The sequence below is a fragment of the Lactuca saligna genome, chromosome 8 (genome assembly GCF_052625555.1).
Source record: "Lactuca saligna cultivar CGN05327 chromosome 8, ASM5262555v1, whole genome shotgun sequence".
NCBI lineage: Eukaryota > Viridiplantae > Streptophyta > Magnoliopsida > Asterales > Asteraceae > Lactuca > Lactuca saligna.
The window spans coordinates 31772929-31839136 of record NC_136424.1 but is presented as its reverse complement, the minus strand read 5'-3'; the positions used below and the strand labels follow the sequence as shown (position 1 = coordinate 31839136).

Here is a 66208-nt window from a genome sequence, read left to right as displayed (position 1 = left end):
CACAAACTTAATATTAAATCATATATATTATTTTAAGTGATAATGTCTGTATTGAGTTATGATTTTGTTTGTTGTAATTTAATATTTGGTGTGAATGTGACTATAAAGTGAGAACTATTTTTGCTGCCTCTTGGCATAAAGATTAGAAAATGTATAATCATCTCTATATGTGAATCAAAGTATCATTATTACTAAAATGTAAAGGGAATACAGTAAAATTTATATAAAAATATTGCTAATAAGAAACTAAATTATGCACACAATACAAAGGATACGAATAGGGATGTCAAAAAATCTCGTGGGACCCCGTTCCCGTGGGGGCCCCGTCCCGTATGGGGGATTTTTTTTAAAAAAATCGGGGGAGAGGACACACGTAAATCTAAATATAACAAATGCTTTTAGGTAAAATAAAGGCTATTTCGTTGTTATATTTTTAGATTTAAAGTTCCCTTTAACAGTTTGATTATTTGACAATGCATTGCTTTAAAACATTTGACTTTGCCGAAATTAGTATCATTTTGAAATTGATCACTAAAACGTCATTCATATGTAAAAAAACAGTTATTACCAATAATTTCAATGATGTTTCATAAAATTTTCACATACAATATTATCAAGTCAGGTTGCACGGTATCATGCAAGTTTTACCAGTGGTGAACCTATGTGGATACCATTACCGGTGGTAAACACCGCACCGTGTTTCCTTTTTTGTTGGCGGTAATGTGCTGGTGGCGGAACTTCACCGATGGGAAAACTCAAATTGGTGTTGGTTTTGTGAGCTTTTTGCTCGTGGTAAACTCAAAAGTAAAAACACATACCCTACTACCAAATCTTTAATGGTAAAACAATAAATTTTAAGTATTCCAAGTTTTACATTTTTGTCCAGGGTAATATTGTAAAACGACTAATTTCAGATGAAAATATTTTTTATCAAGGTCATAAAAACCGATAACTTTTTAAACTTGAAAAAAAAACATTTCTTAATAAATTACAAAAGAGCATTAAATAGGTTCTTTTTTTTTATATAATTTTAGTGATTAAAATGATAAGTCAAACTATGTTACTCTTGAATTACGTAACAACTTTCATTATATGAACGTAAGAGATTGTAATTTTGACAACATATCAATACAAAAGTAACAAATATGAAGAAAGAAAAAAAGTCATCTTTTATATATATATATATATATATATGTTTGTGTACGATGACAATAGATTAGCAAAAGAATCAATAAGCAACTAATTACACCATCCACCTACCATAGAGATAGAGATGAGCAACGATCTGGGGGCCTCACGCTCCAGGGTGAAGAATGAACTCTAACCCTACGTAATTAGGGCTAAATGATCTAAATGATTATAATAAGTGAAATTAGGTAACATAACCAACAATTGTTTTTTTTTTTTTTTTTTTTTTTGGGGGGGGGGGGGGGGGGGGAATATACCACATGATCCGGAATATCATATTCCGAAGCAATAGTTTTATTCTGGACTTGTGATCCGAAATACAATATTTCGGAGTATTTATGATCTTGTTTCGGAGTGGGTATCGGTTGGTGGGAATTTGGTTCGGAATCTGACACTCCATATGTTTCGGGCTAAAAAGGTGAATTTCGAACTGAAGTTCGGACTGACCATACATTCGAGAGCTAGAATTAGGGTTTTTGTATGTTTTTGTTCAAAATATGCAATACATTATTTGTGTGTTTAATACATTTTTGTGTTTGATACTTTCCATAAACGTTCCGGGATGAATACGTATACGAGGTTTTTTTTTTCGAGTTCCAGTTTCTAGTGGAGGGTAATAATAGCGTATCAACGAATATATGCAGTATCTTGCTCCAAATTACACATGTTCTGGTGTAGATATAAGCAATGATATCAACTATTGTTGGGTTAGTTACGTTGGTTGCTTCCAAGTCCAGGTTACACACTAATCAGATTCATCTATCTTTTCAATGTCCTTGATTAAATATAGCTATGCAGATTCTTCATGATGGTGATGTTAGATATTTTCTTAGTTTTGTTACTACTACGCCTTCTAATACAATACAACTCTTTGTTGCTAATAATGTTATGGAAAGTGATACTAATCGTGTAACATTCGGATTCCGAGGTATATTATTTTATTCATTTATTTTGGAGTTTGTAGTTGGTGCTTAGACTCGCCGAATAGGGTCGCGGATTCTCATCCGGGTTCATGACCGGACTCGGCGAGTCCATGAGTGGACTCGGCAAGTCCACGCTGTTTAATGAAACCCTAATTTCTCGAGTTTGGCACCTATTTAAAGTCCCTTAGGGTCGTCATTTGCGGCTACCAAACCCCAGAGAGAAACCCTAAGAGATCTAGAGCGTTTGTGAGGGAGGAGAGGTCACTTTTGATCATTTTGTTGGTGTGATTGCAAAAAGGAGGTGACCAAGGCAAGGGGAGGCTGAAGGAGGAGCGGATCTGGTGATTTCAGAGTTCAGAGACTTCATCTTGAGGTATTTATTCAGACCTTCTTCAATTTTGGTGTTGATTCTTAGAGTTAAGGTTTTCTAACCCCTTTAGAGAATGGATATATGGAGCAATTGGTCCCTTCTCGAGTTTATGCTTTGGATCTGGACTCAAAGAGGTCCAGAGACCTTAACCCTTGGAGCTTTATGGGTTATTTTGGGAGCCTTGAACTTAGGACTTTATTTTTGGGGCTAAATCACCAAGTAGGACCATCTAGATGTTATATGAGTGTCAAGGTCTGAACTTTACGTGATTATCATGCTTGGGAAGGTCAGATCTATGGGTTTAAGGAATAGATTTGACCTCAGGAGGTCAATTGAGTTTTTGCATGGCATGAACTCGCCGAGTCCAAAGATCAAACTCGACAAGTAGGGTTAGGGTTTCCCGTAAATCACTCAGCAAGTAGACTCACCGAGTTGGGGGAATAACTTAGTGAGTCAGAGAGGGATTAGAGGACTGAAGTTCAAGACGGAACTCGCCGAGTTGAGTCGGGGTAGCCCCGCGATTCATGCCAGGTGTGACTCGTCGAGCAAGGGGAGGGACTCGACATGCCAAGCAAGACTAGGGAGTTGGACTCGCCGAGTTGCCCACGTGCACTCGACGAATCGATCAAAGTTTGACCGTTGACTTTGGTTGACTTTTAGGGTTGGGTCAACAATGAGGGCCTTTGAGCCAAACGAGGGGTAAAATGGTCTTTTACCCTTCTGAGGGTGCCTAGAGAGGGTTGAGTCTAGTCCTGAGAGTTATATTTATGAGAGTATTACTTTATGTGATTAGGTGGAGGCTAGATCGTATTTCTACCGAGTCAGAGACTTACCTAGACATCTGAGGTGAGTCTTCTCACTATACTTTACCTTGAGTGGTAATTAGAGTCATGTGACAGAGTTACTATATGCTATTATGTGATGTGTTGCACTGCATTATGTCTATGTGATTTATGCCATGTGTATATTAGAGTATATCATAGTTAGAACCGGAAGGTTCACAGAGCTAGGACCAGAGGGTCCACAGAGTTAGGGCCCACGGGCCCACAGAGTTATAGCCTCGAGTGGCTAGTATGTGTTATGTATGGTATTTTGGGGAACTCACTAAGCTTTATGCTTACAGTGTTATGTGTTATGTGTTTCAGGTACCAGTGATGATCGCGGGAAGGCGCCATCATGATTCATACACACGCATGGGTTTTTATGTATTTTGATCTTGGGAAATATTTTGTGAAACAAAGTTATGATACAATGGTATTTTGTTAATAAATGTGTTTGAAAAAATGTGTTTAAAAATGCGAAAATTTGATTTAAATTTTACGGTGTTACAAATCGATTTCCGGGGCACATCGTTCTGGAAATGCTTCTTGCGGTGCTGGAATTAACCAAATTTGTAAATTATTACCTATGAAAACTAACAATGTTCGTTCTTATAATAACTCAATACAAGGGGTGATTATAGGCCTAAAGGTAAGACTGTTGTTTATGCTGACCTTACTGTTGATGTTGATGAATCTGCAAAATGATGAGGAAAAATTAACGATGTTGGTTGATGATGGTAATATAATTCCACATGGAGAGCCACTTGAGCATTTTCAAAGTTGCACTGAATTTGATGGGGAGGATTATGAAGTTGGAAAGGAGGAAACAGATCCCTTACAACCCTGAAACGCACAACATGAAAAAGTTTCCTTCTTCTTTTTTTTCGATTATGAATAAATACAACCCACCCACTGGAGACCACTATCCGAATTAGCTCGACAAAATCGTAAAGGGTCCACAACACACAACTATAATAGCAACCATTCATACATATAAATACAAAACAAACATTGTTAACATTGTCGGACTCCTGGACTTTCAGGATGCCCCTAGGGGCAGCAAATACAAAATATAAAGCAAGAAAAAGAGAAAATTATTCAATAAGGTTACATCACAATAAGCCAAACAAAAAAGCTACATCCTAGCAGGAGCGTTATCATCACTGGGGGAGGAATACTCGTTCTGAGACTCCTGACAGAGGTCTCGAAGCCCAGCCACGTCCACGGCGCCCAAGCGAAGATGGTCAGCAAAGTTTGTCTCCGTGAAAGTCATGAGGGTGTCTTCTATCTCCTACGTCCTGACCGCCACATTCTCCTTCGACTTCTAGTCGACCTCCCCAACGGATACCTGCTCCCTAACTATGTTCTTACCCTTCTCCACACCGACGACGACATAAGCTTCTTTCACAAGAACCAAACCTTGTAGAAATTGTGGACTTTCAATCAACCTATCCACAACTCGACTAAGCCCATCGCTAAGGATCGAAGAAACATCCTTCTCCGGTGCTCCCTTTGCGATGTCTCAGTCACCAGATCTGTAACGCCCGTAGATCCGGGCTAGTCAATTTAGAGACGATAAGCATCAAAAATAAATTTTTAATGGAATATTATTTAGAAGGATTAATCCTAACTAAGTTATAGTATATGTTACAAGGATTCCGTACATATAAAGAACACAAAAATTCGAGTTATAACGAAGAAGTTATGACATGTCGAAGTTTCACAACAGAACCAGCACGACACAACGCGACGTAAATAGTGAATTTACGTTAGAGAAATATTTGGCCTTAGCGATCTAAATGAAAGTCGTAGAATACGTTAAACCAAGATCGTGCATAAAAAGAACGTCTAAATCTGACTTCGTATGAGGAAGTTCTGATTTTTCGAAGTTTCAGCATTAGCAGTATCCAGCTCAAAGTTCGAATATGAGATCGAGTGATTTCTAGCCGAAACGATCTAAACGAGAATCTAATATCTCATCGATAGTAGTCTGACGGTAAAAAGACAGACGAAAACGGACGTCAGATAAAGAAGTTATGGATTTCTAACGGAGTTTTCCTATCCCGACCTACTTAAAATACTATAATAAAAATATAATAAAAATAAATTCAAATTTAGCTGACAAAGTCTAAACGAGAGTTGTAGAGCATAATCTCACCTGTGCGTGGATATAAAGAACGTCGAAAACGAAGTTCGTATGCAAAAATTATGAATTTCTGAAGTTCGGGGTGCAAAACCCCAAAACTATCAGAGTTCACGACGTGAATACTGTGTTCACGACGTGAACTTAGTATTTATGACTTCTGGAGTATGCCAGATGCAAGTTGCGATGACGCACCTGATGACTATTAAACTCACGACATGAATATTTGAGATTCATGACGTGAATCCAGAAAATGGCCCTATAAATAGAAATCAAGGGTCAGCCAATTTTGTTTGCTCCTCCCTTACTCTCACACTCCCAATACCCTTTCTAAGCCCTATTTTAACCCCCCGAAGCCCCGGTATCATCACGAGACACGAAGCAAGTCCTGAATACCGAAGATCCTGAGAAGAAAAGAGTTTCCGAGCCGAAGCTCTGCCTGCAAGAAGCCCGATGTGTGAAGATCTTCTAGTTTCATCGAAGAAGTACTGCTGTTAGAGTCGTAGTGTTGTCCGATCATCTTTTGATCAAGTGAGTGTATAGTGACTTTCATCTTACACATAGATATTAAGTATTTTATAAAATATGTGCTATGTGTGTGTGTGTGTATATATATATATATATATATATATATATTATTGTTTATATGTGTGAGTGTGTAGTTACTCTCTTCTAACACATAGATATGAAGTATTTGCTATGAAATATGGGGTATTTATATATTGTTGTTTACTTGAGATAGATGTTGAATGAATGTTTTATACAGGTTTTTAAATAGTTTTAAACTGTATATATGTAATTTATATCTACAAATATGTTGGGTAGAACATGGGTAGAAGAAGTAGTTGGTGTGTGATAATGTGATAAGAAATAGGTGAGGATATAATGGTGATGATAATTAGGTGATGATAGATAGGTAATGAATTACGAGTCCAGGCGATGTTGTGGTTGCGTATTCATGCGATGATAGTCTTACCCTTATTATGAATTACCAGTCCAAGCGATGTTGTGGTTGCATATTCATGCGATGATAATCTAACCCTTATTATGATTTATGAGTCTAGGTGATGTTGTGGCTGCGTAATCATGCGATGATACCCTAACCCTTACTAGACACATATTGAGGGAGTGATCCCCGAATTAGTATTGTCTATGCGATGTAGTCGATGATCCTTAGGAAAAGTTCTTTGAACAAACATATAAGGAAATAAGATGTAAGGAGATGTGAGGTAAATATGATATAGGAGATGACCCTTAGGATAATATCTTTAGGGAAGATTAAACGAAGATAATGGGGATGGTTAATTGGGTTTATTGTTTGATGGTTAAATATAATAATTATATTAAATTGGGTTGAAAACTCTATATGTTCACCAGACTCCCAAGCCTGACCCACTCAGTTTTCTTTGTATTACAGGTAATGACACAAGGGTATAAGTTGGTGGATTTGACGAGAGATTTTGGATTATATATCAGTAGTTATAAATAATATTTGTAAGGTCTATTTTATATTGTTTATGCTTTTGGTCTGTATCGGAACATGACATCCCGAGATTTTATTGTTTAATGAAAATACATTTCTTTAAGAAATGCTTTGATAAATTTTATTTTATCATATTTTATTTTGGGAACAAATTCCGCAACTCTTTTAATTAAAGGATTACTCTGATTTTATAAAACAAAGCATAAACAAATCGGTCTTTTTTGGGCGTGAAATTGGGGATGTCACAAGATCAACCTCCAACTCTACCACCCGCTTACTCATACCAGTGTTCTCCAGTGACAGATCCCTCACAAGATCCTTCAAAAACTTCACCTCTTCCCCCAAATTTCTCCGCTTCATCCGCGAGACTCGCCTTCTCAAGTAACACCGCCTCCTGCGTAGCTCCCAATTCGCTCTTATCGGCCTCCAACTTTGCCACTTGGGCCTTCAATTCTTCACATTTAGCGTCCCCCTTGTCCAAATCAGACTGAAGGGCCTCTATCTCGGAGATACATTCGACGGTCGCAGCCAAATAAGGCGACACTTGGGCAACAACATAATGCAAGCCATCGGCCATATGTGTTGGATTTGGTGTCTAAGTCCATAGCTATAACTGGTATGTACTTGATCCGGTAATAGCATGCTCCTTTTGGGTTTCTTTCACTAGTTCAATTTGATAGGATGGTTTTATGAGAGTATGGTTATTTACGATTTATTAATATATTATAAGTATAATATATTAATATGGTTATTTAATTAGTATTGTCCAAAAATTAATTTGCAATTAATTTTGTGGTCAAAAGAAACTAATTAAATATGGAGGGATTGATTATGTAAATAAATGATATTTATAGTATAGGCTAAGAGATCCATGGATAGTCCACAGAGGTTAAACCCATGGATCATAGTAATATGGAAAGTCATGGATCATTATGGTTTCCAAAGTGTAGCCCTAACACTTGCCATAACTATAAATAGCCCCCTCCATGTACCAAAATCGGTTGCACCAACCATAGAGACAAGTAGCTTATACTCTTAACACCTCCTCTTGCATGCTGGTGTTTGTGAACCATTAGAGGCATCACACTTGAGGTGCTCAAGTTTCCAAAGGTCAAGAACTCTACCATACTCAAGAAGTTAGCATCCTAACTATGTTTTGATTATATATAGCTTCAATTGTATGCTAGCTAGGGTGAATGCTTTGGAAAAAGAAAATGCATGTATAATTAGAGAAAACATAGATCCAAAGAATTTAGGGTTGCATGTGCACTTAGGAAGTGTTATAGTGCTCGAAACCCAACAATATGCGCGTTAGAGAGAACGCTTAGGGCCTCAGTCATTGTAACGCTCGTGTTTCGGGACTAAGCATTGGTGGATGATGTAATAGTCTAGGTCAACTATTGTAACTCTTTTTGAAGCAGTAAATATGAAATATTTGAGTATTATGTGAATTATGTGAATTTATGTGTTTTATACTTAATTATAAAGGTATATTTAAGAAAGAATAAAAATAAGCATCAAAATTAATGTGTGAGATAAGTCTGATATCTTTACATAAATTTGTAGTGGTCGAAACAAGAAATCCGGGTATATAAAGAACGTCAAAATTCGAGTTATAACGAAGAAGTTATGACCCGTCGAAGTTTCGCGATGCAACCGAAACGGCACCGGGAAGACGTAAATAGTGAATTTATGATAGAGGAACTTTTAGCCTTATTGATCTAAACAAAAGTTGTAGTATACGTTAAACCGAGAACATATAAAAAAAAGAACACCCAAATCTGACTTCGTATGGGGAAGTTATGAATTTTCTAAGATTTGTCATAGCAGTGCACGACCCGAAACTCGAATTTTAGTTCGATCGGTTTTTGGCCTACGAGACCGAAATGAGAGTTGAAGATCTCATTAAGAGGAAATCAACTATAAAAAGACAGATGAAAACGGAGTCCGTATGTAGAAGTTATGAATTTTACGCGAACACTTAACAGTATAATCTCCTCCTACTGTTAAAGTTAAGATTGGTCGAGAATTAGCCGACGGAGTCTAAATAAAAGTTGTAGATCTTGCTTTTACCTATGCGTGGATATAAAGAACATAAAAAACAGAGCTCGTATGTGAAATTTACGTGATTTAGAATTCGGCAGGGTGCTGCTGCAAAAGGGGTGACGTGGCTGAATATGAGCCAAGGCTTTCTCCCCAAGGCAAGCCACCAGATGGTGACACCTGGCCATGGACTCAACGAGTAGATCAGGATTCCAGCCTATAAATAGAGGTGTCAGGTTCCCTCATTCTTCCCACATTCCCAACTTCACTTTCTATCTCTAAGCCCCCCCCCCCCCCCCCCCCCCCCAAAAAAAAAAAAAAAAAAAAAAAGTCTAGGTAAACCCCTAGCACCCGAAGGAAGCCCCGAGAAAAGAGCCTTTCGGCTCGGGAAAGTTGCTCCAACCCGGTTTTGCGAAAAACTCAGTGTAAGTGAGCTACGCTTACCCTATCGATAATATATCTTATGTTTCAATATAGTAATGTTATTAAGACCTTATAATAAGTATTTGGGCTATTATTATGAGTTATATAAGTGTCATTAAAATATTTTTTAACCACTCGTGGTAGGGGAAATCTGGTTTAAAGGGCTACATATGGTTTTTGGATTTCAGAAGTGTTATATGCCAAAATGGTCATGCCCTTCGGTGTTTTATGTCTGACCCCTATCTGTATATAGTGGTTGAGAAATATTGTTTCGTGCTTATATAATAGTAATAATAGCAAGACTATTAATTAGTCTCGGTGAATATTAGACTAAACTCTTTTGGTAATGATACTAGGTTTTGTCAAAGGAAACTTGTGTTAAGAGTAACGAAGTGTTGTCCGAGTGCTGAGTCACCACCTTTTCAGGTGAGTGCATAGTTACTTTCATGTTACATATATATATATATATATATATATATATATATATATATATATATGAAGTATTTAATATAAACTACGTGCTATGTGTGCATATTGTCTGAATACTTGTTGTCTATGTTGATGAAAGATTTTTATACATATTTTAAATTATTTAAACTGTATATGTATTTTATATCTACAAAAATGTTGGGGTAAAACATGGGTAGATGTAATAGACGACGTGTGATAAAATGATGAGAGGTGTCGATGTTGTTGTTGTTGATTTTGTCATCCAATGGAGGATGGATGACGACCATGGACTCTTCTTGACAGTCCAGTGGAACGCTAGCAGACTCACAAGCTGTAGGTGTTTGTGAAGGATGTGTTCACCTGTGTACTCCATTCCCCTTAAGGGCATTTATTGCTGAGGAATCCCTTAGCGTTAGTGTCCATCCCGATGTTGATCCTTAGTCTAGGTCCCTTATGATAGGTGTTTTGGGGATGTAATGTGAGGATAACGGGAACGGGTAATCGGGTTATTGTTGATTTATGAAATTATTAAACTTATTTATAGTGGGTTATATATCCTATGTGCTCACCAGACTCCCAAGTCTGACCCACCCAGTTTCTTGTATTATAGGTAGTGGCGTACGAGCATAAATATGATTTTTGGGATGAGAGATTACGGATATAGGCCTGCATATATGAATAAATGTAGTAAGGCTTATATTGTACTGTTTATGCTTTTGATATGTATCGAACATGACATCTCGAGGATTTTAATGAAATACATTTCTACGGAAATGCTTTGATAAATCTTTATCATATTTTATTATGGGAACAAATTCCGCAACACTTTTATTTAAAATGTTACTCTGATTTTTAAACAAAGCATAAAAAAATCGGTCTTTTCTGATCGTGAAAATGGGAATGTCATAGTCATGATCTGAGCAGACAAGATCCTGGGCAGTTAGTCCCCAAGTAGGCTTATAAGCATCAGGATGAGAGACCATCAGTAGGGGTAGTTGTGGCTTTACCAGAAGAGGTGGTGGCATGACCGTGAGCAGGCGGACACCAAGTCTCAGTCTCAACTCCTTCGATTGTGGGAACGGGACTGGTTTTGTCGGTGCTTCCTTCTCCAGTATGACAAGGCGGTTCGGGCGCCCTAGTTTGTGCCCCCTCCAGCAGTTTCGGAGGACTTTCGTCGGAGGCATGAATAGAATCTTTAGACCCCCCGGTAAGAGACTCAAGTTACACTTCTTATGTAGAGGGGACGCGACGCTAGCTGCCTCAGAGCCACCGCCGGAAGAGGCTACCAAGTTCGCAAAATGCCTCTTTACCCGAAGAAGACTCCTCAGGGACCCGGACGGTGTAGGATCCTTCTAAGAAGCACCACTGATGACAACGTCCTGAAGGTCCGAATCCTCACGCCAACACTGCCAGAACTGACGGTCACCGTAAATCCTTCGCCAGAAAAAGTAGGTGGAAGAACCTCCACTAGGTCAACATTGTGAACCTGAAGCGCGCCGTCAAACAGACCCCGAAGAGCTTTCTCCAAAGAAACAATCTCTTCCACACATGGTAAAAACAAGAAACAATGTTGGTTTAGTCACAGCCATGCCTCGAACACAACCTACTGATATTTTTCATATAAAAGTGGGGAGGGGGAGAGGAAGAAGCAAAAGAAATACCCTATTTTCTCAACGAAGAATTCATGCATCTTCCCACGAGCCCTCCTGAGGGCCAAGAATTTTGTAGGGTATCAGCCAGTTCCTTGTCAACACCAAACAAAATTTTGTTTGAAAGAGTTCGAGTCCCTGACTGGGTAGAGGTGTTAAAAAATTGCTTAAAAGCAGGAATCGTCGACAAATGGCCTAGGGCGCGGCAAAGGAGTTCAAAGCCCACTATCTTGTTGACAACGATAGGGGTCAACTCTCTAACTGAAAATTCGTACTCCCGGATGATCGAGTTGAAGAAATCGGTGGTAGGAAAGCGTAAATCTGCCTCAAACAAAGCGATCGGGACCCCAAATTTACCCTCCTGAGGATTGTACAAACACGCATTAGGCAAAGGGATCTGCACCCCATGTTCGTAAACAAATCTAAAAAGAAATTGGAAAGATTCCCACTAGTAGCCATGGAAGGATTTAGAGGAAAAAACGAAAATGTTTCTTTCAAAAAAGAAGCGTAAAGAAAGTAATGTAGCAGGTGGGAAGATGTGCCAGGGAAGACAAATATTTAAATACAAAGAAGGGGGCAACGAACCGCCGATAAGCGATAACTTCGCCCTGCCATAGGCATATGATATCAATAACAGCCTGCCACGTGTTTGTGAAGTAGACCAGAACAACTCTGCTACGTCACGAACGCAGAAGCCTGGTCTAAGGGACTTGTTAACATTACCCAATGGACACGTTAAATGTACCGGAAAATGTAACAGAAACATTACTACTTTGGCCAAGACCCGGTCTTGTCCTAAGCGATCTAAGGCCAGGGCAGCAGCTCACTTCTCGTCACATGATAAGAATATTCCATGTGATCTTCTCATTCACTAACAACCAATTATAAGGCAACAAATAATTCGGGTGACGCCCAGAACTGACATCACCTGAGAGTTAGTTAGCATGAATAGCTCTCCCAGTTAGAGGAGCCCACTTTGCATGCTCACGAAGCACGCTCCCCACGATCCGTTAGTAATAGGTACAAAAGGATCTCTTCCACTTGAAGGAAGGGATCCATCTTCTCTCTTGTGAAAAATACCTACTCCCAGATTCTATCTATCTCTCAAGAAAAGCTAACTTGATCGTCAGAGTGACGTACCGGGAGAACACCCCAGTCGGATCCTCCATCCAACATCCAAGTCATATGTGAACATGTTACAACAGTCGACAATGATTCAACAATGTCGTTCTTAGTAATGTTTTTTCTAATTTCACTATGTCAATCGACTTTAGCCAATACTTTCAAATTTCTCAATCAGTTGAAGATGATATTGAAGTTGGTCCACCAAAGGATATCATTAATAATGTGTCTGATTGCGATACTGATTATGATGACGATGCTTCCGATTATTACAGTGATGTGTCAGCAGACACTAAAGTGTCTGAGGGCGAGAATGATTAAAAAATCATTACATTTGACTAGTAAAATAAGGTCTGTATTGTTTTAATCATATCATATTATGTGTGTGTGTGTGTGTATATATATCATTGTTGTAAAAATCCCGACTAGGTCCCGATTAATCCCTAGGCGCTACTCGACCGATTAGAGGGCGCCTAGCGATTATTCCCTGCATACATAATGAGTGAAACATTATAAAACTATGAAATTTTGAACATTTTGAAGAAGTTTTATTTCAATGGAAAATATTTGAGGCATGATTAGTGTTGTATTAATCATATTAACCTATTTTGTTATCATATTATTGGTATTTACGAACTTTGATATGATATTTGTCATATTTATTTTTTTTAAATTCAACAAATTAGCAATTAATGGTCCCGATAAATCTCCGCCTAGCCGATTAATCCCTTGACTCTAGTCCACCAACTAGCTAACGTCGAACGGTTTTTACAACCTTGATATATATATATATATATATATATATATATATATATATATATATATATATATATATATCCTAAAAAAAATCACAACAAACATAAGACCCTTGTCGTCGCTAAAGGTTTCGTTTTTTGTCGAAGCCATCAGCCGGATAACCATACTATCGAAAAGGGGTATGTTATATTTCATTATATACTATAAAATAATCATTAATCATATATTTCATTTATTGTTTGCAACTAATAAATTAAAAAAACATAAATTATCATTAACTTTATAAATTGAAATGACAATTCATTTCGTTGCATTTAATTCTATGATAGTTGCATTTAATTTTATTATAGCTTTACAAATAATGAAGAATATTTTGGTAATAATGATATTTATTTTTAGAAGCATACAATTATTTTGAAACAAACCAAAAATAAACCTATTAATTTAGAGAAAGTATAAAACAATCATGTATTTAGCAAAAATTGATTTCGTAATATTCGAAATAACATAAGTTCTCAAAAAAAAAAAAAACACATGTTTTTTCATTAATTGCGATATCATCTGCATAAAAAAATGCGGATCCTTTTGTTAAAAAATGAATCATAATATATTCGTATAAGCCAAACTAAAATGTATGAGGTATACAAAAGTAAAAACAAATATAAAACTTTGAAAAACAAAAGAAGAAATAATAAATTTTACAAATAAAAATTAAAATTTACTCAAGTAAAAACAAAATAATAATAATAAATTAGGGATCAGATGGTTAAAATTGGAGGCGCCTAATTGTCGTAAAGCTTTAGGCAGACACCCCATCTCGCATATTTAATTGCGAGCAATGACCACTCGTCACTTCCCATTAAAACTTGCTTTGAAGGATCATGTCTTTTCCATTTCCCTTAACCCCCCTTTTATAGCCACTCCCCACCTTACTATTTCTCTTTCCATCTTCGATATGGGACCAATTACATACGTCATATATATACACCACACGATATCAAATGTAATTTATTATCCGAAAGTTAATTATGTATTTATATTTTCTGTCGGTATTAATCAGCGTAACAATAGCTAAATCTAAGTATAATATATAATTTTAAATAAAATAAAGCTAAACTGTTGTCGATGTTATATTTTTTAGAATTATAGTTCCCTTCCAACATTTGATATATTTGACAATGATACTGTTTAAAAAAATTTGATGTTGCTGAAATTAGTATCACATTTGAATTTAAACATAAAAACGTCATTCATGTGTTAAAAAAATATACAGTTATTATAATGTTCTAAAAAACTCGTTATGACCTTCCATAGTCACAAGACTTATAGTCCCGTCAAACTTTAACAACAAAACGCCGTTTTAAGTTACATATGTATATAAAATGAATAATAATAAAAAATATATACTAAATTATTAAATATATATAAAATTGTCCCTTTAAATCATGTCGTACACTATTTAAAACATTGGCTATTACCAATGATGTTTTATAATATTTTCACAAACAATATTATCTTGGACCTTCGGGAGTACTTAACAATAATCACAAATATAGTGTGTTTATTATCATCCCCTCGTAATCACGCACAACCACATTGAGTTGGTATATTCACCACTACATATCAACTTTTGGAATTAAAATTAAATAAATAATATAATGAAAATGCTATGTTTTTTCATTAAAATAAAAACATAATGATGCATCAATTTAAACCAACACCAAACAACTAAAATGATTAAAAAACCATAGAAGAAAAATACCGAACATTTAAAAATTAATCAGTAAATTACGTAAAGCAAAAGTTTCATAAAAATACGTAATTCAAATATATACTAGTCCTCTTCCATGTTGTTTTAGTAAAGATGCTCCATTATGTCTCCTCGAAGATATTGATGTGTTTAGCATTTTGAATTTCAACTTCCCTTGTTAAAAATTCAATCGAACTCTAAATGAATTGTTGATCTGAGCTACGTATGTCATTCTCATCGCACATGCAAATCACTATACCTTAATGTTCAATAATCAGATTATGCATTATAATACATGCATACACTATTATTTATGGCATTTCATTATTCCAGAGTCATGTTACATGTTTCACTACATGTCATTTCTATTTGGAGATTCTAAATGTCCTTTCTATTTCCTTTTCAAGCAACTTTTGATTTTTTTTTTTTTTTTTTTTTTTTGTAAAAATATTTGTTTTTTCAGTTCGATATATCGTGTATGCCTTCACAAAGGTAGTAACACTGTTTGTCCTTGTGCTCGTTCATCGTGAAGGAAATTCCCGATTCATATATCATTGAAAATAAGAAAATGGACAAGAGCATTATGGTTAGACCCTACAACCCCAAAGTACACGTCCCAAATCCAAAAATCTTGAGATGCAATAACTTCCAATATCATAGTCGGTTCACCTACATCAACTTGGGTATATTGACTCGGCCACACATTCGGACATTTTCCCACGCCCAATGTGTACAATCAAAGCTCTTGGTAATGTATGCTTCTCTTCATGTGCCAACTACAATTTCTCAATATCATGTGCAACAAGTTTTTGCAAATATTATTTGTGAAAAAAACTCATAAACACATGTGCAAAAATGATCTACACTCAATTGTGGTTCACTAAGATACTTTCAAATACTCGTTTAATGCATCATAAGTTATAACATATCCTAAATACCTAAATACAGTCGCACATTTCTGTATAGTACTAAAGCACATTCTACATCTAACATATGGTTTTTGTTGGCAATATTCATATCGCACCACTAAAACATCACTAATACGTAAAAATAATGCTCTATTAAGATGAAAACGACGTTCGAATGTTTCATCATTATAAACACATTTATCGGCAAACTAATAACGTATCAAAAGTTCATGTGCAACTTGTCGATCTCGACTGACAATTGTTCTCTTATTACTAACATTCATACGACCGGCTATGATTTGTAGAACATTAAAGAATGTTGCGATAAACCGTTCACAATCGTCCAAATCATAATTTGTACAAAAAAAAAAAAAAATACATCTTTTGTGTTGTTAAAAAGTATAAAAGATAGTGTTTTAAGTTTTTTTTTTTAATTTAATTAATTTTTTTAAAAGAAAATAGTCGTTGCACATTAAATGGAGGAGATGGCTTCTTATTGGTCGCAATTATTCGTCTTCTACACCACATATCACCACGACGATTGAAAGTCAAGTTGATACTTTAGTATTCCAAGTTTAACTTTTTCGTCCAAAATGGTAAATATTTTAAACCGGCCAATTTTAGATGACATATTTATTGTTTAGTGGATTCATTTTATTATAACAGTTAAACACAGACGAATTTTTAATGTAATAAACAGAAATTGCAATTTGACACTTAACATGGCCTTGGATTCGGCCTTTATAATGATTTGGGTCTTAACTCAATTTTGGGCTGTATGGCCAACTTATCATCATACTTGATAAAAACATTTTAATTGATTACAGCCTTTTTATAACTTGTTATTTTAGTGATTAAAACGACAAGTCAAACGATGTTACTCTCGAACTACGTAACAACTTTCATTTAGATCATGAATTCCAAATCTATACCCAAAGATAGTTATTTATCAATAAAATATGAAGTTAAACAGATTGTAATTTTTGTAACATATCAACGAAATACCAAATATGGAAAAGTTATATCATACTCATAATCGTATATTTTATACTATTTATTATAAAATGACCGTTTATTTAACAAAAAATTTCCGCTAATATACAAAATCATTTTTCATGACTTCATATTTTCTGAAAAAAAAATCACGAAATAACTAAGTTTTCACAAGAATAATGTTGGTTAATTAATAATGATGTTATTTTCATTAAATAAAAAAATCATGCGGATCTTTTGCAAAAGGTTCAAGAAAAAACTACAAATTATTCGTATAAGCAACACTAAAATTTGTGAAATATAATCTCCGGAAAGGTGATTTCCAAAAACACGAATTAACTTTTTTGTAAAACAAGTCGTTTTATAATAAATAAATAAAAAAAAAACAAAACAAAATAGATAATTTGATATTATAAGCTGAAAAGACTTTGATGATACAAAACTTTTTAAGTCATTGTAATGATTTGCTCAAATATTAATTAAAAAATTAAAGAACAACCAAAAATAAACTGTCATTCCAATAAAAAAGTTTTGAAAATCAAAATAACAATTTTAATTGATAAAACTAAAATGAAAATAAGAATAATATAGGGATCAGATGGTTATAAAATTAGAGGTGCCTAATTGTCGTAAATATTTAGGCAGACACCCGATCTTGCATTTTTAAATGCAAGCTATGACCACTCATCACCTCCCATTAAAACTTGCTTGAAGGATCATATGACTTTTCCATTCCACTTGATCTCATTTTATAACTATTCCCCAACTTACTTACCACTTCTCTTCCAATTCCAGTATGGGACCATTTCATATAAAAAATAAGTTCCAATTTGATTTGGGAATTCCCTAAGTCTAAGATGATATGTTTTTTGGTTTGACTCACTATGAGTGCATGTTTGGTATGCTATAATGATCGAAGGAAATGAATGAACCATTGAAGGGTATATATGGCATGTTTGGTTAGTTATTGAAATGACTCTTTTATTAGGAAGGAATCACATTCCTCCATAACACTTTTTTCATCCTTTGACAATCCCCGTTTTTATTTTCATTCATTTCCATCTTTTCATAAAAAAATACAGACATCACCCTTTGTATATTTGCTTTGAAAACAATATTTGATACAATTATAGTTAATTTTTTAAGTGTAACATCCCAAATTTGGTCAATTTTAAATCAAAATGCATGTTCGTCGATTAAGATTTCATGCATATTTGTTGTTTTTTCGGTTTCTAGTTTTGCTCAGCCCATTAAATAGTCATCAGTGGTAGCTTGATTTTACTTTTAAAATATACATGAAAAATATTTTTGGGTTGTGTCAAATTGAAACATTAAACAACTTGAAAGAACTTGAGCATAACCTTACATCCTTTTTTTATGTGTTGTGTGTCAACCTCTTTTATTTAAAGGGTTGAAATCTTTTACCAAAAGTTTTTTTTTTTTTTTTTTTTTTGTGAATTCGTTGTGTGGTTAAAAGAACTTGAACATAACCTTATTTATTTCTCATGTAACGTCATAGTGTGTTTAATTGTTCATTTAAATAGATGACATCTTTTATCCAAAATTCTTTATTTCGGGTGTATTCATATAATACCAAGTTAATGTGTGATGTCAACCGTTTACCCAATTAAAGTTATTGGGTATCTATTATCATAGACGATCTCTCAACATAAAAAATATCTCTATCGTCGTCACAAAGTATTCTAACTTTTGAAAGACCACTCTTATATACTTATCTATTTTCTGGCTATTTTTACATAGAATATAAATTATATTTTCGTAAGTGGAACCTTCTTTAGGAAAGGTGGTTCTATATATATATATATATATATATATATATATATATATATATATATATATATATATATATATATATATATATAAGGGTAGGGATCAAACTCGTGGCCTCTACCCTTCTAACACCTAATTAACCACTTGAGCTAAAAGTTCACTTGGTTTTTACCTTCTAAAACTAATTTATATAATAATAAATTGATAAATATAAATGATAAATAAATTAAAAAAAAACAATTTTTTTACATTTATTTTTTTAATAAAACAAGATATATTTAAGTGTATTATAAATAAATACGTTTAGAAAAAATATTTATGTTTATGTATTTATTTTACATAAAATATTTTTTTTAAATATAAACAATAAATAAATTACAAAAAAACATTTTTTTACATATTTTTTTTAATAAAAAAAACGTGTTTTCCGTATTATAAAAAAAAAGTAAATTACAAAAACCATTTTAAATAAAACAAAACGTATTTTTTTTCTAAAACTCATATATACAATAATAAAATCGATAAAACATAAACAATAAATAAAACGTATTTTTATGTATTTATTTTACGTAAAATATGTTGTTTTATGTATTTCTAAAAATTGTTTTTCGGTTATATATATGTAAAAACACATATAAAACTTATTCGGTTATATGTTTTATTTAAAATATGTATTTCAATTTAACCGCTAGTTCTAGTCGTATGGTTAAAATGATGATAGCAATATATATATATATATTAAAATAACAATAATTAAAACTAATTGTGACATAAAATAACATTAATTGTTTAAATACATATAACAAAATTGTTGTTAAGTTTTTTTAACCGAAAAACGGTTTTGAAAAACCGATTGGGCCAAAAAAAATTTTTTTTGGCTGATTTTGCCTTTCAATCAAAAAAACATTTTATGTAAAATAAATATGTAAAAAAACATTTTATGTAAAATATATACATAAAAATAAACACTTTTACTAAACGTATTTTTTATAATACGCTAAAATACATTTTGTTTTATTAAAGAAAATTATGTAAAAAAATATTTTTTTAATTTAATTTATTTTTTATTATTATATAAATGAGTTTTAGAATGTAGAAACAAAGCGAGCTTTTAGTTCAAGTGGTTAGGTTGCCCGAAATTATAAAAGAGTGGAGGTCATGAGTTTGATTCCTCCATCTAGAAATTTAATTTTCTTTTTCAAACAAATTTCAGAAATGATCTTTGTGGTTTATCAACTGTTACATGGTTTATCAAATATTACGAATTCAATCTTTTGATACTTGAAAAAAGGAAAATACCCTTGCAGATTCAGTCCTTAACGGTGTTGATAAAAATGATCAACTTTGTAAGTTTTGCAAACCACGAGGACCATTTGCATTAAAAAAAATTAACAATGACCGATTTTGTAACTTTTGGCAAACCATAATAATCATTTTTATAATTTTATCTAAAATATTTGTTAAAAGAAGAGTTCAACGCCATAGTATTTTATAAAATTATAAACGAACGGATAATAATTTCCGTTAACGGTGTTGATGAGTGGAGGAAACAAGTAACGTGTATTATTGGCGGTGGCGATTCCATGGACCCACACGTAGATAACGACAACTTGCTGACTCACCTTAACGTCCAACTGCTTTTACATTATCACTGTCCAATTAATAAATTATATACAGGAATCTCTAGAATATCTTTGTTTTTTCATACACCTATATAAATTTTTTAAGGAGTCAAGAAATCGTGTGTCAGATGAGAAAATATCTAAGATAAAAAATAAGAATGTCATTTTGTAAATAGTAAAAAAAATGTGTTAATGTATAGTTAAATTAGATAAAGGAAAGACAAACAAACGTAAAGAGTATAAATGATTAAATTGTATCGTATCTTTTGTATTATAAACGTCATAATTTCATAAATTTTTTATTTATCTCATTATAAGATATGGTTTAGACCATAAGATATGGTCAGGAATCATTTTTTCACTTTTTGAATATCATATCAGATTTTTCCTTATTTTACTTTTACTCACCAAAAGATAGGAGTAAGTGATGTTAAGTTCATCACGGTCCACGTAAGCATCTATGATTTGTCACAATCTCCTTAATTTTTACTATTTACATGACATGAGTTGCCACACTTATCATCATTTTTTTTAATAATTAATACAAAAATTAACATTTCAAATTAGGGATAAGTGTGGGACGGAACTGGTATCGATCTGTACCGTTCTCGATTTCCCGAAAACTGAATTTTATAAAAAATCAATCTCGACTACCGAACCGAATTAACATCACTGGTACCGGTACCGGGAATGATATCGATTTTCGGTACTAGTACTGGTATCGGTGGTACCGAATCCCGAATTGTGTGTATTTGGAGTACCGAATACCATCCCATACTTTCAAATTCGGTACGGTTCGGTACCGGTATGAGATCAGGATTTTGGACAAACTGCTTATCCCTATTTCAAATATACTACTTTCTTAAAAAAACTAAAATTTCATTTAACTGGAAAAGAAAGTTACAACACATCGAAAAACAAACATAAAATTAAACTTACGAACCTAGAAATTTAAATATTGAAACCACCAAACTTAAATAATGAAACCTAGATGTTATATTTTTTCACAATCTCCTCTTTTGCTTTTATTGTAATTTTTTTTCGCGTCCGATGAGATTGCTACTGTTTCTCATTAAGATCGTCATGACACAATTTTTTTTCGTTCTCTTGTGCTACCGCCAAATATTGTTCTAAGAACGACTTCAAGTTGTCCATTTTGGTCGTTAGTTGCTCAATGTCACCCGGACCCCTTGTCGTCGCTTTTCCCTTTTGGCTCGATCTCTTCTCATTGGACGATTGAATCTTGGAACCTAAAAATGTTCATCTTCATTGAGGTCAATCCCGGCATATGCATCAGACGATTGAATATGCGTTGTTTCGGATGTTTTGGTTCGTTTAGATGTAACACCGTAAAATTTCAAAACAATTTTTTCATTTTTCAAACAACATAAAACTCATATAATATTATCAAATCTCATGTTCATCAAATGTCATCATAATAAAACATATCCCAAGATCACGTACAGTGGAAATGTTTAGGGGAGGAAGACGTCATGTACAGTATCATATCAATGCATAATAGTAAACAAACAACAACATTATCTATTTCATTAATAGAATAATTTAATACAGGTGTGTTCTGTATAGTTTGAAAGACACTCAAAATATGAATCAAAATAAAAGATGAGTCTTGAACACGCTCCGTCTTCTCAAAAGCCTAGTCCATATGTATCTGTCTACTAGTGACCTGAGAATACAAGTTATTTTGAAAGAGTATATCAGCATAAAAGCTGGTGAGTTCATAAGTATTTAGTGTCAAATGTTGTATAAATTTGATGAAAGTTTTTGTAAATGTTTGTTGTAAATGATTGTAGTAGATGTTTGTATCTTCAAGAAAATCCTATATTTTCTACTAGAAATGTAGCCTTCTACCAAGACCCAAATGTTATGTATGTTGTTCGTTTGTTAAAGTGAGTGTTTTTCCCAAGTATGACTATCATTACCAAAATATAGTTTACATTTCCGTTTATGTGAGAATATCACAATGTGAATGCAATGGGAAAATAAAGATAACTTGTAGTATTGTATATAAGTAACTACCGATGTACTAACTTCCTTAAACCAGTTTGTTTAATTAAGGTAAAATGTGATATGATTATAACCATACTAATGACTAGTGGATAACACGACGACCTACTGGCATCGAAACAGATGTGGCATTTGTCACCCTTTGGCATGCCGGCCAAATTGTTGCAAACAGTCGGGATGCGGGATTATCAGTCCCATATAGATCTATACACACAATGTCTGCTCTCCCTCTAGGAGATAGTGGTTACAAAATGTGACACAACAGTATGATGTCATGCCATGAAGTAGTGACTCACATTAATTTTATAGTATTCTTGTATTTGTACAGTATGCTCGGTCTGTTCTAGTGTATTGTGTGTTCTCTATGTATAGTGTATAGTATATTCCTCCATGTTTCTCATTATAGTATGTTCTTTATGTTTCTCATTATAGTATGTTTGAACTGACTCATGTATGAACTGACTCCTGTATCTTTCATTGTTCTTAGAAATGGTGAGTAGTAAACCTCTAAACTATACCTATTATAGTTTACTAGTAGTGTTGTTTAAATGACTGCGTATGTCTGTACTCCTTTGCTACCCAAAGGTGTTGAACTGAGATAAAAGCTTTTACATCTATATACATATACATAATATATAACTAAGATTCAAACGACACTAGGACAAACAACCGCATACCCTAAGTCCACAACCAAACAAGAAACATGAAATAAATTGAGTTATCAGTCCTAAGCCCTTTTAGCCCCACGTATATAACTATATATATATAAATGATTTTGACAATATATAAGTTTAAAAAGAGTTTTAATAAAGAGTTTAGCATATAAAAGAGTTTTAACCATTTGAATGGTTATAGTTGACTTGATGTCAGTTTATAAAATGTTTTGAAATAGTTTGTTTGATAACACAGTTTGAAGTATAAGGGATCAACTTGTTTTGATAGCTATAAATCACACATGATTGATTCGATAACTATAATCTTTTCTACTTGTATTCCCCTCCCCCCAAAAGCATTTTATATCATAAAAAGATAAGTTAGGGGTATGAACTCACATGCTAGAAGTGACGATTGGATGAAAAGGATACTTTGCTTGGGCAGCACTTCGACTGGAGAGACGCAAGTTTCTCGGGAACTTCGGGACTACGGGCTTCCGTCAGGGCTTGGACACGTAACCGGGGTGTCGGGGTAGTCTTAGGATACTTAACACATAGTAAAAGTAGAGTTGAGCAGCCTCAACCCGAGACCATCGGTTTCTATTTATAGGGATAAATTTTGGAGCTCATGTCGTGAGCATGGAGTGCCTCACTTCGTGAGTTCGATCCTATCCATCTGCTGACTCGAATTTTGACATCCTGACCCTGGAACCTATCCATTAATGGCTCACGTCGTGAGTCCTCTGACAACGTGGGAATTCGTGTCCCGAACTTCAGAAATTCATATCTGTAACGTCCCAAAATACGAGCCAAAAATTTCATTTTTAGAACATGTATTTAGCAAAACATTAGAAATAAAACTTTCAACGCTCATATCATTTCACAAAGAAATTGCACGTCCGAAAAACATTTTTATAAAACGTCATAGTGTCAGAGTACAGATCCCCAAGAAGATCTCATCATGCGGAATACAAAGCATGTGTGTGATGTACCGCTACCGTGCCGGCTCCTTCCCCTTCGAAGAAGAGGTACCTGAAACCAAAAATAAAAATTGTAAGCACGAAGCTTAGTGAGTTCCCCCACTGTACCACATACCATAAAATCACATAACATACACGTACTGCTGGGCATATCTGGGTGCCCGACCTTCCCCTTCGGTCCTTGCGACCGGATACTGCCGATCATATCTGGGTGCCCGACCTACCCCTTCGGTCCTTGCGACTGAATACTACTGGGCATATCTAGGTTCCCGACCTACCCTTTCGGTCCTTACGATCGAATATTGGGGACTATTTCACCCCCTACTGCTACCACATAACATCATATCATACTAACACATAGGCCTGTCAAATCGGGCCGTCGTGTCGTGTTTTTGTCTGACACGACACGACACGACAAGGTTTTTTGTAACACGAACACGACACGACACGATGTCGTGTTTTTTTCACTAACACGAAAACGAACCAATTAAAAAACGACAACACGACACGACACGACAAAGATAATATTACATAACTATTATTTTATTTAATTCATATTTAATCATATATAACACGATAAAAACGACAAACACGAAAAACAGACAAATACATGCTCAATCGTGTCAATTTCGTGTGGATTTGTAAACACGAACACGACACGACACGACATCGTGTTTTTTAAACTTGACACGAACACGACACGAAAATGAATTCGAATTTTGATTTCGTCCCGATTTCGTTTCGTGTCGTGTATTTTTGTCGTGTCGTGTCATAAATTGACACCCCTACTAACACATAAACATAACACAGGTAGTAGCAACCCTAGATGAATATCACGAAGACCATCATCTATCATACAACTCCTACTGGTAGGCCGGCATTATGGTCGTAGACCCACCGCTACTGGAAGGTAACTCACCTCGTAGCTGCTGATCTGTGTGGGAACTGACTGTCTGCTGTTGTTGCCGCTTCGGAAATCCTCTGACTATAATTCCCACAAAACCCTTAGTCAAATACTGCTAACTGACCTCAGGGTAAAATGACCATTTACCCCTTACCAAATCAAGAGTCGAGTCAAAGTCAATTGCCAGATGGCCCGACTCGCCGAGTTGGTTACCAACTCGCCGAGTCCCTATCCCTTTGTCTGACCACTATCCCGTCTCTACTCGTCGAGTTTGGCATTGACTCAACGAGTTTTCCTTCTAAGCTGATGACCAAACGTTCTTCATTCTACTCGCCGAGTTGTATGAACAACTCGTCGAGTTAGTCTTCATCTAAAGAACACTCTATGCTGAGACTCGCCGAGTTGTATGAACAGCTCGCCGAGTCCGTTCTTGAGGCAAGAAGATTGTCTTGAACTCGCCGAGTCATGGCATTGACTCGCCGAGTTACTACATGAGTGAGCCCGGCTTCCAACCCACTGAGTCACACCCTATGACTCACTACTCCAACCCGCAAACACAAAAAGGGGGAAAACTCGGGGACTCGCGACTCGACTCGCCGAGTCAGATAAACGACTCGCTGAGTCTGCCGCATGCAAATACTATACATGCGATTCTGGTTGAATCTAACCCATGCCATTCATAGATCTGAGTTTCTAGGGCTTGGTTTACACGTAAAGTTTCCAACTTTACGTGTAAATAAACACCCATGAGGGTTTTAGGGCTCAAAATGCACCAAAAGAGTAGATCTAGGGATTTCATGCACTATGGCTCCACAAAGGCAGTAGATCCAAGCTCCTGGAGCTCAATCATGCCTAGATATAGAGGCTAAACAACTTATTACGAACCCTAAGACACAAACAAGCTTGGGGAAAAGGCTCAAGAAGGACTTTCATGGAGCTACAAGGGACAATAAACATGAAAACAGAGGGAAGCTGAGTTATACCTCAAGGAAATTACTGAGATAACACCAATATGTCTGGCCTCCTTCTTCTCTTCTTGATTTACTCTCCTCCCCTCTCCAAATCTTCAAGAAAACACACCAAAATGCTTCAATCTCACAAGGAACAGGCTTGAATGAAGTATAAGGCTATGGAGGGGGGGGGGGGTGAAGGGGGCGAGCGTAGGGGCGGATAAGGGGGTTTAAATAGGGTGAAAATCCTTGAAATTTAGGGTTTTATCAGACAGCGGGGACTCACCGAGTCGCCAACTTAAATGTGTTCCGGATCCCGTCTCTACTCGGTGAGTCGGACCTACCACTCGCCGAGTCCAAGGCTGAAAATGAAGAACACTAAGATAAATTTTACGTACCAGGAACTAGGTGCTACAAATCTCCCCCACTTATTTTAGACTTCACCCTCGAAGTCTGCCACTCGATACTGAAACAGCTCGGGGTAATGCTCCATCATTTCTTCCACCGGCTCCCAAGTCCATTTCGAACCCTTGCGGTGCTGCCATTGCACTTTCACTAGTTCCACCCTCTTGTTCCTTAGATCCTTTGACTTTCGGTCGAGGATTGCGACTGGGCGCTCAATGTAATTCAGGTTGTTATCAACTTGTATATCCTCTAATGGCACCACCACTGAATCATCCACGAGGCACTTCCGCAGCTAGGATACATGGAAGGTGTTGTGGATCTGACTGAGCTCGGCTGGCAGATCCAGCCTCTATGCCACCTTGCCCACCCGGGCTACAACCTTGAACGGACCAATGTATATCAGGCCCAACTTGCCCCGCTTCCTGAATCGAATGATGCCTTTCCAGGCGACACTTTCAGGAGAACCATATCCCCGACCTGGAATTCCAGGTCTGATCGATGCTTGTCAACGTAACTTTTCTGCCGACTCTGCGTAGTCTGAAGCCTGCTTCGAACCTGCTGGATCCTCTCGGTCGTCTTGAGCACCACTTCGGTGCTCCCCATGACCCTCTGGCCAACTTCACCCCAACATATCGGGGTCCTGCACCTCCGTCCATACAACATCTCGAATGGGGGACGGTCCATACTCGCATGATAGTTGTTGTTGTACAAGAACTCAGCCAAGGGGAGATAGGTATCCCAGTTACCACCGAAGTCTAGCACGCATGCCCGCAACATATTCTCCAAAGTCTGGATGGTCCGCTCACTCTGACCATCCGTCTGCGGGTGAAAGGCGGTGCTAAAATGCAAACGAGTGCCCAACTCATCATGAAACCTCTTCCAAAACCTGGAAGTGAACCGCACATCTCGATCTGATATCACTGACACTGGCACCCCGTGTCGCGCCACTATCTCCCTGATATAAATATCGGCCAACTTTTCGGCCGAGATACTCTCCTGAATCAGAATAAAATGGGTGCTCTTGGTCAACCGATCCACGATGACCCAAATCGAATTTACTCCTCGCGCCTTTCGTGGAAGCTTTGTGATAAAATCCATCGTAATATCCTCCCATTTCCACAACGGAATATCCAACGGGTGCATCTTGTCGTGCGGTCTCTGATGCTCGGCCTTGACCTTCCTGCAGGTCAAACACCGCTCGACGTACCACGCCACATCCCGCTTCATGCAGGGCCACCAATAGTCTAGGCGAAGATCCTGATACATCTTCGTCGCCCCTGGATGAATAGAGAATCGGGATTTGTGTGCATCCTCCATCAAGATCTGGCGCACGCCTCCGTGATACGGCACCCACACCCTACGGTGTAGTGTCAATAACCCTCGGCTATCATAATTGAAAGAGGTGACTTGACCCACTATACGCTCACTCTTCTGATGCTCCTCCTTCATAGCCTCCTGTTGAGCTTCCTAAATCTGTTCTAACAGGGGAGTCACCACATTCATCCTCATGCAAATATCCCTGATCGGCGCTGCCGTGCGGCTAAGCGCATCGGCCACCACATTGGCCTTCCCCAGGTGATAAAGGATCTCGCAATCATAATCCGTCACCACGTCCAGCCACCGACACTGCCTCGTGTTCAGATTCGGCTGATCCATGAGGTACCTCAAACTCTTGTGGTCCGTGAAAATGGTACATCGAACTCCGTAGAGGTAATGCCGCCATATCTTAAGGGCGAAGACCACCACCCCTAATTCTAAATCATGCGTCAGGTAGTTCGCCTCGTGAGGCTTCAGCTGCCTCGAGTCATAAGCAATGACATGTCCCCTCTACATCAATACTGTGCCTAAGCCCGAGATAGACGCATCATAATACACCACAAAATCCTCTACGCCCTCGGGCAGGGCTAATAATGGCGCCTCACACAATCTCTGCCTCAGAATCTCGAACGCTGCCTGCTGCTCAGGCCCCCATCGAAATACCACGGTTTTCCTAGTCAACCGTGTCAGGGGTACGACTATTTTTGAGAAATCCTGAATGAATCTCCGATAATATCCTGTTAATCCTAAGAAACTCCGAATCTCGGATGGAGACTTCGGAATCTCCCATCTCATCACGGCCTCCACCTTGGCCGGGTCTACTGAAATCCCGTTCTGGTTGACGAGGTGCCCAAGAAACTGCACCTCACGCAACCAAAACTCACATTTGGAGAAATTGGCGTACAAGCTCTCCCTCCTCAAGGTCTCCAAAACCTCTCTCAGATGCTCCTCATGCTCCTCCTGCATCTTGGAATAAACAAAGATGTCGTGAATGAAAACTATCACTGACCGATCCAACATCGGTCTACCCACGCGTTTCATGAGGTCCATGAACGCGGCAGGAGCATTGGTGAGCCCAAACGTCATCACCACGAACTCATAATGGCCATAGCGCGTCTGAAATGCGGTCTTCTGTACATCCTCCTCTCTGACCCTCATCTGATGATAACCTGAACGCAAATCGATCTTGGAGAACCAAGATGCTCCCTGTAACTAGTCAAAGAGGTCATCAATCCTCGGGAGTGGGTAACGGTTCTTCACCGTTACCTTATTCAGTTCCCGATAATCTATACACATCCGATGCGACCCATCCTTCTTCTTCACAAACAGGATCGGGGCTCCCCAGGGTGAACTGCTCGGTCGAATAAATCCCTTGTCTAGCAGCTCCTACAGCTGCGTAAACAACTCCTGCATCTCGGGAGTAGCCAACCGATAGGGTGCCTTGGCTATCGGAGTCGCACCAAGAACTAGGTCGATCCTGAACTCTACCTGACGCTTCAGAGGTATTCCAGGAAGCTCCTTCGGAAAAACATCAGCGTAGTCTCGCACTACTGGAACCTCGCTCACCGTCGCTTTACCCGTCTTCCGGGTATCCAGAACATACACGACATATCCCGCGTAACCCTGCTGAAGGTAGCGCCTAGCCCTCGCTGCTGAACATACTGCAGGTCCACGCTGCGGTCTCTCGCCGTGGATCACCAACTCTCCCCCACTCGGGGTCCTGATCCGCACTAGCTGTTGTGCGCAATCTATCACCGCCCCATTAGGGCTCAACCAATCCATGCCTATAATCACCTTGTTCCCCCGCAACGGGATGGGAACCAAATCCACCAAATAGTGCTCCTCAAATAACCTGAGAACACAATCCCTGAACACTGATGTTGCTTGTACCGATCGATCATCGGCAATCTCTACCTCTAAAGGGTAATCCAACATGCCCAAAGACTCAGTAAATCTCTTGCTAAGTGCAAGGGAAACAAATGACCGGGTGGCACCCGAGTCAAACAACACCTGAACTGGGATACCGTTCACATGGAATGATCCTAACGCATGGACACAAGGCACATATCAATAACACAACATCATTAAAAAATAAAGATAGAGGGAAAGAATCATACCCGTCACCTCATCAGGTGCGGCGCGTGCCTCCTCTGCAGTCAGCTGAAACACCCGGCTCCTCACCACTGGAGCCTTTGCCTTGCCCTGTCGGCCATCTGTAATCCGTAGGGTAGTTGGAGTTAGCGCCTTAACCGGCGTTGATGCTGTCAACTGGGGGCAATTGGCCTTCTTGTGGCCCTTCTGGTTGCAATGGAAACACAAAAACTCAAACGTGTGCATCACAGGTGCAGGGGCGGTACAATCCCGGCTGAAGTGCCCTGACTTGCCGCACTTGTAGCAGCCTGACGATCCTATCTTGCACGCTCCCTCGTGTGCCCTACAACATTTCTTACAGTGGCCCCGTCCCTGTTGGCCTTTCGGCCTCGTACCCAATCCCTTGGGCTTCTTTCCCGAAGCCCCCATAACATGCCCCTCTTCCGCCTTCCTCTTCCAGATGTGCTCTAGATCTATCTCCCTCTCCCTTTCCCTGAAAATCATAGAGTCCAGGGTAGGGCAAGCAGGAAAACTGACATGCTCCCGAATATCAGCTCGTAGCATGTCATGATAGCGGGTCCTCCTCATATCCTCATCACCCGCGTACTGGGGCACCAGTAACGCCCTCTCTCGGAATTTGGCGGTGATCTCCGCCACAGTCTCCGTCTTCTGTCTCATATCCAAGAACTCCCTGGCCAGCTGCTGAAGCTCGACAGTCGGCGTGAACTCTGCCCTGAACCTGGTCGCGAAGTCCGACCAAGTCATAGCCTCAACAGCCGAGGCTCCCAACGAGTCACTCACGGACTCCCACCAATCCCTAGCTCGATCTCGTAAACACCCTGCTGTGAACCTCACCTTCGACCCCTCAGGGCAGGAGCTAATCATCTGTGCAGACTCGATGTCTACAATCCATCGTCTGGCGGCTATGGGGTCCTTCACCCCGTGAAAATCCGACGCACCACTGCCCCGGAAGTCCTTGAAGGACAGTGTGTGGGATCCCGACTGACTAGATGCCATGTCGCTCCTGAATGCCCGGAGGTGATCCTCCATCAACTCCAATATCCCTTCCTTGATCGACCCGAAGATAATGGGGGTCGACTCAAGGATGCCTCTAGTGATATCTGACGCGATGAACTCGCGTAGCCCCTCATCTACTGGCTCGGAACCTGATCCCGAACCCGATCCCTCTCCTGTACTGCCAATTGCTGGCCTCGAGCGTAGTACCACCATTCTAAAATACATAAATAATAATTATTAGTGATACTGATACCTCTGGGGGAATTGCACCTACTACAAGTTTCCTGGTCTTATCTTGGCCTTCCTCGGTTCAGGTACAGATCCTCTGCTTTCAGTAGTACGAGACCATACTACCTTCCACATCTATCCGTACCTTCTCCTAGACGGCCTTGATTCCACCAGGTCCCTATCACTACCACTAATCACCGCTATACTCATCCTAGGCTTGCACCAGGAAAATCTCTAACTCCACTCGACCCGGTCCTCAGCTGCTGAAGGCCTCCTTGTAATGCCAGTTAGCTATTACCTAAATACCATCACATGTGATGAGGCTCAGATAATCCTTCGAGTAACAGATTCGTCCCTATAACGGTTAGACTCAAACGAGAGCTGCGCAATAGGGCCAAATCCAGCACTCTAAGATTATTCAATCCTGATCACGTGTGACGGGACGTATCCACCTAATGGCTAACTCCCATCACTCAGAATCCCACAAAGCACAAAGCAAGCAACATTCAAATAAAAAGGGAACAATCTCACACAAATATGTTCTTATAGAGAGAAACTGAACTAGCATACAGTGCTAAACTCATACTATCAGGCATAACCTTACAGGCTATCCTACTACTGTCTACTCAATTCTAGCATGCAGTTTTCATACACTGAAACACATAAGGCATCACTCCTAGGTCCTTAGTCCTATTCTAGCATGCTATTCTACTGAAACTGATAAACATAACATAAGCTTGTATGGGTACTTTGGGGAATACTTACTTGAGCTCGGTCGGTCGTGTACATCACACACTTTGTTCTTTCTTAAAACCCCTTACTTAGCCTTTTAGAAAACATTTTCTCTTTCTAAAATCTCTTAATCCCTCGATTTGAGTTCAAACACCCCCGAAGGTGTGTCCGAATTCCTCAAACTAGGGCTCTGATACCAACTTGTAACGTCCCAAAATACGAGCCAAAAATTTAATTTTTAGAACATGTATTTAGCAAAACATTAGAAATAAAACGTTCAACGCTCATATCATTTCACAAAGATATTGCACATCCGGAAAACTTTTTTATAAAACGTAATAGTGTCAGAGTACAGATCCCCAGGAAGATCTCATAATGCGGAATACAAAGCATGTGTGTGATGTACCGCTACCATGCCGACTCCTTCCCCTTCGAAGAAGAGGTACCTGAAACCAAAAATGAAAACTGTAAGCACAAAGCCTAGTGAGTTCCCCCACTGTACCACATACCATAAAATCACATAACATACACATATTGCTGGGCATATCTGGGTGCCCGACCTTCCCCTTCAGTCCTTGCGACCGGATACTGTCGGGCATATCTGAGTGCCCGACCTACCCTTTCAATCCTTGCGACCGAATACTACCGGGCATATCTGGGTGCCCGACCTACCCTTTCGATCCTTACGACCGAATACTGGGGACTATTTCACCCCCTACTGCTACCACATAACACATATCACATAACATCATATCATACTAACACATAAACATAACACAGGTTGTAACAACCCTAGATGAATATCACGGAGACCATCATCTATCATACAACTCCTACTGGTGGGCCAACATTGTGGCCGTAGAACCACCGCTACTGGAAGGTAACTCACCTCGTAGCTGCTGATATGTGTGGGAACTGACTGTTTGCTGCTGCTGCCGCTCCGGAAACCCTCCGGTTATAATTCCCACAAAACCCTTAGTCAAATACTGCTAACTGACCTCAGGGTAAAATGCCCATTTACCCCTTACCAAATCAAGATTCAAGTCAAAGTCAACTGCCAGATGGCCCGACTCGCCGAGTTGGCTTACCAACTCGTCGAGTCCCTATCCCTTTGTCTGACCACTATCCCGTCTCTACTCGTCGAGTTTGGCATTGACTCGACGAGTTTTCCTTCTAAGCTAATGACCAAACGTTCTTCATTCTACTCGCCGAGTTGTATGAACAACTCGTCGAGTTCGTCTTCATCTAAAGAACACTCTATGCTGAGACTTGCCAAGTTGTATGAACAACTCGCCGAGTCCGTTCTTGAGGCAAGAAGATTGTCTTGAACTCGCCGAGTCATGGCATTGACTCGCCGAGTTACTACATGAGTGAGCCTGGCTTCGAACCCACTGAGTCACACCCTATGACTCACTACTCCAACCCGTAAACACAAAAAGGGGGAAAACTCGGGGACTCGCGACTCGACTCGCCGAGTCTGCCGCATGCAAATACTATAAACGCGATTCTGGTTGAATCTAACCCATGTCATTCATAGATATGGGTTTCTAGGGCCTGGTTTACACGTAAAGTTTCCAACTTTACGTGTAAATAAACACCCATGAGGGTTTTTGGGCTCAAAATGCACCAAAAGAGTAGATCTAGGGATTTCATGCACTATGGCTCCATAGAGGCAGTAGATCCAAGCTCATGGAGCTCAATCATGCCTAAATATAGAGGCTAAACAACTTATTACGAACCCTAAGACACAAACAATCTTGGGAAAAAGGCTTAAGAAGGACTTTCATGGAGCTACAAGGGACAATAAGCATGAAAACAGAGGGACACTGAGTTATACCTCAAGGAAATCACTGAGATAACACCAATATGTCTGGCCTCCTTCTTCTCTTCTTGATCTACTCTCCCCCCCCCTCTCAAAATCTTCAAGAAAACACACCAAAATGCTTCAATCTCACAAGGAACAGGCTTGAACGAAGTATAAGGCTCTTGGGGTGAAGGGGGCGAGCTTAGGGGCGGATAAGGGGGTTTTAATAGGGTGCAAACCCTTGAAATTTAGGGTTTCATCAGACAGCGAGGACTCACCGAGTCCAGAATATGGAATTGCCGAGTCGCCAACTTAAACGTGTTCCGGATCCCGTCTCTACTCGGCGAGTCGGACTTACCACTCGCCGAGTCCAAGGCTGAAAATGAAGAACACTAAGATAAATTTTACCTACCAGGAACCATGTGCTACAATATCTCTCGCAAACGAGTTTCGATTTTTACGTTCTTTATATGAATGCGTATGTGATATTATGCTTTACAACTTTCGTTTAGACTGCATCGGCTAATTTTGACTTTATTTTTAATATTATCTTTTTAACAGGTCGGGACTGGAAAAGTCCGTTAAAAATTCATAACTTCTTTATTCGACGTCCGATTTCGTCTATCTTTTTACCATTGTACTACTATTGTCGAGATCTTAGATCATCGTTTAGGTTGTGACGGCTAAAAGTCGCTCGATCTCTATTTCGAGTTTTTAGTTTATATCTGAAACTTAGAAAAATCATAACTTCTTCCTAAGAAGTCAAATTTGGACATTGTTTTATATACGTTTATGGTTTGATGATATTTAGGACTTTCATTTAGATACCTAAGGCTAAAGAGTATTTTATTGAAATTTCGCATTTTATGTTTAACAGTGTTTTACCGGTTTTGTTGCGGATCATCAATTGGACATAACTTCTTCGTTATAACCCGAATTTTAGTGTTCTTTATATTTATGAAAACCTTGTTACGATATGTATCACTTTATATACCCCAAATGAGAGTTTTGAACATTTCATTTTTCACACTATTCTTATTATTTCAAAAACAAGCTACAGTGCTTGACTTTAGATCGCTACATTGACTTGTAAAATATCGGGTTGTAACATTACTCGTTGATTCCCTTATTGGACTCAGCGAGTAGGTTACTTAAACACGTGGACCAACCCACTGCTACTCTATGAGTTAGAGCAATCAACTCGTCGAGTAGACCTCGAAATCATGAAAATTATAACCACAATTCAATACCTGTGAATCAGGGCGTTACAAATCTCCCCCACTTGAACTAGACTTTGTCCTCGAAGTCTTTCACGGTGAAAAACACAGGATAGTGCTCTCGCATCTCCGCCTCCGGCTCCCACGTCAATTCGGACCCTCTTTGGTGCTCCCACTGGACCTTTACCAAATGTATCTCCTTGTACTGTAAAACCTTCACATTTTTCTCTAGAATGGCCACGATCCTCTCAACATAGTTCAGGCGCTCATCGAACTGAATGTCATCTAATGATACCACCGCCTTATGATCCATAATACACTTTCACAATTACGAAACATGAAAGGTGTTGTGGATCCGACTGAGTTGATCCGGTAACTCTAACCTGTATGCCACCTCGCAATGGACACTCTAGCTCGCCAACATGCACCTTGAACTCCCTACTAAATGACTGAGATACGAAAGACCGACTCGCCCCCGAGTCAAATAAAAACAAAGCAGACAATGAGTTCACTAAAAATGCACATAAACACAGGTACAACAAATAATCACAATACATATATAATAAATGAGACAAATGATAGAAACATACCAACAACCACATTTGGTGCTGCCCTGGCCTCCTCGACTGTAAGCTGGAAGGCACACCCATAAGCCTTCGAAGGCTCCGCCTTAATTGGCCTCCCATCCCTAATCCTCAATGTAGCCAGCGCTGGAACCTGTTCCAACCTGGTTGCGAGTTGTGGACAGTTGATCTTCACGTGACCAACCTGAAGACAGTGATAGCATATCCTCATATCCGATGTTGGGGCGGACTGACGACATTCCCTAGCATAGTGCCCTTCCTTGCCACACTTTTCGCACCCACTACCCACTCGAAAAACTCCAAAATGACTCTTGCTGTACTTTCCACAAGTGCGGCTCTGCTGACCCCCGGTGCTAGAATCAACGGGCTTAGGCTGCTTCAGTGCCGACTAATACTGTGTCGGGGCCTAACGCTGCTCTTTCAACTGCAACTTAATCTCCAACTCTTGCCGCCTAGCGGCCTCCTGTAGATCCAGAAGAGTATCACATTATTGTGTGGCAAAAAACTGACGGATGTCCGTCTCGAGCATGCTCAGATAACGATTCATTTGAGCCTGCTCAGAAGCAAACTCTGGGCAGAACATCGCCCTCTCGGTGAACATACGGGTGATCTCTAACACCGACTCCCCATCTTGTCTCAAACTCAAAAAGTCCTGAGACAATCGTTCTCACTCAACCCGTGGAATGTATCGGGCACGAAACATATCCCTAATCTGCTCCCAGGTAACTGCATCTCTCTGATCATCAGTGTACAACCCGATCGTCAATCCCCACCAGTCCTTGGTCCCGGACCTAAGCAGGTTTAGAGCACACCTAACCTTCTGATCAGTAGGACACGAGCAAGTAAAGAACCACCCCTTCACATCAGAAAACCACCTCATAGCCTTGATGGGGTCTTGAGTCCCATCAAAAGTAGGGGGCTTTGTGTTATCGAAGTCCCTGTATTAGAAGCCCCGAGTGGCTCCTACTCCTCCCCCTGCCACCGATACAGCCGATGCAACTGCAGCGACAACCATCTCCGCAAGGGCTGCGTATCTCTCATTGAAGTACTCCATCATGGCAGTCTTGATAGACCCAAACAACTCTGGAATCTGACCCCGGAAAACCTAGACCACCTCCTCGTGAATGATCTCCCTGACTCGATCCTTTGCCAACACTGGCCCCTCCTGAACTTTGACCTCAGGCGCTGCTGAGGCCTCCTGATCCCTATCCGGATCCAACCATAAGACACCTCGTAACCACCATACTGAAAATATAACAGGAAGATATTAGACAATCCATTTAAATAACTGTGAACCAACTCCCGACTAAACTATAGGGGTCGTGACTTTCTTGCTACGTGTATGGGTCCTGTGCTTTCAGTAGTACGGGCCCATACTACCTTCCAAACCTACCCATATTTGTTTCAAGTATCATCACAAAACCCTAACAGTACAAATGCATATGGTGGCCGCTCAACCTCACTCATCCATGAGACCTCAACCAACCCCTGCAACACTAGTGTATGCTAACCATACATAACGCTTTACCCTATAAACATTAGAATATTGGATCCTACCCTAAGCCCTAATCAATAAGAACAGAACATAAGGCCAAATCAAACATTCTCAGGCTATAAGATCTTAGTTATGCACAACCGTGATACATACACAGTCAATTACAGTAATTATGTCAATCTTACATAAGAAAACCCTAGGCTAGCAGGCATCATGTAATCAAGCAATTCTATCATGCGATTTCCTAAAGATCCCTAGCCTAGTTCTAGCATATTGTTCTAACATATCACATAATCAAATAGTTGCATGGTATTTTGTGGTCTACTTATTGGCTCCGGTGGATCATACGCCCTGTATCTTCCTATACTTATTTTGAAAATCATGTAAAATCATTTTGGAAATCTTTCCTCGATTTGAGACTGGATTCACATGGATGTTCCTCCAATTCACTCAAACCAAAGCTCTGATACAAACTTGTAACACCCATAAAATCATGCCAAATTAAAACTTTTTCAACACACTTAAAAACCATTTAATAATTACATAATTTGTTTTCAAAATAATAATCATCAGAGTATCTCAGTTCCCAATCATAAAAACATAGTAGCAGAAGGAGCGGTACGATCATGACTTCGCCTCCCTCGATCACTAGAAGTACCTACAATAACAAACTGAAATTGTAAGCCCGAAAGCGTAGTGAGCTACCCTAAAAATATCATCCTTACATGTCCATAATCATATCATATCAACGAATACAGAAGAATATGCATAATGAGCCTTCAGCCTGACTGGACTGCCTTGTACGGCCTACAACCTATCTGGACCGCTCTCGAGCCTTCGGCATGACTGGACTGCCTCGTAGGGCCTACAACATATCCGAACTGCTCGTCAGGTATGTTGGCCTATAGCACAAAGCAAACCCAACCCCCAACCAAACAAACATGTACACATAAATATCATACGCTAGCTCATATCATATAAAAGTCAAATTGATCTAACATATCACTAACCATAGCAACATCCCAATAACCGGGACACAGACCTAACTGGTCACTAGCATCATCCTATAACTAGGACACTAACCTAACCAAGTCACTAAGCATAAGCATATCACCATCCCAACTACCAGGATGTGCTAAATAAACATATCATGCCAGAACCGGATAAAAATCCATAAAGGGTCGGCATTGGTGCCTTAGACCGTGTTGATATAGTGAGGATAACTCACCTCACAACTGTTGACTTGTAAGATAAGCTCAAACTCTCGGATCACCATCACAAACTCCATCACCTATATTCTTTGTAAAACCATACTTGTAAATTTCCAACCTCCCAAAACCCCCCAGAAGTCAATTAGCCAACCCTTGGTCAAAGTCCAAGTCAACGGTCAAGGTTAACAGTCCATGGTGACCTCAACACGTCGAGTACTACCAGCCACTCACCGAGTGCCTTGCATAACTCGCTAACTCTCCGAGTTACTTGAGTGACTCATCGAGTACCTAATGTTCATGGCTATAAACTCCTTGGCCAACTCGTTGAGTTTCCCTGTAACCCGCCGAGTTCATGCATAACCAAAGGTTGGGAAAACCCTAGCTGACTCACCAAGCCACCCTATTGACTCGCCGAGCCCACGACAATCTTCATTGGACTCGCCGAGTTTACCATGCAACTCGCCGAGTCCCTTTAGTCCTTAATCTATGTAGATGATTTTTAAGCCGTTATAAGGTTCCATAATGCAGATCCAGCCTCCCAAGGTATGTTTATCACGTAAAGTTGCAAACTTTACGTGTAAGCAAGGTCCTAAAGGCTTATAATGACAAATCCAAGCTTGGAATGGAGTTTTACACCTAAGGGGAGGTTTATTCTTGCAAAAAGCTGGAAGCTTTTGTATCCAGGGATTCTAGAGAGTTCAGATCTGAAGTTGCAACCTCAGATCTTAGCTCATGCACAAGGAAAGCATCCTAATAAGCTAGAAAAAGCCCTAACTTCACCCAATGAGATCTAGAAGGATAAAAAGGTCAAGATAATGACTTGATACCTTCACTTGATGCCAACTAAGGTAGATTTTTGATCCCCACTCGTTCTTTACTTCTAGCCTCTTGATCTCCAAGCTGTTTTCACCAAGAATCCTCTTCCAAAGCTTAGCACACATAAATGAAGCATACACACACAAACAAGGGTTAACTGAGAACTCAAGGACTGCAAGGAGGCCCAAAGGAGGCTTATGATCCTTTAAATAAGGTGCAAAACTCTGGAAATTAGGGTTTCATCCACCAGCTCCTACTCGTCGAGTCTCTTCTTGGACTCGGCGAGTAGGTCACTTAAACACGTGGATCAACCCGTTGCTACTCGATGAGTTAGAGCAATCAACTCGTCGAGTAGACCTCGAAATCATGAAAATTATAACCATAATTGAATACCTAAGAATCGGAGCGTTACAATAAATAAATGGTTTTACGTTGTTAAATCACATTGTTATGTTCTCCATTTAAAAAATTCTTAATAAATTGCACTATATTATTTTATATGGGTGTAAGATTTAATTTTTAAGATTTAAAAAGTATATTTGTTTTCACTAAAAGATTTAAAGGCATAAGGTTTAATTTTTAAGATTTAAAAAGTACATTTGTTTTCACTAAAAGATTTAAAGGTATAACGGGAGACATATATCGCTGCTAAATGTATCAGAGTTGTTGCAATTAACTTTAGTAGTAACATGCCACAACTAATAAACCATTAATAATGGTTTGTTGGAACTCTCACATTTTTATATCTCTTGATATAACTTGAAACAAATGTTTTATATATAATGCACACAAATAGTGTTTTGTTCGCAACATTTCATCCTCAATAGCATAACAGTTTGTAATATATATATTGTGATTGTATAAGAATCCATTATAACCCTATAAATTTGTAATTATAAATAAAAACATAAAACATGGAATGAATAAAAAAACTATAATTAAAAATTTATCTTATTGATTAAGATTATGTGAAACGTATTATGTTGTGTAATATTCCTTACAAACACAACATAAAACAAACGAAATGATTGAAATCAAAATTATTAATCTAAATAATTGTTACCAATATGCAAAATAAACAAATGAATGATTACAAAAAGGATAATGACTATAAAATGTAACGAACTTTTAATTTTGTTTACTTTTAGTTATTGAAACTTTTTTTTTGCGATTGATTTATCTTTAAATTATTTGAAATTATTCATATTTTACCTTTAATGCAACGAAGTTTTAATTTTGTTTACTTTTAATTATTGAAACTTTTTTATGATTGATTTATAATTATTTGAAATTATTCATATGAATAATTTCAAATAATTCAAAAATATATATATCTAGCATAGTAACTAAATACTATAAATAAAATTAAAAATATATTAGCGATTCAGTTCACTATCCCAAAAAAATCTATTTATCATTGTCGACATTAAACGTTATACACTCGATTTTGGTTAAGATTCTTTTATCGTACAATGAATAGGGTGTGTTTTGTTTTCTTCTACTGGAAGTAATTTTGATGAGATCATAAAAAAAAGTAAATTGTCGATTTTCTTCTTCATATACCGACATTATCATTCATCCCTACCATACGGCTGTTTGCCGACTCACATCCTGACCCCATAACCCTAACCCAATCGATACCAGCAAATAAATGTAAATTGAATGAATGGATAACCTCGAATATATTCATTTTAAATTCCAACTCACCACAATTCGATTCTACGCATCTATATAATTATAATCCAAACCCTTATCCAATTCATCTCACTTCACACAAATTTTATATCGACATTCCAAAATATGGCATTTTCAACGTCATCTTGCTTCTTCACTTCCCCCAATTTCTCCACCAATCAACACCCATTAACGCCGTCAACCTCCGCCAGAAGCGCCAAATCTCGGATTTCAGCCACTTACGCAACCGCCACTCCCAGATCTTCACGCATTGCTACTCAACAATCGTCACTTTACGAAGTGCTCGGGATCCAAATCGGTGCTGATACGGTTGAGATCAAGGCGGCGTATCGGAGATTGGCGAGAGTTTTGCATCCGGATGTAAGAGACCATGATTCGTCAGCGGATGAGTTCATGAAGGTGCATTCTGCCTACGCGACCTTGTCGGATCCAGGAAAACGAGCTGATTATGATCGGAGTCTGTTCGGGAGACAGAAAGTGACTGTTAGGAGTTCATCGTCGGCGGCGGAATTCACCGGATACAGTGGCCGGAGATGGGAAACAGATCAGTGCTGGTAGTTTGAGGTGGAGATTGGTGTCTGACTGTTTGTATGTACATATGTAGTAGCTCATAGATTAGCTTAAAACTGAATTGCAATTTACTTGGCCATATTTCAAAGCCATGGTATTGAATATTCAACATCGAAGTAATTAAGTAAAGTACAGATATTGATGAACGATGAAGGATGATCATGATCATGATCTATAATATTTAGATATTTGTAAGTATATTAATATTTAATTTTGCTAAGTTAATTAACGTGAATTGTCTATTCGGGATATAGAATGAGAAGACAAATGATCGAGACAAAAGTATATGCTTTAATAATGTGTAAAGTAATATTAAAGAAACATTTGAATTAATATGATTATAAGATTATAATTCTGCAATTGGAAATTGTTTTTTGTTTAAAATTGTAATCCAAAAGAAAATCTAACTACATTGATATGTTCTCTTATCTATTTTGTCGTGTTGGTAGTCGGTAGACACATAATATATATTGTTTTTCTCAAAACAGTGTAGAAAACCATTTTTTATAAATTATTGAATGATAATCAAAAGCAAGATCTGGTTACTTTACTGAAGTGAAATTTGAGACATTCACAACAATACCATAAGATATAAGTCATATGATCCACTTTTCATTTGGTTAAAAAAAACCATCGGCGACTTTGAAATATTATGTTTCGAATTACACTAAGTCGTAATTTGTTGTGACAAAATATGACAGAAAATGTTATGGAATTTGATAGGTTAGACATTTAATTAGAAATATAACCGAAAGTAAAATTTGATTTACTTTACTGAAGTGAAATAAAATACCATAAAATATTGTAGCATAAATGCATATGACCCACTTTTCATTTGCTTACGAGAAACCTTTGGTGATTTTGAAATACTATGTTTCGAATTACACTAAAACTATAAGAGTTCGTACTGATTCTGACAGAATATACAGAAAATGTTATGAAATCTAACATTTTAGACTTTTAATTAGAAATAACATTGTCGATGTATTTTTTTTTTCTGACATAGATTGTAAATAAAATGGGATCGGTCCGTCATTCCAAACAATTATTGTGAACTGGTATTTTGTATTCAAGTTGTTAATGCATGTGTTGTTTAACGTTTAAACGTACATATCTTTACCACCACAAATAGAATTTATCTACGACTAAAATGAGTTCATCATGCAATTTTGGAAAGAAAAAAAAATCTCGAAGCAATTTCCCCTACCAAGAAAGAACTTCGACCGATTTGAGTTCTTGTTTGTCGCACTGGGAGTCTAGATTGTATGGTAAGATTAAATTTTAATACATAACTTGTTGGTTGTAGTTCTAGTTTTATTAATCTGGTTATAATTGATGATCCAATAATTTGTAGGTTCATCCGTTTACAAACGATATACAATCATTTATGCTTATAATAAGTTCTGCCCTAATTAGGCATCATGTTCTTAATGACTCCCATGTTATTAACCTTTTGAAAACATAAGTGAACATTTTTTATTTTCAAATGCTATAAACAACCAAAAGCTTGATTTGATTTAGTTCCACGAAATCATAAAAGCTTTAAATTCTAACTAAACCTTTAATAAATATAAATGATAACCAACTATCTTTCAATTTGATTTAGCGAATCAAACATATGACATTGAAATGAATTTTAATAGATCAAAATCCAGATTATGTAACAAGTAGTGCTTCAAACTTCATTAAAGCAATAAGTTTGAAACCTCAAATTAGATCCATAAGGTGTGATTACTGACAAATGATGGATTTCTTAACTCAAATGAAGCTTAGAAACATCAAAGCAAGATAATAAATATTTTTATTGTTATTTTCTTTTATTTATTTATTCATTTATATTTTTACCTTTTTTTTTTTCAAAATTAAACTTGTACTGGGAAAGAATTTTATGTCGAAAATGAAGATGTTAAAAAATAAGGTTCTTTCTAGAGCCTTGAGATAGTATTCAATAATATAATATCCTCGTAATAATATATAAAATATCTAATTCATTATAAACGGCTCAAAATTATAACATATTGGACAAGTCCTTATTTTGTAATACTCCAGGAAGGTTTACTTGGGATGATACATCAATTTCAAACAAAATCAAATTGTGTTTGTATCAATATATCTGAGGCTAATGAATGATTAAATGGTCAAATAAGGGACAAGGGACCACATTATATGTGGTGTAACAAGAATGCGTTTGTCTTTGTAAGGCGACAGAAAAGTAGAAAGATTTTATTGAAGACATTGTATTTATAGTCAAAATAGAATTGAATTAAATCTAATTGTGTTTGTCTTGATTTACTAGAAGCTAACAAGTGATCAAATTGCAACCAAGGACCATCTTATCCTCCTTAACGAATAAATGTTTTTTTTATTTTACCGCATGTCAATCTTTAATGAGTTTTGATACTTGTCATTTTTTGATATTTTTGAAATATATATTATCCAGTTGTCAATTTTTGGTTTGTTTCAATTTTTAAAATTAAAACCATATACTTATATATGTGAAGTATTAAATATTATATATATGATATTGTTATTATTACTATAAACAAATGGTGTATTATTTTATTACATAGTCAATTTTTTAATATTATTTAAAATTAACACCCGTGGGTTCCACGGGTTTTAACCTAGTATCATATATATGATATTAAATTTCAATAAATACGTTTCTTCCTTTCTTATTTTAAAGTTGTACATTAAAATATATTTTCTGATTACACCTTAATTTAATGTTTAAATTTTTTTTAAATCAACCCGTGTAATATACGGGTATCACACCTAGTGTGAAAATATGGTTAAGAAACACCGGTGGTATCATGTTGTATTCGTATCCATTTCTTAACCATTTTCTGAGAAATAAATCGTAAAAAACTAAAAATATAATGGTCAAGGAATCGAGTCAGGATTTTGAATCAAATACTTCTTTATCGTATAACTTTAAAACGAAAATAAAACACACTTCAAATCTTTAAGTAGTTTTTCGAATTATAATTTCAAGAAGGTTCTTTCATATTTTATAAGCATGAAAAGGACATTTCTTTTTCCTTTTCCACCGATGTGGTAATACTTTTTTTCCCACTTGTGCTGACAACTGCAAAGCTTCCATGTTGAAGCTATATTCTATCATCTTAAGTCCAAAACAACCAATTTAATCTAGGCTTTTCAGTTTTATTCTTTGGGTTAATATTGAATGTTTAAAAATCAACTTCGGCATTGAAATTCCACGTACAACATAAGCTTGCTTTTAAAAATGACTATTAGATCAAGAATATACCATGAGTAATTCACGAAAAAAAATACATATATTGATTTTTTTGTTATTTATAAAGTAAAAGACGTTCAACTTGTGAAAATGATACAGGTGTGACTAGTTAGATAGCTTGATATTATATGTGAATGAGAATATTAGTAGTTATAATGGATATAAATGATACATATTTTTAACAGTAAATTACACGATTCGTCCCTGGTCCAAGTGTCAAATTGTACGTTTAATTCATATTTTTCAAAAATTAACTCGGATCGTCCCTGTATAATTTTTTTTTCACTCGGACAGCCCCTATAAACATAAAACAACTATTTATTCATTTTAGATGAGAAAAGAGAGAAATTGGAGACGACAAATAATTGTAAAAAGGAACAATGGTGGTGGCAGATTCGGTGAGAATCTTTTTTCCGGCAATGGTTTCCAGTGATGACCAAGAGGGGAAAGAAGTCTTTGAGAGGAGAGATGAAGAAGAGGTGTATGAGGGTGGAGCCCATTTCTTTTATTGATAGATTAACAAGGGAAGTTATTTTTTTTTCATTAAAATAAAATAAATAATAATAAACAACTTAAAAATAAATCAAAAATAAATAAAAAACGGTAAAATAGACATTTTATGTCTGGTAAACGATTTTAGGGATAAAACGTGCAACTTTTAACAATATAAGGGACGATCCGAGTTAATTTTTAAAAATAAGGATTAAACGCGCAATTTGGCACTTGGACCAGCGACGAATCGTGTAATTTACTCTATTTTTAAATACGTTACAAATTAATCAATGTTATAATATATTCGTATTGTTAAAAGTATTATGATGTCTAGACATTTACATAAGATCAACTGATTATTTACATCTTTTGAAATATATTCTTTTATTTTTTTATAGACGAAATTACCTTGAGATTGATGATACAAATAAGCACATACAACTATAAAAGAATTAAACACCGAATATACAATAGTTTTTTTAGAAATAAACAAATTGATCAATAATAAATGTTGATTTTTATGAAAAAATGAGCACAATAATAAGAGAATTCAAAATCTTCCATTAATTAACCAACTACAAATTTGTACACATAACTAATATATACAACTTACAACTCAAGTTAACTATCTGAAGCTATCAACAGAAAAAGTAACTAACTATACATTAAATTACATAAATACCCTTATCTCAAACAAATTCAATTGAGTAAAGTAAATTGACACCCCCACCCACAAGATGGTGAATACGAAAGAAGCCCAAGCTTGGATGTGGCTAATTGATGTTGTGGACCAATAATTGTTTGGCAAAAACATCAGCTAACTGATCTTGAGTTTTCACATGAAACAAAGATATTAGAACAACTTGTAATCTTTCCTTTACAAAGTGACAATCCAATTCAATATGTTTTGTATGCTTGTGATATACAAGATTAGTAGCAATGTAGATAGCAGCTTGGTTATCACACTTCAAAGGTATATGGGTTTTTATTGTCAACTTAACTCATTAAGTAATCGACTAAACCAAGGCCAATTTTGCACAAATTCGTCTCATTGACCTGTATTCAGCCTGAGTAGACGACAATGAAACAATTACTTGCTTCTTAGATTTCCAATATATTGGAGAATCACCAAACAATATGAAAAAACCACTAATACTTCTTCTAGTTATTGGACAATAAGCCCAATAAGAATCACATAATGCTTTAACTGTAAAATTGTCATTCTTGTTAAAGAATAAACCTTGTGAAAAAGACCCTTTGAGATACTATAGGACATGAAGCGTTGTTTCATAATGGGTTTTACAAGGTGTTTGATTAAACCGACTCAAGTAGTGAATCAAATAAGCAAGATTAGGTCTTGTGTGTAACAATAAATTTAATTTCCAATAAGTTGTTGATACACTATTGGGTCAGGTAAAACATCATCCATAATTGGTAACAAATGTGTTTTTGGTGGTAGAGGAGTGTTGGAAATAGGTTGATGTTCCCATGGAATATGAAGACAAAAATTCTTTGACATACTTTTGCTGATGAACAATCATTCCTTGATCAATTTTGTTAAATTCCAAACCCCCAAAAAAAAAATGAATGCGACCCAAATCTTTGATTTGAAATTGTTAATGAAGTGAAGCTTTAAGAGACATTATCTCCTCGTTGTCATCTCTTGTAACCAAGATGTCATCAACATATATGGCTACACTAACAATCATATTAGTGGTCTTTTTGGGAAACAAAGAATAATCATTTGTTGATCTTGTGTATCCTTTCAAAATTAATATAGAAGAAAGCTTATCATACCACTGTCTTGATGCCTGTTTTAATCCATATAAGGATTTTTTAAGTTTGCAAACTTTTAAAGAAGCTGGTCTAAAGGGGGCCCAGGAGGTAACATCATATAAACTTCTTCATGTAACTCACCATACAAAAAAAAACATTATTTACATCAAATTGATGAATGTTCCATCATCTTTTAACTGCCAATAATACAAGACATCTCACTGTTGTGAATTTGATGACCAGTGAAATTCTGTGAGAATTTAACCCTTATTTTTGAGTGAAGCCTTTGGCTAATAATTGTGATTTATGTGTTTCAATACTACCATCTGCACAATATTTAATTTTAAATACCCATCAACAAGCTATTATTTTTTTCGTTTTGGTAATTTAACCATATCCCAAGTATTATTAGCAACAATTCATCAAGTTCTTTTTTCATAGCTGTTTCCCGTTGGGGCTTGCCTTTAGCCTCATGATAAAATGCAAGTTCAACTTCACGAGTGTGAGCATGATCAGTACTTCTTGTAGCATTTATTGAAAAAAATTTAGAAGAAAAGAAATCCAAACCAATACACATATTTGTAATTTTTTAAGAACATGGAGATGAACTAGCAGAAACGACACCATTGCATATGTAATCTTGTAGATGAATTGGGGGTTGAGAAACATGTGTAGTTCTTCTTAATAATGGTGCATTAGAAGTAGGATCATGTTCATGCAAATTATTGGTAGGTAATGAATGATTGAAAATGGCCTCAAGTAAAATGGTGACAAAATCTATATCAGGGGCCGAAACATCCCAAAAATAAGACCAAAAAAATTCATTTTTAATTTAAATAGAATCGTACTTCAAAACATTATCATACAATCCAAATAGACCAAAGTATGTCATTATATCATATCACATCAAATTTAATCACAAAATGCAGAAAAATGTGGTGTGTGCTCTGCAATCATCCCAGACTTTTCCCTTTCGATTCTGAAGTACCTGAAACATAAATTGAAAACCGTAAGCAAAAAGCTTAGTGAGTTCCCAAAAATACCAAATACCATACATAAATAAACACATATTGGCCCCCCCCACCTCGGGCCTCGCCCGACATCGAGTCTCACTCGGCCTTGGACCCCGCCCGACATCGAGTCTCACTCGGCCTTGGACCCCGCCCGACATCAAGCCCCACTCGTATTACAGATATGTCATTTGTTAGGCCTCGCCTGACATCGGGTCCCATCTGGTGCACATAATAAATATATAACATATAATCATGCTAACACATGCGATAATCACAAAACAATAGCATACAATACTGTCATTGGGCCTCGCCTGGCATCGAGCCTCGCTTGGTATACATACCAGCACATAACACATGCAAAAGTCACGCATACATCTAGCATCCTATCATAATAATCGTGGGTCAGCATTGGTGCCTTTAAACCACTAAACCCAGTGAGGAAACTCACCTCAGACTGTTGAACCTCACAAATAATTCTTTGGTTGCTAGCCCGCTAAAATCCTCGCGCTATCAATCACAAAATACCATTTAATTAATAATTGGATCCCGACTCACACTAAGAGTCCAAATTAGGGTAAAATAACTTTTTACCCTTTAACCAACTTGGCCCAAGGACAAGGCCCAATCTAATTGTTCAAAAGGCCCAAATTCCAAAATAATCACCTAGAGCCCAAATATGGCCCAATTTTCCAAATTAGGCCCAAATCCCTTCATAGACCTTTAACCAAAAGAGTCCAATAAAATAGCATCAGCCTAAAAATAGAATTATGATGGCCAAACAATCCCCAAGACTACTAAGGTCCAGTATGGGCCCAATACATAGAATCCTAAAATTTCGAAGCCCACTGTTGAGTACGCAGGGCGTACTCAGCTCGTACGCTTAGCGTACTCGCTTTGGGGCTTGTACGCACAGCGTACCAACTTGTACCCCCAACGTACTCCCCAACTTGGCCAACTTCCATCAATAATCTCTTAATCGGTTAAGACTTCAACTCAACACTCATATCTGACTTCCTTAGGGTGGATTGTCACGTTAAGTTGGCAAGTGTACGTGCATACATGGCTTAATGGGGCTCTAGAGCTCAAAAGATCTTAACAAATGACTTCACACATGCATGAGTCCATAAACACCATAAATCTTGGATCTTTATGCTTAAGGAACCATTAATATGTCCAGATCTAAAAGGTTAAACTCCAGAAATGGCCTTAGCTCAAGAGGACTAACCAAAAGGAACCAAAATGACCATAAACAAGCGAAGGAGTAAATCTATGAATGATTTGACAAGTTATGGACTTTATACCTCAAAATCCACGAAATGAAGATGCTAAATCTGGATCTCTAAGCTCCTCTCCAAAGGATGAGTCTTCAATCTTCTCATTCCTCTTCAAAATGCTCAAAATACACCAAAATGTTTCATAAGGGCTTAAAAGCACCACACAAAGGCTAAGGGAAAAAAATTAGGGTTTTAAATATATGTAGGCTAGTTAAACAAGGCCAGATGAGGCTATCATATGGTTTATATAGGGTGCAAGCCCTAAAATTAGGGTTTTGACAAATGCTCACGTACATCATGCATACTCCACATACACCTAACGTATGTGGATGAGCTCCGCGACCAACATCAGGCTAATACGTTGAGCGTACCACCTAGTACGCCCCACGTACTAGCTTAAGGATCAAAATGCAAGGCTTTAAATAAGAAGGGTTAAATATGAAACATACCAATTTCAAGTGTTATAGGGGCATAATTGGAATTTGCAGAATTAGTGTCAATTATTGATGTGGGAAGATAACAATTATTTGATAATTGAGAAAAAATGTTAGAATGAGAGTGTAAAGGGAAAATGGATTCAAAAAATTTGATGTCCTGTGATATAGAAATGGATTTGGTGATTAAATCCAGCACCTTATAGGCTTTTTGATCATGTGGATACCCAATAAGAATACAAGGATTATAACGTGGCATGAATTTGTCTCTGCCTTTAGTTAAAGAAAAGATATAACACAAACAACCAAAGTTTCTTAATCTTTCCCAATAAAAATACAAGGATTAATCGTTGTTCTTTGTGTAAAACTTGAAAATGGCTTTTCTCACTTAAGACCTTTGATGGCATCCTATTAATCAGATGAACAATTTTTTTAACACACTCTCCCCAATAAGCAATAATAATCCCTGATTGAAAATAAAGAGCCCTTGTAGTGTCCAAAATATGTTGATGTGTCTTTTCAACAATCCCATTTTGTCGAGGAATATAAAGAGTGGATTTTTATGCAAAATGCCATTGTCTTGGAAAAAATCAACACCTTGTGTACTTGACCCTAACTCTAAAGCATTATCAGTTCTTATAACTTTGACCATAATTTTAAATTGATTTTTGACCATTCTAGTAAAAGCTTTGAGAAGGGTGAAAGCATAATGCTTATGAGAAAGTATATGAATTCATGTATGTAGACTATGGTCATCAACAATTGTTATGAAATATTTAAAACCATCATGGGTCATGTGTTTATATGGACCCTAAACTTCTACATGAATCAAATCAAAAGGTGCCTTAGACATGGATTCAGTAACATGAAATGGCAATTTTCGATGTTTTGTTTTTGAACAAACAACACAAGATTCAACATTCAAATTAGTACATTCAGAAGTTACAAGAGATAAATCTCTAGAGTTTTTCAACATAAATATGGCCAAGTCTATTATGCCATAACATTTTTTTATTATTAGAAGTAAAACTGAATACAAAAGTTTGACAAGATAATGATGAAGGAAAAACTGAGTATCATATGCTAATGTAGTCTTGATTTTATGATGATCAAAGACATACAAATCATTGATTCTATAACCAAGAAGTCCAAAAGCAATTTTATCCTTCATGGAAGGGTCCTACAGAAAACAATTTCATCAGTGAAAATTGCAAAAGTGTGAAGTTGAGACGTGAGTTTGGGAATAAAAAGAAGTATCTATTTCAATTCAGGGACATAAAGTACCCCACGAAGGACAATTAAATCATGAATCTAAACATCACCAATATAATTGACATATGTGTCAATTCCATTAAGAAGACCAAGAGAATGAGGTTGGATAAGTTTAGAAAGAGACACCAAGAAACTTTGATTAGAACAAATGTGATCAGTAACACCAAAATCTATAATCCATGAATTATGTTTATGAAGAAGATGAGAATATTTGTAAACATTTGCACAAAAATGTTTAAATGAAAAAATTGTACCATCTGGATGCAAAGCTCCTTCTGAAATGGCAGAATTCACTTGTGAAAGGGAATAATTATTATTGATGTTGCCATTATTAAAGAGTTGAAGAAGTTGTTGATATTGCTCAGGTGAAAAATTCATAGTAGGTGTTGTAGTGACGCTTTGAACATTCTACACAACATATTGTGATTCATCTTTCTTTCTTTTGGTGAAGTTGAAAGTAAAAGGAAAACCAACAAGTTTGTAACACTGAGACTTCGTATGGCCTAATTTCTTGTACTGTTTTCATGTAAGAGATTTATTTGATGAAGCAAAAGTTGATTATGATAAACATTCATGGCAATAGCATCATTGTTCAAAATTGGGACAAAATTAACTTCTCTCTGTTGGTGTTCTTGATAATAAGAGCATAAGAAATTAAGAGAGAAGGTATGGGTTTCATCATGAGAATTTGACCTCAGATGATTTTATAAGAATCATTGAGTCCCATGAGAAATTGAATTAGTTTCTGATCATCAAGAAACTTGTTAATAGTAGTTGAAGCAGTACAAGAACAAACAGGTAAATCCTGAACAACTCGTAATTCCTCGTCGATCTTCATGAGTTTAGTGTAGTAAGTAGAGAAATCATCTGAACCTTGCGAAGTAGAGTAAAGGTACAACTGAATCTGGTAAATCAATGCACCACTTGATTATTCATACGTTGATTCAATTCAGTCCAAATTTATGATGCAAAATGAAGAAAAAGCACACTATCTGTAGTATTATTATACAATGAATTCAATAACTAGCTTATCATCATTGAGTTGACTCAATACCACACAGGATATTCAGAGGAAGTAATAGCAAGTTGCGCACGAAACCCAATTTATTCTAGGCAGATAATGCAATGATCATTGCATGTTGTGACAACCGTCAAAATTTGAGTCAGTTCTAAATTTGATAAACTTAGTCGCACATGTAGGCACGACACATACTAGACTTAGTAACTAGAAGCTAAGTTATAACCTACTAGAAACTTGGAATCAATTAGAAACAATGGATAATGTACTTAGATTTCACATTGATATGTGAATTCTACAACTACTTAACTATAGTTGTTGGGGTGCAAAGTTCTTCATTCATGACTTTGTAAATGTTTGACTTTTGTAAAACCCACTTGCATGTGGTGCTTTAGCCTTTAGACCCATTTGGTAGTTAGAGTGAGAGAGAGACATGTAAACACCTCTATAAATAGTGGGTTTGTCCACTTGTAGAGGGGTGCTTGAGAGATGTAGAAGTGAGTGTGTAAGTGTGTGTTAATTATGTAGTCTAGATCTAGATCCTTTTTGTAACACCATATACATTCAATATATCTCTTAAACACCCAAATCACCTTGTTCAATTGTGAAAGCTTTAATTCCGCATGCCAAACCATGTTCTTTGTCACAACAATTGGTATCAAAGCGGGTCTTCAAGATCAAGGTGATATTTGAAGAACGATTCTCGGTTTGGCAAATTTTGTCGCAATTTTGAGCAATTTTGGTGAGTCTCTCTCTATGATCTCTCTTAATTTCGTTGAAATCGTGCGTTGCGTTTTTGATTCATGATCGTTTGACTCATTGGATCAAATTTTCTTTGAAAAACCCATTTGTTATGATTCAATAATTTTTTTTTCGTTGATCAAAGCCCAATCCAATCATATTTGTTGTTCGATATGATTCCCAAATTGTAATTGATCTTTTGAATTCAAATTTAATTCTAAATGAATTAAATCATATTGTTACTATTACTCATCTAAACATTTCGAAACCCAATTCAAGAAAATCCGTTAGTTTTCAATTCATAAGTCCGATCCAAAAGTTTTTACAATTCATTGATCCAATTCATCCGTTGGGTTACTGTTCATTCAGAATAAGCCCAACTTTATTAATTCAATTACTATTCATTTCTTGAGCCCAATTCGTTTAAGCATATCTGATATCCAGTTGGTGGTTGAGAATTATTGCAAATCGACGAAGAACAGTCAAACTTGATAGTCAAAATCGAATGGTTTGGAAGATATTGGTTTGGATTATGATCTTTGGTCGCATACCGAACTAAATTTGTATTGATTTCATGATTGTTTAGTCGAATTTAGTGAACGTTGGAGTCTATATCGAATTTCAACTGATGAAGGTTGAGTTCGATCGATTACATCGAAATTGATTTCATCCGTAAACGAATTTTTGGGATAATGTTGAAAAATATCGACAGGTTATGTGTTCATTTGTGAATGAAATCGCTTAATCAATTTGAGTTAGAGTCAAAATATCTTTGATTTGATTTTGAGTCGATTTCTTCATTCTCATCTGTAGTTGTGGGTTGATAATCTGTGAAGATTTTGGAGTCTGTCAATGTTGATCTTCTATGGTTGATTTGATTTTTGAGATTAATTGATGTTGAATAATCGACGAATTGGATGATTGACTTTCGAGAGTCAAAGAATAGTTTAGAACGAACAGCGATTGTAAGAAATAGTTTTGATTTTCTTCTTGTTTGGAGTTTGATCGAAGGCCAACAGTTGGGTTTTAGGCGAATGAAATTTAAAATTGTTATGAGAAGGATCGATTGTTGATTTGTGATGATTAACTGATATCGATTTAGATTGGAGTCGATCTTGACTGAAAAGCGAAAGTTCGACGGGTTGTTAAAGGGCAACAATCGAATGGTTAGATTGAAAAGCGACGAACAGATTTTGGAATTGGGACGTACTGTTCGAACGATTGAAATTTATACAAAGACTGTGGTGTTTGGGAATTATATGAACGAAGGGTAATCGATGAATGAAAAAGCGAAGAACAAAGAACTGTGTTTTGGGTATAATTGGGAAAAACGAAGGCAGCAAGAACAACGGGTTATATTTTTGAGTATATTTTTCGAAGGGTATAAAGTTACAAAGAGGAGAGAGAAAGTGAGACTCTTCGTATGTTTGTGAATTGAAAGAAAATGACTGAATATACGAAGGGGGTGTATTGTAAATTCGAAAGTTATTGGTCATTACTGTTCATTGGTTTGACTTCGTATGCTTCGTGCTTCGAATGAATTGAGAAAACGAGAATGTTTCAAAAACGGCCCCTAAACCTTCGAATTTTTGACACTTCGCAAATTAAAGCAAGTTTCGAATTTTTGACACTTTTCGCCCAACTTCGAAAATTGTTTGAGGCTTCACAATTTTGCAACATGTCTTCGTATGTTTGGTGCACAAGGGCAGAATTTACGAAGATGGTCCCGGAAACTTCGAATTTTTGGCAGTTTTCACCCAAATTCGAAAAAAAGGACTATTTTTTGGTGAAAATTGAAGATTGTGCATTTCAGGCCCCTGCAGTTTGTGCAAATTGATGCTTTCTACCCAACTTTGGAAAAGGGGGAGAGTTTTGCATATTTTGTTGTTCTGGGCGCAACGGGTCACTGCAGAATTTTAAAATTCACAATTTCTACCAATTTTTGAGAAATTTTGTCAAAGGCGATCCGTGAACGGCAATAAAAATTGAATATTTTTTGGGTTTTCTGGATTGAAGCACAAAGTTTATGCCACATGTTAAGGGGGAGTTTTGACATGAAAAATTCCGAATAGAGCACGTTCTTTTTTCCTTTGGGGTTTTATAATCAAATTTCGATTATAAAAAGGGGGAGAAGTTTTATGGAAATTCGAACTTGAATTTTTCATATTACGCGGATTTGAAGACCGAAGTGATCTTGAAGTTTTGAAGTCACGAGATGATGCAATTGGAAGCTCGGAAGTGATGTATTCGAAATGGGTTTGGATTTATTGAAGATTTTTGGGGTGTGTTTTTTTGCGCAACTATTGGGTGATTATTTGGAGTTTGGAATACTCTTAATCATTCGTTGCTGCTCGGATTGTATGGTCTCACATCCTAGAGCCCAAATTGAAGAGTCATGGAAGAATTGATGATTGAAGTTTGTTTCGACATGTGTCACCTTTGAGGATCGAACCGCGTAGTGCTTGATTTTGGAAGATTTGAAGTGGGTCATTCATTCCTAACTTTGAGGGGGAGAATGTTGGGGTGCAAAGTTCTTCATTCATGACTTTGTAAATGTTTGAATTTTGTAAAACCCACTTGCATGTGGTGCTTTAGCCTTTAGACCCATTTGGTAGTTAGAGTGAGAGAGAGACATGTAAACACCTCTATAAATAGTGGGTTTGTCCACTTGTAGAGGGGTGCTTGAGAGATGTAGAAGTGAGTGTGTAAGTGTGTGTTAATTATGTAGTCTAGATCTAGATCCTTTTTGTAACACCATATACATTCAATATATCTCTTAAACACCCAAATCACCATGTTCAATTGTGCAAGCTTTAATTCTGCATGCCAAACCATGTTCTTTGTCACAACAATAGTGACTATCCATATTCGGGTCACTCTTTGACTCGAACACCTTTTCATGAATCATATACACACATCATGCATTTGACCTAGTAGTAGAAATTAGGTTCGATTCTCGTTGGTGTTGGGTTTTGAGCACTATAACACTCCTATGGTGCACATGCAATCCTAAATGCTTTGGATGTATGTCTTCTCAAATTATACATGCATATTTTCAATGTTCCAAAGCATTGTCCTAACTAGCATACAAATTGTCAAATGAACAATACAAGTAGTTATATGACTTCCCTTTTAGAAGGACTTGTAGTTCTTGACCTTTGAAAGCTTGAGCACCTCAAGTGTGATGCCTCTAATGGTTCACAAACACCAATATGCAAAAGGTGGCTTTAAGAGAATAAGTTGCTTAGCTCATAAAGAAGGTGCAATCAATTTTGGTTCATGAGGGTTCTATTTATATTGTTAGGGTTACGTCTTTTCAAACCCTAATGACCTTACACATTCTTATGCTCCATGGGTTTAATCTCCATTGACTATCCATGGATTATTTCATTGGTTTAGCCCATCTACATAATCATGGATCATTGACCCACACTATAAGAATCATTGATTTACATAATCAATCCCCATATATTTAATTAGTCTCTTTTGACCACAAAATTAATTCCAAATTAATTCTTGATCAATACTAATTAAATAATAATATGATTTCATATTAATATATTATACTTGTAATATATTAATAAATCATAAATAACCTTATTCTCAAAAGTCCATCCTATCAAATTGCACTGGTGAAGGCAACCCAAAAGGACCATGCTACAATCAGGTCAAGTATATCCCAGTTATAGTTATGGGATTAGACTCCAAATCCAACAGTATCCCACTTGGATAAGTCTAATAACTATTACTACCAATGCACCTTCAGGATCCGACTTAGCAATCTTAAGCTTTCAAAAGCCGCTGTCGAAATCCAACCTAGTCAGTGATGCACTCTTCAGATAAGGGATCATATATTCCTTTTTTCTCAAGATATATATGCGTACAAACACATGGAACATAGTCATACTTATTGTCCTGCAATTTGTTTCCCGGTTTCCGATTCGTCTGACATACAACATAACTGAACACATCAATTTAGTTTTGATCGGGCCCAACACATAGTCAAAACAAAATCATCGAGGGGCCCAAGATATCGCTTTTAATCCTCTTAGGATAAAAAGGAGCAGATAAACTTCGACATTATATGCTTGTACTAACTACTCATCAAATCATGCACAACAACATGTTTTATAACATCAAGTTACTGATGCGTTTTCGTAACATCAATGCACAACCAACTCGTTGTCAACAACTCATATATCTTGGTTTGAAGACTATATGATATTATCGTTTCACAATTATCAGTGATAAATTCCATGAAGTAATTTAGGTGAGTGCGGGTTGAATCTAATACTCAAATCTTATTTCAGGAGCACTCATGAATGGTGTAGCAAACTTTTGCTATGTCTAACATCTTAGAGAATCTACAAGCCAAACCATGATAATCTTCTTTCATACTTACTTCCAACGTATGATCGACTGTGGATAGTTTGAATAATCTTATTATTCAGGAAGTCAAAACATGCAAAGTGAAACACAAGGATAATACTAATCCTATATGGCCCCAAAACTTTTGAGTGTAAATAAAACATCTTTTATTTAATCACCATATTGATTACACATTATTCATTGTATACTGTTTCGATTTATCAAATAATACTTGAATTAAAACAATAGTTACCCCATGCTCCAAGCATGCATACTATATTTACCTATGGTACTTACTTTGTGAAATAGATCAATTGTAAACATTTCCAACAATACTCATTTCACAATTCCAAATCCTTATCGTAAGTGTAAGAAAACCAAGTTCTTGCGACTTACTGTAATTTGTTAGATTCTAAACTTATATGCAGTGATCCTTTTGTAATGACTATGTACACAAGTCACAAAGGCTTTGTCAATTACAAAAACTTTCAATTGGAGATTGTTACAAGACAATTCCATAGATCTGAAGTCTCATATTCAAAGAACATTCCTTTGAACATCCTTCTTGCATAAAATTTTCTAACTTACACATAGATTCTTAATATCAAATTCCCATTATGGAAACATTTCCATATTTTCCGTATGACAACTCATTGTTAATAGAATTCTGTCTATTCATAATAATGTCAATATGGTCCATCCATTACTATACTTCTAACTATCCATAAGCAACCAATCTTTGGCGAACCTTGGATTGTTCTTAGCAGTTGTTTAATAACTTTAGTCATATCCAGTTGTAGTCCTCTAAATGCCCTAGGCATTTGGAAAATTAGAACACATGAATATTATAGCATATGCAATCGATCCTATACCCAAAGCATATGGGATACGATTCATAATGTCTTTCATAAAGACATAGTACCTGACCATTCTTTTGCTATGATTTTTCCATATATATAGAATTTCCAATGTTAAAGCATTTCAACATGGTATTCAAATAAATCATTGACTAGATTTAATTAAGATCTCAATCTAAACTTTTAGAATTGAAATGAAGTATAATTTCCTCTCCCTTAATTATAGCAAAACAACTTTTCATCCCTGCAACTTTGCGAATTGAAAACTTTATTTTCTATAATTAACATTGCTAACTTGAAACACTTACCATAATAATTATGCTCCGACTAGCATAACAATTATTTTTGTTACTTGCATAACATTTATGCTCCCACTAGCTATGACATAGATCCAAAAGTCAGTTGGGCTTCTAGAAATCAATATTTTATTGACTTTCTTACCAAAGTTCAGATTTCTGAGACGAGATGATTCGATAAGCCTTTATCCAAGCTCACACACCTTTTATTAAAAAGCTTATATGTGTGTCTAAACAATTTTAGAACTTATAGCAATAAATATCAAATGTTTAGACCTTTTGCCATTTCTCACAATTCGAACTACGAAGAGGGATGCCGTAGTCATAATCAAATTTAAGAATGCAAATATCACAATTGCTAACTCTTTAAAATCTACTTAGTGAAAGCGTTGCTTCACATTAATTTTCATGAATTTGAGAGAAACCTAATGACACTTAGATTTTTATGGTGTATGTGTTCCTATCCATGTGAATTTGTCATAACCATAATCTTAAGACAAGGTTAGTGACAAATCCAAACTCATATTGACTAAACTTATCTAATCTTAATTCCTTGCCACCTGGAAGCACAATCATTGCTTCCAGGTTGTAATGCAAACAATTGAGAACTCATAGAACTCACATGCATAGTTAACCAACTGGAATGGGCACAAAAATAAGAATATGTCAAACACGACAGGTTACAAACCTCAAGTCGTGTGCTAATGATTAGCAATAGGTTTGACTCTTGATTAGTTCTTAAAACTTTTCATGATCTTTAAGACTCCCACTAACCTCTTGACATATAAGTTTCTCTCTGTCAAGAAATATTGCTTGACAAACAAATATTCAAGAGTTAGTGCGATTTCTTATCAAGATAAACACTTTTGACAATCGGTCTTAGTTGATCTTTGTTTTATCCAAAAATTAGAACTTACCAATTTCAAATGTACAAGAGTATAAAACATTTTACTCTACATTTGCTGATATGTCACTCAATATACAATCTTGGAGGATGAATCTAAGATTTGATTTTGGAACGAAGTATGATCCATCTTAATTGGTTCAACCATTTCAACAATTCCTGATTCCTCTTCTTAGCCAAACAAATGCACTAAGGTGTCCGTAGGGGATCAAATTGTGACATGGTTTTCATAATAATTAAGATGATCATAAAACATGACACTCAAGTACTCTCCCATCTTTTCAGATTGGATAAACTTTTATCTTTCTGCCGACTTTGATTCTTCTTATTCGTTCTGCTATACATTGAGACTTTTCAATGACTCAGAATTATACTTAATCTTGTAAGCATAACCGTGTTTACTAACTTTAGTAAATCAAGACAAATAGTATTATCGTTCTATCTAATGGACTTGACCGGCGCACAACCAAGTGTACCCGATCCGCTAGTCCTTCACTTAACTCACATATACATGTGAACACGAAATCATACTTAATTTCCCAAAGACGAAGGTTCTTATTCATCATACAATACAAGTTGCATGATCCAAGTTTCTGTCCAAATGTAACTTGGATGATTAGAATATTTGCTTATTTGGTAAATTTGACATTATCACAAACGAAAAAATCAAGTCCATTGCTAAAAATACAAACATCAATTTTCACATATGTCATTACAATGAAATATAAAATAAGATAAAATAGAATTTTATTCTTTATTTATATAATTGCAGAAAAACTTTTCCTTACACTGAAATTACAAATGAAAACTAGGTTATTACAAATTTATAAGCAATCTATCATAACTCTTAACTAGCAGCTCAAAAATCCAATCATCGAACCATGCGATCGAAATCAATCTCTTCGCGATCAGACTCTGCATGCCTTTCTTTTAATCTTTCTTTGATCCTACAAAACATCAAAATATAATCTTATCACATCATGTATTAAGAATCTACCAATAGGAACTAAATAGAGTTAGATAGAGGACTTACCTGGAGCAGAGTCAAACTGTTTTAATTCTAGCTTCTCTTAGATCCTTCAGGTAGTCTGGGCAGCTTCGCTTCCAATGTCCCTTTAAATGGAAGTAAAAACAATTGGCTTCTTTTGCATTGGCACGTGATCAAAGTTGATTCAACAACAATTAGCAAACATGCAAGATCAGTAAGGGTCATGTCGTGATCTGTCACATAGTAGTCTTTAACGAGCTCAATATATGATTTGGGAAGTGATTGGAGAACCAAGTCAATAGCCAAATTCCTCGGGAACACGACACCCAACATTCCCAGCCTGGCAATATACAGCTTCATGTCTAAGACATGAGCACATATAGACTTTCCATCATGATGTTTCATTGCTAGTAGGGTTTAAGTGACCTTAAACTTTTCAAGTCTTCATGCTTATGGGTTAGGGAGAATATTTTGAGGAGGTTGAGGAAGTGAAATATGATATTGTGGAATATCGTCTTCCTGTGGAAAGTTTTTTCCAACAGATTCGGGAAGACCATAGTTGTCTGACATAGACATCTATAAAGGGAGAAATTCAAGTTAGTTGATTTAAGTCCTTAATATAACAACCAAAATGAAATATTAAGGCTAGGACCCAACACAATATTTTACAATTACGAAGAGGGATGCCGTAATCCGATTGTAAAATATTTGAAGGTAGGTAAATGAATATTTACCAATTTTCCACTATGAAAAACGAAATAGATTATTAAGTTTTAATTGGATTTAAAATTCCTAGATCCTTTGAGATTCATAGAACTTTTCAATGGCATGTTTAAATCTCAATTATGCCCTTCAAGTTTGTGACTGTGATGCCGAGGATCACAAACAAGGAGTGAATAACCATGCAAATTAGCTTGGTACACTCAATGTTACAAATCACATAATCGATGTGCTGGTTAACCACACACGCTCCATTAATCTATGATTAACATCAAGGTACCCTTTGCCACACATTGTCAATCTCAGATTAGTGTGTTGGTTAACCACACACGCTCCACTAACGGCTTAATAAGGTGCAAAGTGCAATTTCATGGATTAGCACCATTTTCACATTTTTCCAAAAGTAACTAAGATTGAGAATTTAATAAAAGTTTAGTTAATTTATTTATTTTTTATCATTATACTTTTAATGATGGAGAATTAATGTCTTATCCTACCCGTTCAGCTAACGACCCTCCAACAGTCAAGGAAGCGATGGGTGAGAGTGGACACCCATTAAACCACCATTTTATAGGCAGTAACCTTAGACACTCCCCTATAGACTAGCTTCGTGAATGAGGCCTACTAATGGTAAGACTGACTTGTCTTATACATACATACATACATATATATATATATATATATATATATATATATATAATTATTATTATTATTATTAAACTTTTAATATAATAATATAAGAGTTTAATTTTTAACTTTTAAAATTCTAGGGTTTGGAATTAAAGTTTCATTAAGTGAGACTTTACAAATTCCAAAACTTGAGGGAAAGTTTTGAAACTTGTCAAAACTCTTCAAATATATAACTTATGAATTAATGTTGGTTTTATGAAAAAACTCTTGATTTTCCATAACTTGAGGACAAGTTATGGAGTTCCTTAAAACATTTATGATAAGACTTTTTATGTTCAATAACTTGAGGACAATTTATGGAACCCATTAAAGAAAATTTAGACCAATTATAACAAGGAAAATTATCATATAATATTATGTTGATCTAATCTAACTCATATAGCAACGCAATTCATATCAAATAATCCAAATAATTAACCTATTATCTTAATATTTGACAATTGTCCTTTCATTTCCATAACTCATGAGTTTAATGTCATTTTAATGTATGAGACGTTTCATTTTCCATAACTTGAGGACAAATTATGGAGTCCATTAAAGATATTTAGATCATTATTTTAATTAACATAATAAACAAATAATTCATCCATAATCTAGTTAAACTCATAGGAACAAGATAACTCATATTAACAATCTTCAAGAAAATTAGCCTAATCATATAAACTAATATAAATCTTGAAATTATTACAATTATCTTTTAATTGGATAACCATGATCATTACCATATCAAAAACATATTTCATGGTTCAAAAAACAGTTTGGGGTACCCTAATCTAATTATGGCCAAAAACTCGAAATTTTGCACACAGGAGCACCAACTCGGCGAGAAATGAACTGGACTCGTCGAGTTGGTCTATTACTGGGTGGACTCGTTGATTCAGCCAGTGGACTCGGTGAGTCCATTAGTCAGAAGGCAGAAAATCGACTTTTTTAGCTTTGAAAAATTAGCAAGCATCAAATATAATAGAAAACAATCTTAGGCTCTGATACTACTGTTGGGTTTTGAGCACTATAACACTCCTATGGTGCACATGCAACCCTAAATGCTTTGGATCTATGTTTTCTCTAATTGTACATGCATATTTTCAATGTTCCAAAGCATTGTCCTACCTAGCATACAAATTGTCAAATGAACAACACAACTAGTTAGATGACTTACCTTTTAGAAGGACTTGTAGTTGTTGACCTTTGAAAGCTTGAGCACCTCAAGTGTGATGCTTCTAATGGTTCACAAACACCAATATGCAATAGGTGGCTTTAAGAGAATAAGTTGCTTAACTCACAAAGAAGGTGCAACCAAGTTTGGTTCATGAGGGTTCTATTTATAGTGCTAGGGTTACATCTTTGCAAACCCTAATAACCTTTTACATTCTTATGCTCCATGGACTATCCAAAGATTATTTCATTGGTTTAGCACATATACATAATCATGGATCATTGGCCCACACTATAAGAATCATTGATTTACATAATCAACCCCCATATATTTAATTAGTGTCTTTTGACCATAAAATTAATTCCAAATTAATTATTGATCAATATTAATTAAATAATAATATGATTTCATATTAATATATTATACTTGTAATATATTAATAAATCATAAATAACCCAATTAAATTGCACTGGTGAAGGCAACCCAAAAAGACCATGCTACAATCTGGTCAAGTACATCCCAATTATAGTTATGGGCCTAGACACCAAATCCAACAGTTGGAACTTAAGTCAATGTTGAGAACTAGGACTAGTATACCTGATTCCTCAATTTCACTTGAATCTCGAAACCACTACATAGAATGCCAATAAACCGATAAAATAAGTTACAAACATTATTTATAACTATAAAAGAGTTATAATACCATAAGATAAATTGAATTCTCATATATTCTATTGATTTTGATATCCAAAGATTTACAAACTCTCAAAAACCTTAAATGCCCTAAAAACTTAAATTTATGAAATTTAACCTTAAAAATTCTATAAAAATAATTATGTACCTTATAATATGATCTTATAATAATTAAAATTATGAAAATTCATTCAAGGAAAATAAAATTTAACTCATTAACATTTACGCTTAATTTATAAATCAAAAATCGAGGTTTTGTGAACAAAAACTTGATTTTAGTGCACATTTTGTATAAAAATTGAGATATTTTATAAAAGAATTTATATTTTATAAAAGAATTTATATTTTATAAAAGAAAATGAAAGAGAAAGGGGTATTACACCTAAAAAATCCCCCCCCCCCCTTCTCCTCATTTCACTCTCATTCTCCAACACACACATATCTTCTTTCTCTCTCTAAAAACTTCTCACTCACTTCTCTCTAAAACTGATGAACATAGATGCAAAATATATGGGAGAGATTTTTCCAGTTGATAACTCATGAGTCAACATGCATCTCAGTATTTTGGTGGACGATTTTGGTGGAGTGTAACCCCAAAGAGATGACGAGAGAGATGAACTATCTAGAGAGATAAAATCCATATTTTCTCTCTTTTCGTCTCTCTAAAACGCCCATTCCTTCTCTTCCTTTTTCCACAAAAATTTCCAGAAAAAACCACCATTTTGCATAAAAATATCCATCATCCATAAGGGCTCATCAAGTTAAAAGCACCTAACTAAATCTTGCATGTAAGTTTCTACTATTCTATTATGATTTTATGTGCATATTACTTCAAAAACCAACTTCTACTTCTTCATCTTCTTCAAATTTGTTTTCTTTTGGTTAAAATAGCTTTTATAACATCATGGATGTGTTTTAACACCATGCTCTTAGAAAAACATGATTGCATGTTCATGATCTTAGCACAAGAATAGGTTTTCAAGTTAAGAACATAAAACTTATTTTTAAGAGTTCTTGATAAATAAGATTTTTATATTTTAATGCATGTATGTAAATTATGATTTTTAAATATATTTGATCTCTTGAAACATGACCATAACATGCATGGATCATAATTTCATAAAATATTTCAAAAGATTTACTGAAAGAAATGATGAAAACTCACTTTTCTAACAAATCATCATGCATGCAATCTGCCAGATTTCTTTACCTGACTTTAAACTGGCATATCTCACTCATTTCTTAACCAACATTTGAGATTCTTTTTCTGAAATATAATATTGTGAGTTAGATTTCAAACCCATCTGACCTCACTAGAAAATTCTAATATTTCAATTTTTAGCAATTTTTACACAACTGTTGCTCAAACAAAACATTTTTGTGAATACTAGTTTTGTATTGTATGTTCAAAGATCTTATTCCTCACTAAAAATATAGGATAAATTAATTTGAGAACTTAACATAATGTATTAAGAGGGATAAAAAGATCATTCAAAAGCCTTTGGGACATGTTGCAAAAATTCTCAAAGTAACATCAATAATCTTTACCAAAATCACAATAACCAAATTTTCTCAGTAATTTATTGAGCTTTTAGACATGTTTTTCGACATCAAAAATAAGAAAACGATTTTTTATTATTATTAAATTGTATGAAGATGCATTCTGGAAATTTTCAACTTAATATATATTTTCTTTATTTTTACATGAAAATAATAAGAAAATAGAGTGTTGAAGCATGTAAAATACTTACACTAGTAAATAAATTATGGAACAATTCATGAATTACCTATACTTTAGTACAATATCCCCCATGAAGTTTGAGAAAATTTTATTACTATTTACTATTCGTTTTTATTTTATTGTTATTAAGCACAAACAAATAACAAAAGTCAGGTTCCAAGTGATAAAAATCATATTTATTATTTTTTGAAGCTTCTATATATTATATAGGCTTCGCAGAAAAATTTGATGAATTTACGATAACCTTTTACTGTTTTTCCAAGATTTAATGTATATTAAAAGAATTAAAAGGTAAAAAATAGTTAAACTTATCCAAAATTCACAAAAGCTTACCAGGAAATCTTTTATTACATTATAACCATAAATAAAAATTTTGGGGATTTATTTTAACAGTTTACTATTTATTTCTATTTTCTTGGTATTAAACACACTTAAATTCTTAAAATAGGGATTTTTTGTTCAAAAATGACTTTCAATAATTTTAACAAATTATCTACACTGCATATGAAGTTTAAAAAAATTATGGTAATTTTCCTTAACTGTTTATTGATTATTCACGAATTAATGCTTATTTAAGTGAATAAAACCAAGAAAATATCTAAACTATTTGGAAACCAACTTTTATATTTTTCCCAGCTTTTATATATGTAATAACGCTATTAAAAAAAGTTTGGGGAATTTTTGAAACTTTTTTATATTTATCTCTATTTTGATATAATAAATACACAAAAATCAGAAAAATCATGTTAAACTATTTGAAAATACATTTTATTATTTTTCCCAGATTATGTAATCTGTAAAACAGTTAGACAAAAATTATAAGATTTTTTTGATGATAATTTACTATTTTTCCATGATTTTATGATTATTCAAGAAATTAAAATGGTGAAAAATAGTTAGACAAATAAAAAATTCAAGAAAATTTATCCTAAGATCTTTGACTTCATTTGAAACTGAAATACAAAGTTTGGAAAAGTTTAGAACTAAATTGATTCAGATTTTGAATATTTAATAATTGGATCACCTCTTAAAATGTTAAATATTAACATTTCAATAATGGAAATTTTCCAATTAAATTGTTATATAACAATTGATTCATAGAAAGCTAAATTTCACAGAAAAATGTTTGTAACTTAATAATATTAAATTTTGAAACAATATTGGCATAATTCTATTGTAGTAGTAAGTATACTAGTATTACATTTTGATTGGAGACTCATTAGTGTGTATCATCGTGTAGGAATCGATAGTGGTACAAGTGGAACTTAGTTCAAGGAATCATTTGCATCATCTCAAAGCATAGTGAGTATATTCACGCATCCCCCTATTTTCGGTTTTTATGTTTTGGGGTGGAAAAACATTTTCGAAAAACTGTTTATTGTTC

The 66208-nt window shown here is 35.9% G+C and overlaps 1 protein-coding gene and 2 non-coding genes across 3 annotated transcripts; 1 reads left to right on the top strand and 2 right to left on the bottom strand.

Annotated features, from left to right (window-relative positions):
- Positions 1-14125: 14125 nt before the first annotated feature.
- LOC145013667 (small nucleolar RNA Z279/snoR105/snoR108) lies at positions 14126-14229 on the bottom strand. The gene has a single exon (XR_013665214.1). It is a non-coding gene; the product is annotated as a small nucleolar RNA Z279/snoR105/snoR108 (small nucleolar RNA).
- A 3383-nt stretch (positions 14230-17612) lies between these two features.
- Positions 17613-17718, bottom strand: LOC145013668 (small nucleolar RNA Z279/snoR105/snoR108). The gene has a single exon (XR_013665215.1). It is a non-coding gene; the product is annotated as a small nucleolar RNA Z279/snoR105/snoR108 (small nucleolar RNA).
- A 22886-nt stretch (positions 17719-40604) lies between these two features.
- Positions 40605-41278, top strand: LOC145012304 (chaperone protein dnaJ 11, chloroplastic-like). Its single transcript, XM_078971096.1, has one exon. It carries the CDS (start codon positions 40668-40670, stop codon positions 41118-41120), a length of 453 nt encoding a protein of 150 aa, XP_078827222.1. The 5' UTR covers positions 40605-40667; the 3' UTR covers positions 41121-41278.
- Positions 41279-66208: the final 24930 nt, after the last annotated feature.

Bases quoted from the DNA above. Each gene is read 5' to 3' on its own strand.
- LOC145012304 (XM_078971096.1), top strand. From the start codon at position 40,668: ATGGCATTTTCAACGTCATCTTGCTTCTTCACTTCCCCCAATTTCTCC.